Source organism: Arachis ipaensis, chromosome B7, assembly GCF_059453495.1.
Source record: "Arachis ipaensis isolate K30076 ecotype BB chromosome B7, ASM5945349v1, whole genome shotgun sequence".
NCBI classification, from domain to species: Eukaryota; Viridiplantae; Streptophyta; class Magnoliopsida; order Fabales; family Fabaceae; genus Arachis; species Arachis ipaensis.
The window spans coordinates 127015122-127076069 of NC_142442.1; the positions used below are offsets into that span (position 1 = coordinate 127015122).

Consider the following 60948-nt stretch of genomic DNA (forward strand, 5'->3'; position numbering starts at 1 on the left):
GAAATTTGGTGGAAGGCTGGCGCTGAACGCCCAGACCATGCTCAGGACTGGCGTTCAACGCCAGAAACAAAGCAGGACTGGCGTTGAACGCCAGAAATAGGCAAGGATCTGGCGTTGAACGCCCAAAATGGGCAAAATCTGGCGCTGAACGCCCAAAATGGGCACAGTTCTAGCGTTCAGACGCCAGGAACAGACAAGGAGTTGGCATCTAACGTCACTCCAGTTTCTAACTCTGGCACTCTATTGCCAGTGAGGGATCAGACACACATAAATGCTGAAAGCAACCCCTCTAACAAGGCTTCTTCAACCACTTCTGTAGGCAATAAATCTACAGCAACTAAGGTTGAAGAATATAAAGCCAAGATACCTTATCCTCAAAAACTCCGGAAAGAGGAGCAGGATAAGCAATTTGCTCGCTTTGCAGATTATCTCAGGACTCTTGAAATAAAGATTCCATTTGCAAAAGCACTTGAGCAAATACCTTCTTATGCCAAGTTCATGAAAGAGATCTTGAGTCATAAAAAGGATTGGAGAGAAACAGAAAGAGTTCTCCTCACCGAAGAATGCAGTGCAGTCATTCTGAAAAGCTTTCCTGAAAAGCTTAAAGACCCTGGGAGTTTTCTGATACCATGCATATTAGAAGGTCAATGCACCAAGACAGCTTTATGCGATCTTGGGGCAAGCATCAACCTAATACCTGCATCCACTATCAGAAAGCTTGGCTTAACTGAAGAAGTTAAACCAACCCGGATATGTCTCCAACTTGCTGATGGCTCCACTAAATACCCATCAGGCGTGATTGAATATATGATTGTCAGAGTTGGGCCATTCGCCTTTCCCACTGACTTTGTTGTGCTGGAAATGGAGGAGCACAAGAGTGCTACTCTCATTCTAGGAAGACCCTTCCTAGCAACTGGACGATCCCTCATTGACGTCCAACAGGGGTAAATAACCCTGAGAGTCAATGATGATGAGTTTAAGTTGAACGCTGTCAAAGCCATGCAGCATCCTGACACATCAAAAGACTGCATGAAAGTTGATCTTATTGACTCCTTGGTAGAAGAGATCAACATGGCTGAGAGTCTCGAATCGGAGTTGGAAGACATCTTTAAAGATGTTCAGCCTGATTTGGAGGATTCAGAGGACATGAAAGAGCCTCTGAAATTTCTTCTGGAAGAGGAAAAACCTCCTAAACCCGAGCTCAAGCCATTACCACCATCCTTGAAATATGCATTTCTGGGAGAGGGTGACACTTTTCCAGTGATCGTAAGCTCTGCTTTAAATTCACAGGAAGAGGAAGCACTTATTCAAGTGTTAAGGACACATAAGACAGCTCTTGGGTGGTCCATAGGTGACCTTAAGGGCATAAGCCCAGCTAGATGCATGCACAAAATCTTATTGGAGGATAATGCTAAACCAGTGGTTCAACCACAGAGGCGGCTAAATCCAACCATGAAAGAAGTGGTGCAGAAAGAGGTCACCAAACTACTAGAGACTGGGATTATTTATCCTATTTCTGATAGCCCCTGGGTGAGCCCTGTCCAAGTCGTCCCAAAAAAGGGAGGCATGACAGTGATTCATAATGAAAAAAATGAACTGGTTCCTACAAGAACAGTTACAGGGTGGCACATGTGTATTGACTATAGAAGACTCAATACAGCCACCAAAAAGGATCATTTTCCTTTACCATTCATAGACCAGATGCTAGAAAGACTGGCAGGTCATGATTATTACTGCTTTTTGGATGGCTACTCAGGCTATAACCAGATTGCAGTAGATCCTCAGGATCAAGAGAAAACAGCATTCACATGTCCATCTGGAGTGTTTGCTTATAGAAGGATGCCATTTGGTCTGTGTAATGCGCCTGCGACCTTCCAGAGATGCATGCTCTCTATTTTCTCTGATATGGTGGAAAAATTTCTGGAAGTCTTCATGGATGACTTCTCAGTATATGGAGACTCATTCAGCTCTTGTCTTGATCACCTGAAACTTGTTCTGAAGAGATGCCAAGAGACCAACCTAGTTTTAAACTAGGAAAAATGTCACTTCATGGTGACTGAGGGGATTGTTGATGACAAGTCATCTTAGCCTAGTTTCACTAGCCTTTTTCTTATATTTTCATTTGAATTATGCACTTTCTTGAGCCATAAGCAAGCCAATTGGGTAGATTTTCATGCTTCCTTTGATTGAATCAACCATAGATGAATTAATGCAATTTCATGAGGTTTTATGCTATAATTGTCACATATTATGAAAGAATGAATATCTCATTATTTTGAGCATAGCTTTGATGTGTTTGGTTGATTAATGATAGGTGAAGAAAGCTTGGAGAAAGGTTGAAGCAAGAACGAATGGCTAGGAGGAAGAGAGGACAAAAAGTTTGAGCAAAAGTTTGTCTCAAACTTTAGCTCAAACTTTTGGAATAAGTGAAAACGAACCAGGGAGCAAAAAGCTTGACCAAAAGTCTGCCTTAAACTTTTGCGCAAACTTTTGGGCAAAAAGCTTGAGCAAAAGTTTGCCTCAAACTTTTTGGCAAACTTTTGGGAGAAAAGCTTGAGCCAACGTTTGCCTCAAACTTTTTGGCAAACGTTGGCATCACAAATCAACACCCTGGAGAGCAAAAGTTTGCGCCAACGTTTGCCTCAAACTTTTTGGCAAACGTTGGCGCCATGAACAACACACCCTGGAGAGCAAAAGCTTGCGCCAACGTTTGCCTCAAACTTTTTGGCAAACGTTGGCGCCATGAGTGTGCAAGGGGGAGCCAACGTTTGAGCAAACGTTTGACCCCAAACTTTGGCTCAAACGTTGGTGGCAGCAAGGATGGGGTGTCTGATATGAAAAGTTTGAGTAAAAGTTTGCCTCAAACTTTTACTCAAACTTTTACTCAAGCTTTCATGATTCCAAACCCGGTTTACTTCGGTCCTTCTCCAAACTCCAAGAGCAATCAACCAAGGCCTCTATCAACCCAATTCCATCAAGAGCAAAGGCCCAATTGAAGGCTTGAAGACCATTTGAAGAAAGTGTATAAATAGCATAGGATTTAAGTTTTTAGGGAGCTTTCCCTTTTAGTTTTCATAGAGAATTTTCGGAGAGCTTTTGGTATTGGGTGAATTTTAATTTCTAAGTCTCGGGGAAGGAGAATTGAATTCCCTTCCTCTTAGTTTTCTTGCTTTCAATTTAAATTACAATTGTCTTGGATCTTGGGTTGGAGAATTGAAGGAATTCTGTTTCAATCTCATCCTGAGACCTCTTTGTTTTCTTTACTGCACAATTGAATTTAAATTTCTGTTAATTGCTTCTTCATCTACTTTCTCTGCAATTTACATTTCCTTTGCAATTGTTCTTGTTGGATCTAGGAAGGCATTGAGATCTAGACTTGGTTATCTAGTCTCTTGGGTCCTGAGATCTGAATCATCATTTTACATTCTCTGTTTACTACTTTCAAGCTCATTTACATTTCTGTTTCAAGATCCGATTCAATCCAATTCATCTTCCAGTCTTATGTTTGTTGAATTTTACTTTGCCTTGTTTAATTTCTGCAAATCCAATTCCCAATTCCCTTTACAATTCAAGCTATTTACATTTCTTGCACTTTAAGATTCTGCAATTTACATTTCTTGCGTTCTAAGTTTCTGCCATTTAATTTCTTGTTCTTTAAGATTCAGCACTTTAAATTTCAGTTCTCTTTAATTTCATGCAATTTACCCATTCCCTTTACTTTCTATGCAATTTAAATTCTGCAAATCACAAATCTCTCAACCAAATCTTGATTCGCTTGACTAAATCAACCACTAAACTAAAATTGCTCAATCCTTCAATCCCTGTGGGATCGACCTCACTCCCGTGAGTTTTTATTACTTGATGCGACCCGGTGCACTTGCCGGTGAGTTTTGTGTCGGATCGTTTTCCGCACATCAATTGTCCTTGGGCATAAAATCTCTAACAAGGGAATAGAGGTGGATCAAGCAAAAATAGAGGTAATTGAAAAATTACCACCACCTGCCAATGTTAAGGCAATCAGAAGCTTTCTGGGACATGCAGGATTCTATAGAAGGTTTATAAAGGATTTTTTAAAAATCGCAAAATCTCTAAGCAACCTGCTAGCTGCTGACACGCCATTTGTGTTTGACACAGAGTGCCTGCAGGCGTTTGAAACGCTGAAAGCTAAGCTGGTCACAGCACCAGTTATTTCTGCACCAGACTGGACATTACCCTTTGAGTTAATGTGTGATGCCAGTGATCACGCCATTGGTGCAGTAATGGGATAGCGGCATGACAAGCTTCTGCATGTCATTTATTATGCTAGCCGCATTTTAAATGATGCTCAGAAAAATTACACAACCACAGAAAAAGAATTACTTGTAGTGGTTTACGCCATTGACAAGTTCAGATCATACTTAGTAGGATCAAAAGTGATTGTGTATACTGACCATGCTGCTCTTAAATATCTACTCACAAAGCAGGATTCAAAACCCAGGCTCATCAGATGGGTGTTGCTTCTGCAAGAGTTTGATATAGAAATAAGAGATAGAAAAGGGACAGAGAACCAAGTGGCTGATCATCTGTCCCGGATAGAGCCAGTAGAAGGGACGCCCCTCCCCTCTCTTGAGATCTCTGAGACTTTTCCGGATGAGCATTTATTTGCCATTCAGGAAACACCATGATTTGCCGATATTGCAAACTATAAAGCTGCAAGGTTCATACCCAAGGAGTACAACAGGATACAAAAGAAGAAATTAATTACTGATGCAAAGTACTACTTGTGGGATGAACCCTATCTCTTTAAGAGATGTGCAGACGGAATAATCCGTAGGTGTGTGCCTAGAGAAGAAGCACAGAGGATCCTGTGGCATTGCCATAGATCTCAATATGGAGGCCATTTTGGAGGTGAGCGAACAGCCACCAAGGTCCTCCAATGTGGCTTCTATTGGCCCACACTCTATAAAGATTCCCGAGAGTTTGTACGTAACTGTTACAGTTGCCAAAGAGCTGGTAATCTGCCTCATGGTTACGCCATGCCTCAACAAGGAATCTTGGAAATTGAGTTGTTTGACGTATGGGGAATTGACTTCATGGGACCTTTCCCACCATCATACTCAAACACTTATATTCTGGTGGCAGTTGACTATGTATCAAAATGGGTTGAGGCCATTGCCACACCCACCAACGATACTAAAACAGTGCTGAAGTTCCTCCAGAAACATATCTTTAGCAGGTTTGGTGTCCCTAGAGTACTCATCAGTGATGGGGGCACTCACTTCTGCAATAAACAGCTTTACTCCGCCATGGTTCGGTATGGAATTCGCCATAAGGTGGCTACTCCATATCATCCACAAACTAATGGGCAAGCTGAAGTCTTTAACAGAGAATTAAAAAGAATCCTAGAACGGACAGTAAGTACCCGTAGAAAGGATTGGGCACAGAGCTTGGATGATGCTCTGTGGGCTTACAGAATAGCATTCAAGACCCCTATAGGGACCTCTCCATACTAACTTGTGTATGGTAAGACATGTCACCTGCCCGTGGAACTGGAACATAAAGCCTACTGGGCAACCAGATTCCTAAACTTTGATGCCAAGTTAGCAGGAGAAAAAAGATTGCTCGAGTTAAATGAGCTAGAGGAATTCAGATTTACAGCTTTCGAAAATGCCAAGCTTTATAAAGAAAAATAAAAAAAGTGGCATGACAAAAAGCTGTCATCTAGAATCTTTGAACCAGGACAAAAGGTTCTGTTATTCAACTCTAGGCTCAGGCTATTCCCCGGGAAACTGAAATCCCGGTGGAGGGGACCATATGTGATTACAAGTGTATCACCATATGGTTATGTGGAGCTTCAGGATATTGATTCTGATAGGAAGTTCATTGTCAATGGACAGAGAATCAAGCACTATCTTGAAGGCAACGTTGAGCAAGAGTGCTCAAGGCTGAAGCTAGATTAAAAGCTCAGCAAGGTCCAGCTAAAGACAATAAAGAAGCGCTTGCTGGGAGGCAACCCAGCCATGGGGCATCAATCCTCTAAGCATTTTGCCCTATTTTTATTTTTATTTGTTTATATAGAGTTCATTGATAACAAGGTAAAGAATCAATTGCATAAGTTCACAGGGTTACAGAAGGAATCTGCACACAAAACAGAGAAAAAAAGCTCACTGGCAAGAAAACGCCAGTAAGAGCCTATTTTGGGCATTCAGCGCCCAAAAGGGGCAGCCAGTGGGCGCTGAACGCCAGTAAGGATAGCAATCTGGCGTTCAACGCCAGAAAAGGGCAACAACTGGGCGTTGAACGCCCAGGAGAACAGCATTTGGGCGTTGAACGCCCAAAACAGGCAGTGTTTGGGCGTTCAAACGCCAGGATAATAGGGAGGAGGTAAATTCATTTTTTCTTCATATTTTTCATTTTAATTTTGATTTTCATGTTTCAATTCATGATTTTTTTTACATGAACATGTTAAGAACCCTGATTTCTTACAAAAATTCCTAATTTTCAAAAATCCTACTTTAAAAATATCAAATGTATCTTAATCCATAAGCACAAACCCTCTTTTTCAAATTCAATCCAACTCTTTTTCAAAATTTTCAAAACAAATCTATTTTTTTTATCTTTTTCAAATTTCCACATTATCTTTTTCAAAATCTAAATTTATCTTTTTCAAAAAGTTTTCATATCTTTTCAATTTTAAACTATATCCTCTCTTATCATATCTTCTATCTTATCTTTTCCAAATCAATCTTTTTATCATATCTTTTCAAAATTTTCGAACCCACCCCCTCCCTTTATATATGGGTTCGGCCTCCACCCTCCTCCATCAACAATTGCACTAGCTCTCCTTCTATCCCTCTCCTTTCTTTTCTTTTTCTTGAGGACAAGCAAACCTCTAAGTTTGGTGTGTTTATCCGAGATCACTAAGATCATGGCTCCTAAAGGAAAACAACCCACTCCAAGAGGCAAGAAAGAGAGCGTTCCAAAACCACTTTGGAATCAAGGGAAGTTATTATCTAAAGAACATTCAGACCATTATTACAAAATAATGGGTCTGAGATCAGTGATCCCGGAAGTTAGATTCGATCTGAAAGAAGATGAATATCCGGAGATCCAGGAGCAAATTCGAATCAGGAACTGGGAAGTCCTAGCTAATCCTGAAACGAAAGTGGGGAGGAACATGGTCCAGGAGTTCTATGCTAATATGTGGCAAACAGACAAGCAGAAACTATCTGGGACTGCTTTCTATGACTATCGGACCGTGGTCAGAGGAAAGATTGTTCATACCCACCCTAATAGGATCAGGGAGATCTTAAAGCTACCTCAGCTGAAAGATGATCTAGACTCCTTCAACAGGAGAATGATGAGAACAAACAAGGGCCTGAACAAGATTCTAGAGGATATATGTATCCCTGGAGCCAGGTGGACCACCAACACAAAGGGTATCCCAAATCAACTCAAAAGAGAAGATCTCACACCAGTCGCCAGAGGATGGCTGGACTTCATTGGGCATTCTCTGCTGCCCACTAGCAACTGCTCTGAAGTCACTGTTAAAAGAGCAGTGATGATCCATTGCATCATGATGGGAAAAGAAGTGGAAGTTCATCAGCTGATCTCAGCTGAACTCTACAAAATTGCTAATAAAAATTCTAAAGAGGCCAGGTTGGCTTATCCAAGCATGATTTCTCTGCTCTGCAAGGACGCTGGAGTAAGGATGGGAATAACTGAGTATATCTCAGTTGAGAAACCAATCACCAAAGTATCAATGGAAGAACAACAAGCACAGGATGATCCCATCAAGAAGAAAACACAGGAATTTCTCCCAGAAATCCTTCAATCTGAATACTGGGAGTATCTTGAGACGTCTGTTACCAAGATACGGGAAGCTATGGAACAAATAATAAAAGAACAAAAGGAACACAGTCAAATTCTTACCTATATGTTTAAAGAACAAGATGAGCAAGGGCATGACTTAAGGGAATTGAAGCGCCAGAAGTTATCTCTTGAAGGACCAAGCACCCCACAGATCAGAGGAACATCCACTTCCCAGAACAAAGGTTGTTAAATTCCAATTTCTGCTTTAACTCTGTGATAGTATCGTTATAGAAGTTTACCTTAGGAGTCATATAGTAGTAATTAGTATCTATTTTGATTTTATCTCCAATTAAGTTATAATTTATTTTTCTCATCATCAGCAAACATGAATAAAATAGTAGATCTTTTGAATAAGAGGCAATAAAATTTCGAGTTTTTAATAAGGAAAATTCTAATTAGTTACATGTGATGGCAATGCTTTGTGTCTTCTGAATGAATGATTGAACAGTGCATATGTCTTTTGAATTTGATGTTTAAGACTGTTAAATATGTTGGCTCTTGAAAGAATGATGAACATGAGACATGTTATTGATAATCTGAAAAATCATAAAAATGATTCTTGAAGCAAGAAAAAGCAGCAAAGAACAAAGCTTGCAGAAAAAAAAAAAGAGAAAGCAAGCAGAAAGAGCCAATAGCCCTTAAAACCAAAAGGCAAGGGTAATAAAAAGGATCCCAAGGCTTTGAGCATCAGTGGATAGGAGGACCTAAGGGAATAAAATCCTGGCCTAAGCGGCTAAACCAAGCTGTCCCTAACCATGTGCTTGTGGCGTGAAGGTGTCAAGTGAAAACTTGAGACTGAGCGGTTAAAGTCAAGGTCCAAAGAAGAAAGAAGAGTGTGCTTAAGAACTCTGGACACCTCTAATTGGGGACTTTAGCAAAGCTGAGTCATAATCTAAAAGGTTCACCCAATTATGTGTCTGTGGCATTTATGTATCCGGTGGTAATACTGGAAAACAAAGTGCTTAGGGCCACGGCCAAGACTCATGAAATAGCTGTGTTCAAGAATCATCATACTGAAATAGGAGAATCAATAACACTATCTGAATTCTAAGTTCCTATAGATGCCAATCACTCTAAGCTTCAATGGATAAAGTGAGATGCCAAAACTGTTCGGAAGCAAAAAGCTACTAGTCCCGCTCATCTAATTAGAATCTGAGCTTCACTCAAAAACTCCGAGATATTATTACTTCTCAACCTATTAGTCTTCTATTTTATTTGTCTAGTTGCTTGAGGACAAGAAACAGTTTAAGTTTGGTGTTGTGATGAGCAGATATTTTATACGCTTTTTGGGGTTAATTTCATATAGTTTTTAGTATATTCTAGTTAGTTTTTAGTTTATTTTCATTAGTTTTTAGGAAAAATTCATATTTCTGGACTTTACTATGAGTTGTGTGTTTTTCTACAATTTCAGGTATTTTTCTGGCTGAAATTGAGGGAGCTGAGCAAAAATCTGACTCAGGCTGAAAAAGGACTGCTGATGCTGTTGGATTCTGACCTCCCTGCACTCAAAGTGGATTTTCTGGAGCTACAGAACTCGAAATGGTGCGCTTCCAATTGCGTTGGAAAGTATACATCTAGGGATTTCCAGAAATATATAATAGTTCATACTTTGCTCAAGAATAGATGACGTAAACTGGCGTTCAACGCCAGTTCTCTGCCCAATTCTGGCGTCCAACGCCAGAAAAGGGTCCAAAACTGGCGTTGAACGCCCAAAACAGCCTTATGCACGTGAATTGCTTAAGTCTCAGCCCCAGCACACACCAAGTGGGCCCTAGAAGTGGATCTCTGCACCATCCATCATAGTTTACTCATTTTTTGTAAACCTAGGCAACTAGTTTAGTATTTAAACAACTTTTAGAGACTTATTTTGGATCTCATGACATTTTAGATCTGAACTTTGTACCTCTTGACGGCATGAGTCTCTAAACTCCATTGTTGGGGGTGAGGAGCTCTGTTGTGTCTCGATGAATTAATGCAAGTATTTCTGTTTTCTATTCAAACATGCGTGTTCCTCTCTAAGATATCCATTCGCGCCTAACTGTGGAGAAGGTGATGATCAGTGACACTCATCACCTTCCTCAACCCCATGAACGTGTGCCTGACAACCACCTCCGTTCTACATCAGATTGAATGAATGTCTCTTAGATTTCTTAATCGGAATCTTCGTGGTGAAAGCTAGAATGATGGCGGCATTCAAGAGAATCCGGAAAGTCTAAACCTTATCTGTGGTATTCCGAGTAGGATTCAGTGATTGAATGACTGTGACGAGCTTCAAACTCGCGAGTGCTGGGCGTTAGTGACAGACGCAAAAGGAGGGTGAATCCTATTCCAGCATGATCGAGAACCGACAGATGAATAGTCGTGCCGTGACAGAGTGCGTTGACCATTTTCACTGAGAGGAGGGGATGTAGCTGGTGCACGAATTGTGAATCACACTTTTCACAACTCGTACCACTAACCAGCAAGTGCACTGGGTCGTCCAAGTAATACCTTACGTGAGTAAGGGTCGAATCCCACGGAGATTGTTGGTTTGGAGCAATCTATGGTTATCTTGTAAATCTTAGTCAGGAAGTCAATTATGTTTATCAATTGAATTGTGAGTAACCAGTAGAGCATAAATTAAAAGTTACTTGTTGTGCAGTAATGGAGAATATGTTGGAGTTTTGGAGATGCTTTGTCTTCTGAATCCCTGCTTTCCTCTGTCTTCTTGTTCACGCACGCACGTCCCCCTATGGCAAGCTGTGTGTTGGTGGATCACCGTTGTCAATGGCTACCTTCCATCCTTCCAGTGAAAACTACGCTCACGCGCTCTGTCACAGCACGGCTAATCACCGGTTGGTTCTCGATCCGGTTGGAATAGGATTTACTATCCTTTTGCATCTGTCACTAACGCCCAGCCTTCAGGAGTTTGAAGCTCATCACAGTCATTCAATCCTTGAATCCTACTCGGAATACCACAGACAAGGTTTAGACTTTCCGGATTCTCATGAATGCCGCCATCAGTTCTAGCTTATACCACGGAGATTCTGATTAAAGAATCTAAGAGATATTCATTCAATCGGATATAGAACGGAGGTGGTTGTCAGGCACGCGTTCATGGTTTGAGGAAGGTGATGAATGTCACAGATCATCACCTTCATCACAGTTAATCGCGAATGAACATCTTAGATAGAAACAAGCGTGTTTGAATGGAAAACAGGAATACTTGCATTAATTCATCGAGACACAGCAGAGCTCCTCACCCCCAACAATGGGGTTTAGAGACTCATGCCATCAGAGAATACAAAGTTTAGATCTGAAATGTCATGAGATACAAAATAAGTCTCTGAAAGTTGTTTAAATACTAAACCAGTAGCCTAGGGTTACAAAATATGAGTGGACTATGATGGATGATGCAGAGATCCACTTCTGGGGCCCACTTGGTGTGCTGGGGCCCACTTGGTGTGTGCTGGGGCTGAGACTTTAAGCAATTCACGTGCAGAGGCCATTTGTGGAGTTGAACGCCAGTTTTTGTGCCAGTTTGGGCGTTCAACTCCAGTTTTTGATCCTTTTCTGGCGCTGGACGCCAGAATTGGGCAGAGGACTGGCGTTGAACGCCAGTTTACGTCGTCTATCCTTGTGCAAAGTATGGACTATTATATATTTCTGGAAAGCCCTGGATGTCTACTTTCCAATGCAATTGGAATCATGCCATTTTGATTTCTGTAGCTCCAGAAAATCCAATTTGAGTGCAGGGAGGTCAGAATCCAACAGCATTAGCAGTCCTTTTTCAGCCTGAATCAGATTTTTGCTCAGCTCCTTCAATTTCAGCCAGAAAAATACCTGAAATTACAGAAAAACACACAACTCATAGTAAAGTCCAGAAATATGAATTTTTCCTAAAAACTACTGGAAATAAACTAAAAACTAACTAGAACATACTCAAAACTATATGAAATTATCCCCAAAAAGCGTATAAAATATCCGCTCATCACAACACCAAACTTAAACTGTTGCTTGTCCTCAAGCAACTAGACAAATAAAATAGAAGACTAATAGGTTGAGAAGCAATAATATCTCAGAGTTTTTTATTGAAGCTCAGATTCTAATTAGATGAGCGGGACTAGTAGCTTTTTGCTTCTGAACAGTTTTGGCATCTCACTTTATCCATTGAAGCTCAGAGTGATTGGCATCTATAGGAACTCAGAATTCAGATAGTGTTATTGATTCTCTTAGTTCAGTGTGATGATTCTTGAACACAGCTTCTTTATGAGTCTTGGCCGTGGCCCTAAGCACTTTGTTTTCCCGTATTACTACCGGATACATAAATGCCACAGACACATAACTGGGTGAACCTTTTCAGATTGTGACTCAGCTTTGCTAAAGTCCCCAATTAGAGGTGTCCAGAGTTCTTAAGCACACTCTTCTTTTTGCTTTGGACCTTGACTTTAACCGCTCAGTCTCAAGTTTTCACTTGACACCTACACGCCACAAGCACATGGTTAGGGACAGCTTGGTTTAGCCGCTTAGACCAGGATTTCGTCCTTTAGGCCCTCCTATCCACTGATGCTCAAAGCCTTGGGATCCTTTTTAATTGCCCTTGCCTTTTGGTTTTAAGGGTTATTGGCTTTTTCTGCTTGCTTTTGCTTTCTCTTTTTTTTTTTCTGCAAGCTTTGTTCTTTGCTGCTTTTTCTTGCTTCAAGAATCATTTTTATGATTTTTCAGATTATCAATAACATGTCTCATGTTCATTATTCTTTCAAGAGCCAACATATTTAACAGTCTTAAACAACAAATTCAAAAGACATATGCACTGTTCAAGCATTCATTCAGAAGACAGAAAGCATTGCCACCACATTTAACCAATTAGAATTTGTTTTATTTAAACTCGAAATTTTATTGCTTCTTATTCAAAAGATCTACTATTTTATTCATGTTTAATGATGATGAGAAAAATAAACTATAGCTTGATTGGAGATAAAATCAAATAGATACTAATTACTATTATATGACTTCTAAGGTAAACTTTTTATAAGGACACTGTCACAGAGTTAAGGCAGAAATTGGAAATTAACAACCTTTATTCTGGGGGTATGGGAGTTCCTCTGATCCTTGGGAGGCTTGGTATCATAGAAGACTTTTGGCGCTTCAGTTCCCTTAAGTCACGTCCCTGCTCCTCTTGTTCTTTCAGCATATGGGTCAGCATTTGACTGTGTTCCTTCTGTTGTTTTATTATTTGCTCCATAGCTTCCTGTATCTTGGTGACAGACGTCTCAAGATATTCCCAATATTCCGCTTGAGGAATCTCTGGGAGGAATTCCTGTGCTCTCTTCTTGATATGTTCCTCCTGTGCTTGTTGTCTCTCCATTGATGCTTTGGTGATTGACTTTTCAATTAGGATATATTCAGTTATTCCCATCGTGACTCCAGCGTCCTTGCAGAGCAGAGAAATCACGCTTGGATAAGCCAACCTGGCCTCTCCTGAATTTTTGTTAGCAATCTTATAGAGCTCTGTTGAAATCAGCTGATGAACCTCCACTTCCTTTCCCATCATGTTGCAATGAATCATCACTGCTCTTTTAACTGTGACTTCAGAACGGTTGCTGGTGGGCAACAGAGAACGCCCAATGAAGTCCAGCCATCCTCTGGCAACTGGTTTGAGATCCTCCCTCTTGAGTTGATTTGGGACGCCCTTTGTGTTGGTGGTCCACCTGGCTTCAGGGATACAGATGTCCTCTAGAATCTTATCCAGGCCAATGTCTGCTCTCATCATCCTCCTGTTGAAGGAGTCTGGATCATCCTTTAGCTGCGGTAGCTTTAATATCTCTCTGATCTTGTCAGGGGTGGTATGAACAATCTTTCCCCTGACCATGGTCCGAAATTCGTAGCAGGCTGTTCCAGATAGTCTTTGCTTGTCAGTCTGCCACATATTAGCATAGAACTCCTGGACCATGTTCCTTCCTACTTTCGTTTCAGGATTAGCTAGGACTTCCCAGTTCCTGATTCGAATTTGCTCCTGGATCTCCGAATATTCATCTTCTTTCAGATCGAATCTCACTTCCGGGATCACTGATCTCAGACCCATTACTTTAAGATAATGGTCTGAATGTTCTTTAGATAAGAACTTCCCTTGATTCCAAAGTGGTTTTGGAACGCTCTCTTTCTTGCCTCTTGGAGTGGATTGTTTTCCTTTGGGAGCCATGATCTTAGTGATCTCGGATAAACACACCAAACTTATAGGTTTCCTTGTCCTCAAGCAAAAGAAAAGAAAGGAGAGGGATAGAAGGAGATCGAGGTGCACTTGTTGATGGAGGAGGGGGGAGGCCGAACCCAATTTAAAGGGGGTGGGGGGTGGATTTTCGAAAAATTGGAAGAGATAAGATAAAAAGATTGAGTTGAAAAAGATAAGATAGAAGATATAGTTTGATTTTGAAAAGATAGGATAGATTTTTGAAAAAGATAATATGAAGAAGATATTGAAAAGATTTTAGAGTGAAAAAGATAAGATAGAAGATATAGTTAGATTTTGAAAAGATAGGATAGATTTTTGAAAAAGATAAATCTGGGTTTTTGAAAAAGATAATATGAAAAAGATATTGAAAAGATTTTGGGGTGAAAAAGATAGATTTGTTTTTGGAAAAGATTTGAAAAGAGTTGGATTGATTTTGCAAAGAGGGTGTGTGCTTATGAATTAAGATACATTTGATATTTTGAGGGTAGGATTTTTAGAAATCAGGGTTCTTGACATGTTTATGTAAATAAAATCATGTATTGAATCATAAAATTATAAATTAGAATGGAAATACGTGTGGGATTACTGGATTTGGCTCCTCCCTGTCCTCCTAACGTTTGAACGCCCAAACACTGCCTGTTTTGGGCGTTCAGCGCCCAAATGCTGATCTCCTGGGCGTTCAGCGCCCAGTTGCTGCCATTCCTGGCGTTCAGCGCCCAGTGGGTGGCCATTTCTGGCGTTGAACGCCCAAATGCTGCCATTACTGGCGTTTTCTTGCCATTGAGCTCTTTTACTCTGTTTTGTGTGCCGAGGTCTTCTGTAAATGATTATTTACCTTGTTGTCAATGAGCTCTATATAAAAAATAAAATAAAATAAAAAAAAGAAAAATAGGGCAAAATGCTTAGAGGATTAATGCCCCATGGCTGGGTTGCCTCCCAGCAAGCGCTTCTTTATTGTCTTTAGCTGGACCTTGCTGAGCTTTTAATCTAGCTTCAGCCTTGAGCATTCTTGCTCAGTGTTGCCTTCAAGATAATGCTTGATTCTCTGTCCATTGACAATGAACTTCTTATCAGAATCAATATCTTGAAGCTCCACATAACCATATGGTGACACACTTGTAATCACGTATGGTCCCCTCCACCGGGATTTCAGTTTCCCGGGGAATAGCCTGAGTCTAGAGTTAAACAACAGGACCTTTTGTCCTGGTTCAAAGATTCTAGATGACAGCTTTCTGTCATGCCATTTTTTTATTTTTCTTTATAAAGCTTGGCATTTTTGAAAGCTGTGAATCTGAATTCCTCTAGCTCATTTAGCTGGAGCAATCGTTTTTCTCCAGCTAATTTGGCATCAAAGTTTAGGAATCTGGTTGCCCAGTAGTCCTTATGTTCCAGTTCCACGGGCAAGTGGCATGCCTTACCATACACGAGTTGGTATGGAGAGGTCCCTATAGGGGTCTTGAATGCTGTTCTGTAAGCCCACAGAGCATCATCCAAGCTCCTTGCCCAATCCTTTCTACGGGTATTTACTGTCCGTTCCAGGATTCTCTTTAATTCTCTATTAGAGACTTCAGCCTGCCCATTGGTTTGTAGATGATATGGAGTGGCCACCTTGTGGCGAATTCCATACCGAACCATGGCAGAGTAAAGCTGTTTATTACAGAAGTGAGTGCCCCCATCACTGATTAACACTCTAGGGACACCAAACCTGCTAAAGATATGTTTCTGGAGGAACTTCAGCACTGTTTTAGTATCATTGGTGGGTGTGGCAATAGCCTCAACCCATTTTGATACATAGTCAACTGCCACCAGAATATAAGTGTTTGAGTATGATGGTGGGAAAGGTCCCATGAAGTCAATTCCCGATACATCAAACAACTCTATTTCCAAGATTCCTTGTTGAGGCATGGCGTAACCATGAGGCAGATTACCAGCTCTTTGGCAACTGTCACAATTACGTACAAACTCTCGGGAATCTTTATAGAGTGTGGGCCAATAGAAGCCACATTGGAGGACCTTGGTGGCTGTTCGCTCACCTCCAAAATGGCCTCCATATTGAGATCCATGGCAATGCCATAGGATTCTCTGTGCTTCCTCTCTGGGGACACACCTACGGATAATGCCGTCTGCACATCTCTTAAAGAGATAGGGCTCATCCCACAAGTAGTACTTTGCATCAGTAATTAGTTTCTTTTTTTGTATTCTATTGTACTCCTTGGGTATGAACCTTGCAGCTTTATAGTTTGCAATATCGGCAAACCATGGTGCTTCCTGAATGGCAAATAGATGCTCATCAGGGAACGTCTCAGAGATCTCAAGGAAGGGGAGGGACGTCCCTTCCACTGGCTCTATCCGGGACAGATGATCAGCTACTTGGTTCTCTGTCCCTTTTCTGTCTCTTATTTCTATATCAAACTCTTGCAGAAGCAATAGCCATCTGATGAGCCTGGGTTTTGAATCCTGCTTTGTGAGTAGATACTTAAGAACAGCATAGTCAGTATACACAATCACTTTTGATCCTACTAAGTATGATCTGAACTTGTCAATGGCGTAAACCACTGCAAGTAGTTCTTTTTCTGTGGTTGTGTAATTTTTCTGGGCATCATTTAGAACGCGACTGGCATAATAAATGACATGCAAAAGCTTGTCATGCCTCTGTCCCAATACTGCACCAATGGCATGATCACTGGCATCACACATTAACTCAAATGGCAATGTCCAGTCTGGTGCAGAAATGACTGGTGCTGTGACCAGCTTAGCTTTCAGCGTTTCAAACGCCTGCAGGCATGCTGTGTCAAACACAAATGGCGTGTCAGCAGCTAGCAGATTGCTTAGAGGTTTTGCGATTTTTGAAAAATCCTTTATAAACCTCCTATAGAATCCTGCATGCCCCAGAAAGCTTCTGATTGCCTTAACATTGGCAGGTGGTGGTAATTTTTCAATTACCTCTATTTTTGCTTAATCCACCTCTATTCCCTTGTTTGAGATTTTATGCCCAAGAACAATTCCTTCAGTCACCATGAAGTGACACTTTTCCCAGTTTAAAACTAGGTTGGTTTCTTGGCATCTTTTCAGAACAAGTTTCAGGTGATCAAGACAGGAGCTGAATGAGTCTCCATATACTGAGAAGTCATCCATGAAGACTTCCAGAAATTTTTCCATCATATCAGAGAAAATAGAGAGCATGCATCTCTGGAAGGTTGTAGGTGCATTGCATAGCCCAAAGGGCATCCTTCTATAAGCAAACACTCTGGATGGACATGTGAATGCTGTTTTCTCTTGATCCTGGGGATCTACTGCAATCTGGTTATAGCCTGAGTAGCCATCCAAAAAGCAGTAATAATCATGACCTGCTAGTCTCTCTAGCATCTGGTCTATGAATGGTAAAGGAAAATGATCCTTTCTGGTGGCTGTATTGAGCCTTCTGTAGTCAATACACATGCGTCACCCTGTAACTGTTCTTGTAGGAACCAGTTCATTTTTTTCATTATGAATCACTGTCATACCTCCCTTTTTTGGGACGACTTGAACAGGGCTCACCCAGGGGCTATCAGAAATGGGATAAATAATCCCAGCCTCTAGTAATTTGGTGACCTCTTTCTGCACCACTTCCTTCATGGCTGGATTTAGCCGCCTCTGTGGTTGAACCACTGGTTTGGCATTATCCTCCAGTAGGATTTTGTGCATGCATCTAGCTGGGCTTATGCCTTTAAGGTCACCTATGGACCACCCAAGAGCTGTCTTGTGTGTCCTTAGCACTTGAATAAGTGCTTCCTCTTCCTGTGAATTTAAAGCAGAGCTTATGATCACTGGAAAAGTGTCACCTTCTCCTAGAAATGCATATTTCAAGGATGGTGGCAGTGGCTTGAGCTCTGGTTTAGGAGGTTTGTCCTCTTTCAGAAGAAAGTTCAGAGGCTCTTTCATGTCCCCTGAATCCTCCAAATCAGGCTGAACATCTTTAAAGATGTCTTCCAACTCTGATTCGAGACTCTCAGCCATGTTGATCTCTTCTACCAAAGAGTCAATAAGGTCAACTTTCATGCAGTCTGTTGATGTGTCTGGATGCTGCATGGCTTTGACAGCGTTCAACTTGAACTCGTCATCGTTGACTCTCAGGGTTATTTCCCCCTGTTGGACGTCAATGAGGGATCGTCCAGTTGCTAGGAAGGGCCTTCCTAGAATGAGAGTAGCACTCTTGTGCTCCTCCATTTCCAGCACAACAAAGTCAGTGGGAAAGGCGAATGGCCCAACTCTGACAATCATGTCCTCAATCACGCCTGATGGGTATATAGTGGAACCATCAGCAAGTTGGAGACATATCCGGGTTGGTTTAACTTCTTTAGTTAAGCCAAGTTTCCTGATAGTGGATGCAGGTATCAGGTTGATGCTTGCCCCAAGATCGCATAAAGCTGTCTTGGTGCAATCACCTTCCAATATGCATGGTATCAGAAAACTCCTAGGGTCTTTAAGCTTTTCAGGAAAGCTTTTCAGAATGACTGCACTGCATTCTTCAGTGAGGAGAACTCTTTCTGTTTCTCTCCACTCCTTTTTATGACTCAAGATCTCTTTCATGAACTTGGCATAAGAAGGTATTTGCTCAAGTGCCTCTGCAAAAGGAATCTTTATTTCAAGAGTCCTTAGATAATCTGCAAAGCGAGCAAATTGCTTATCCTGCTCCTCTTTTCGGAGTTTTTGAGGATAAGGTATCTTGGCTTTATATTCCTCAACCTTAGTGGTTAAAGAAGCCTTTTTAGAGGGGTTGTTATCAGCACTTGTCTGTGTCTGATCCCTCACTGGCAATTGAGTACCAGAGTCAGAAGCTGGAGTGACGTTAGACGCCAACTCACTGTCTGTTCCTGGCGCCTGAACGCCAGAAATGTGCCCATTTTGGGCGTTCAACGCTGGATTATGCCCCCTTTGGGCGTTCAACGCCAGATTCTTGCCCATTTCTGGCGTTGAACGCCAATCCTGCCTTGTTTTTGGCGCTGAACGCCAGTTTTGGGCATGGTCTGGGCGTTCAGCGCCAGCCTTCCACCCATTTTCTGGCGTTTTAGTGCCAGAATTATTTTTCCCTGGGCTCTTACTGTCCTCAGGTGAATCTTTGGTGGGTCGCTCATTTCTTGAATTTTTGATGCCTTGAGGTGGGGTATTTAATGTTTTCCCACTTCTTAATTGAACTGCTTGGCATTCTTCTGCTATTTGCTTTGATAGCTGCTGCTTTGTTTGCTTAAACTGTTCGTCCATATGCATATTAGCTATCCTTGTCTCCTGTAACCTGTCTTTAAATTCAGCTAGCTGCTTTGTTAGAAAATCTAATTGCTGATTGAATTCAGCAGCTTGTTTTACAGTACTGAATTCAGCAGTTACTGTTTTAACCTCTTCATTCATGGAAGGGTTGCTGCTTAGATACAGATGCTGATTCCTGGCAACTGTATCAATGAGCTCTTGAGCTTCTTCAATTGTCTTTCTCATATGGATAGATCCACCAGCTGAGTAATCTAAAGACATCTGAGCTCCTTCTGCAAGCCCATAGTAGAAGATGTCTAACTGAACCCACTCTGAAAACATTTCAGAGGGGAATTTTCGTAGCATCTCTCTGTATCTCTCCCAGGCATCATAAAGAGATTCATTATCTCCTTGTTTAAAGCCTTGGATGTCCAGCCTTAGCTGTGTCATCCTTTTTGGAGGGAAATATTGATTCAGGAATTTTTTTGTCAGCTGTTTCCATGTTCTTATGCTGGCCTTAGGTTGGTTATTTAACCACCTCTTGGCTTGATCTTTTACAGCAAATGGAAACAGTAATAGTCTGTAGACATCCTGATCTATTTCCTTATCATGTACTGTGTCAGCAATTTGTAAAAATTGTGCCAGAAACTCTGTAGGTTCTTCCTGTGGAAGACCGGAATACTGGCAACTTTGCTGCACCATGATAATGAGCTGAGGATTCAACTCAAAGCTACTAACTCCAATGGAGGGTATGCATATGCTACTCCCATATGAAGCAGTAGAGGGGTTAGAATATGACCCCAAAGTCCTCCTGGACTGTCCATCTCCACTTATGTCCATGATGGATCTATGGATATAACTTGGACTGATTTACCTTTTTATTTATTTTATTTTATAAGAAGTAAATACTTAAATAAAATAAAATAACTAAAAAGAATTTGAATTTTGAAGTTAAAAAAAAAAATTTTTTTCGTTTATAAAAAAAAAGAAATTAATTAGTTAAAAAAAAGAAATTTTTGAAAAAGAGGGAAGATATTTTCGAAAATTAGAGATATGGAGAGTTAGTTAGGTAGTTTTGAAAAAGTTAAGAAACAAACAAAAAGTTAGTTAGTTAGTTGAAACAAATTTTGAAAAGATAAGAAGTTAGGAAGTTAGAAGAGATATTTTGAAAAGATATTTTTTTGAATTTAGTGAGGAGAGAGAAAAACAATAAGATAGTACAAGATTTAAAATTTTTAGATCTAATGCTCCTTGTTTTCGAAAATTTTGGAGGGCAAACACCAAGGAACACCAAACTTAAAAATTTTAAGATCAAGACACAAGGAAACTCAAGAACACTTTGAAGACTCACAAGAACACAAGAACATGAAGAAAGAACACCAAACTTAAAATTTTTAGAAAACCAAACCAAAGTTTTCGAAAACCAAAGGGAAATCAACAAGAAAACACCAAACTTTAAGTTTGGCTCAAAATTTAATAGAGAAAATATTATTTATGAAAAAGAAGGTTTTGAAAAGAGTATAAAAGATTCTAACCCAATTACCAAGAACACAGATTAACGCTTTAGCCAAATGAGTTATGGAACTTTCGAAAATTTTAAGAAAGATTATTTTTGAAAACACCAAACTTAAAGTTTGGCACAGGATTTAATAGAAAAAATTATTTTTGAAAAAGATTTTAAAAAATATGATAGCCAATTACCATGAACATAAACACCACGTTCTAACTAATTGAGCTATAAATTTAAAGTGTTTTAACAAGGGATAAAAAATAAAAGACTCTAAACCAAAAAAAGAAAGATTTTTCCTAATCTAAGCAACAAAATAAACCGTTAGTTGTCCAAACACGAACAATCCCCGGCAACGGCGCCAAAAACTTGGTGCACGAATTGTGAATCACACTTTTCACAACTCGTACCACTAACCAGCAAGTGCACTGGGTCGTCCAAGTAATACCTTACGTGAGTAAGGGTCGAATCCCACGGAGATTGTTGGTTTGGAGCAATCTATGGTTATCTTGTAAATCTTAGTCAGGAAGTCAATTATGTTTATCAATTGAATTGTGAGTAACCAGTAGAGCATAAATTAAAAGTTACTTGTTGTGCAGTAATGGAGAATATGTTGGAGTTTTGGAGATGCTTTGTCTTCTGAATCCCTGCTTCCTCTGTCTTCTTGTTCACGCACGCACGTCTCCTTATGGCAAGCTGTGTGTTGGTGGATCACCGTTGTCAATGGCTACCTTCCATCCTTCCAGTGAAAACTACGCTCACGCGCTCTGTCACAGCACGGCTAATCACCGGTTGGTTCTCGATCCGGTTGGAATAGGATTTACTATCCTTTTGCATCTGTCACTAACGCCCAACCTTCAGGAGTTTGAAGCTCGTCACAGTCATTCAATCCTTGAATCCTACTCGGAATACCACAGACAAGGTTTAGACTTTCCGGATTCTCATGAATGCCGCCATCAGTTCTAGCTTATACCACGGAGATTCTGATTAAAGAATCTAAGAGATACTCATTCAATCAGATATAGAACGGAGGTGGTTGTCAGGCACGCGTTCATGGTTTGAGGAAGGTGATGAATGTCACAGATCATCACCTTCATCACAGTTAATCGCGAATGAACATCTTAGATAGAAACAAGCGTGTTTGAATGGAAAACAGGAATACTTGCATTAATTCATCGAGACACAGCAGAGCTCCTCACCCCCAACAATGGGGTTTAGAGACTCATGCCGTCAGAGAATACAAAGTTTAGATCTGAAATGTCATGAGATACAAAATAAGTCTCTAAAAGTTGTTTAAATACTAAACCAGTAGCCTAGGGTTACAAAATATGAGTGGACTATGATGGATGATGCAGAGATCCACTTCTGGGGCCCACTTGGTGTGCTGGGGCCCACTTGGTGTGTGCTGGGGCTGAGACTTTAAGCAATTCACGTGCAGAGGCCATTTGTGGAGTTGAACGCCAGTTTTTGTGCCAGTTTGGGCGTTCAACTCCAGTTTTTGATCCTTTTCTGGCGCTGGACGCCAGAATTGGGCAGAGGACTGGCGTTGAACGCCAGTTTACGTCGTCTATCCTTGTGCAAAGTATGGACTATTATATATTTCTGGAAAGCCCTGGATGTCTACTTTCCAATGCAATTGGAAGCATGCCATTTCGAGTTCTGTAGCTCCAGAAAATCCAATTTGAGTGTAGGGAGGTCAGAATCCAACAGCATTAGCAGTCCTTTTTCAGCCTGAATCAGATTTTTGCTCAGCTCCTTCAATTTCAGCCAGAAAAATACCTGAAATTACAGAAAAACACACAACTCATAGTAAAGTCCAGAAATATGAATTTTTCCTAAAAACTACTGGAAATAAACTAAAAACTAACTAGAACATACTCAAAACTATATGAAATTATCCCCAAAAAGCGTATAAAATATCCGCTTATCAGTAGCCACTGACAACGGTGATGCCCTTGCATAAAGCCAGCCATAGGAGGACGTGCATGCATGAATCAGAAGACAGAGGAAAGCAGAGATTCAGAACACAAAGCATCTCCAAAACTCCAACATATTCTCCATTACTGCATAACAAGTAACCTTTAATTCATGCTCTCTTGTTTATTCGCAATTCAACTGATAAACATAATTGACTTCCTGACTAAGATTTGCAAGATAACCATAAATTGCTTCAAACCAACAATCTCCGTGGGATTCGACCCTTACTCACGTAAGGTATTACTTGGACGACCCAGTGCACTTGCTGGTTAGTAGTACGCGTTGTGAAAAGTGTGATTCACAATTCGTGCACCAATGCACATCCAAACAATACACACAAATGCAAATGATACATGCTTACCCTATTGGCCATAAACTCACGTCTCAGTTAAGCTACCAGAACGCGACACATCGGTAGCTAAGTTGGATATTGTCTCTCAACACAAAGGTAATCCTCAACCTTCCAATAAAAAAGAGACTGTAATGTAACGATAAAGAATCCTCAACCTAACTCATTCATACCATAGCCAAAAATTGAATCGAAGAGAATCCTCAACCTTCTCCATTCAATTCTCCAAAGTAACAAAAGAGGAAATCCTTAACTCTGTTTGTCCACTGCAACAAGAGAGGGAATCCTCAACCTCAGCTTGTCTATCGCAGCAAGAGAGAGAATCTTCAATCTCAACTTGCCTATTTGTGAGCGAGACAAAGCCACCGTCCTTACCACATCAACCATAATGTCTTTTCAATTATAATCACAACACAGGAGAGGGAATACTTAACCTCAACTTGTCTGTCATAGCAAGAAAGGGAATCCTCAACCTCAACTCGCCTATTGATGCGTGAGCATCTTTTCTCTATTTTCTATTTATTTTAGATATAAATTTATCGAGTTTTAATTTAATTCTATTTTTTTAAACCTCTTTGGATGCTACTTTGAGTTGCTTTAGTGTTTTAAATATTTCAGGTGAAGTTTGGATCGGTTTGGAGAGTTTGTGTGCAAGAAAAGATAAGAGTTTGGAAGCTACCAAGCTAGCGCTAAACATGGACCTGGGCGTTTAGCGCCAGTAACTCAAAAACATGTGGAAGCCCTCTGCCCATTGGGGCCTGGTGTTTATCTCTAGGAAGAAAGAACCAAAGGAGGAGTTTCTGCCTATAAGGGTGCTAAACGCCGAATCTAGCATTTAGCACCAATGGGGCATCTTTTGTTGGATTTAGCTTTTAATTATTGTATTATCTTTTATTTTGGTTATTTTTATTTACAAACAAAATATTTTAGGGTTAAAATTTATTACTTTATTTTAGTTTCAAATCAAATTAGGTTAGATATAAAAGGAAAAATATTTAGCCTTCGGGGAGATATTCTCTCTTACACACTTTCACATTTTCAAAACCCTAGTCTTCTCTCGGAGTCATGAGCCCTAAACCTCCTTAGTTAAGGTTAGGATCTCTATTTATTTCTATGGATTAAGATTATTATTATTCTATTTTAATTAATTTATTGATTCAGTTTTAAGGATTACTTTCTTTCTTCATGTCATGAATCTGGGTATATCAGAAGAACAATCCTCGTTCTATATGAATTTTTGTGATTCTTAGAAAAGTTATCTCACTTGAATATTAGCTTGAAAGTAAATTCCTCCTAAATTGCTAATTACTTGGACTTAATGAGATACGTGACTTATAATCCTCTTATATTTGGGTAATTAGGGTTTTTGTGGCCAATAAACTAGAATTGAACCTAACCCTCCAATCTATATTAAGTGATCAAGGAATTGACAGTTAATTAGGTTGGAGGAGAATAAATCACTAAGGTAGCGTTTGTTTTCGGAGACAGGACACAGAGACATGGACAGTACATGTTTAAAATATGTTTGGAAGCAGAGACATGGACACAGACACATTGTCTCCGAGACAGTTTTTCATATTTTTGTGTCCACTCTTTTACGAAGGACAACGATGGACACGGGAATTGGAAGAGTGGACACGGACCTTTTTATAAATTTTGTTTTCCTTTTTGTCCATAGATATTTTTTATTATTCCACTATTATCCTTTCTTATTTTTCCTATAATTAGTCTTGAAATTTTTGAAAGATAAATATTATTAAAGGTAAAATTATCTTTTAAAATGATAAAAAATAATTTATAAGTTGTAATTGATTTTATATAATTTAAAGAAAAATCAGTTTTTAGATAAAAAAAATTGGTTTTCTAAATAAAAATAGATTTTTATGTGCAAAAACTAATTTTTTTTCATATAAAAACGGATTCTTTTTTAAAACTGATTTTTTATTTAAAATTAATTTGACTTATTAACCTACACAAATTTTTTTATTAATCTTAACTATATGTATTCTTACATATTAATAATAAATTTAAAAATAAAATAAATATATTTATAATTTTTATTTTAATATAAATACTATTATATATTTTTTTATTAAAATTTTTTGTCTCTTCAAACATTTTTTCAAGTTTTATCTGTACTCTTATGTACTCTCACGTACTCTCATTCTCTATTAAATTAGTTTGTACTTGATGTAAAAAATTTGGAATCATATAGTTATTTTAGTCATTTCATATAATATTTTAGTCTTGTCCATGTGTATCCAAACATAATAATGGACATTACATTAGTGTCTTGTACATCGTATCCAAACACAATACACAAACAATAATTTTTAGTGTCTCCGTCTTATTGTCTCTGTCTCAGTGTGATGTTCTGTCCTGTCTCTGAAAACAAACGCAGCCTAAGGAATTAGGGTTTAGATTCACAACTAAAATAGTTGGTAAGAAAACTTAATTCGAAAGAATAAATAACTCCGAAACCTTAACTGCTTTCTCACATATATTTCACACCAATTCCACAGTTGCTTTCTTACTCTCTGAATTTCTGTTTAATGCGAATTACAACTTTCAAAACACCAATTTCTGCTTGCCTGACTAAGTAATTCATCTGACTACTATTGCTCATTCCATCAATCCTCATGGGATCGACCCTCCCTCACCTGAGGTATTACTTGGTACGACCCGGTGCACTTGCCGGTTAGTTTGTGGATTTTAAATTTCGCACCAAGTTTTTGGTGCCGTTTGATGTGTATTTTTGGAAAACAAAAAACGAATTCCAAACACACAAATCTTACCGGCAAGTATACCGGGTCGCATCAAGTAATAAAACTCACGTGAGTGAGGTCGATCCCACAGGGATTGATGGATCAAGCAACTTTAGTGGGTGATTAGTTTAGTCAAGCTAACATTGAAGTGAATTGTGTGAAATTGTAGCCAACAGAAAGTAAATGACAATGAATTTAAAGTTGCAGAATGTAAATTGGCACGTAACTTAAAGAGCAAGAAATGTAAATTGGCAAAATCTTAAATGACAAGAAATATAAATTGCATGAAATGTAAATGGGAGTGGGTGCTGGAAATTAAATAAAGCAATAGATCAAAGCTTAGAACTCTTGCAGAAAGCTTAAATTGCAGGAAAGTAAATTGAGAGCAATGTAAACAGAGAGTAAAAATGCTTGAAAAATCAAAAAAACAGAAAATGACTGATGCTAAATTTCAGCAATTAAAAGGATGTTGAAGATCTCAGGGGTGGAGGAGACTAGAAAACAAATCTAGATCTCAAGTCCTTCCTTGATCCAACAGCAGACAGATTGAAGAAGAAATGAAGATGAAAGCAGTAAGAGAACTTTGATTCAAATTGCAATTCACTTGAAAATTTGCAGAAGAAGAAAACAGAGAGAATTCTCGAGGTGAGATTGAAACAGAATTTCTTCAATTCTCAACCCAAGATTTAAAACAAAATGAAAACTAAGAGAGAGAGCTCTCTAATGCCAATGCCCCCTAGTGGAGCCAACCTCCTTTCTAATCGACTCCCCTCCTAAAATGAAAATGATGCCTTTTTATAGGCTTTTACAAAATGAAAATGAAAATGAAAGTGAAATTAAAGACAAATTACAATTAAATGAAATTTCTATTTTATCTATCTCTTGTGCCTTTGAGTGATGATAATGGGCTTTGCTTGCTTTGGATTTGGGTTGAAGATGGCCTCTGTTGATTGCTCTTGGAGTTGGAGAGAAACCCATTATGAACCGGGCCATGAATCATAAAAGCTTGAGTCAAAGTTTGAGGCAAACTTTGGCTCAAGCTTTTCATATCAGCTAGCCTCTTTTTGTTGTCATCCACGTTTGAGCTAAAGTTTGAGGTCAAACTTTGAGCCAAACGTGGATCCCTCTTGTATGCCTCTTGGGGTGCTACTTTGTCCTCTTGTCAACGTTGCCAATTTCATGCCAACTATAGACTATTATATATGGTTGAAAAGCTCTAAATGTCAGCTTTCTAACCCAATTATAGTCACCTCAATTGGACATCTACAACTCAAGTTATGCTCCTTTGAAGAGGACAAGGTCGCTGGCTTTGGTGTGCAGCGTTTGAGGCGACGTTTGCCTCAAACGTGGTAAAAAACGCTAGATTTTGGAGGCTCAAACACATTGTCCACCCCATACTATTATACATTTTTGGAAAGCCCTGAATATCTACTTTCCAATGCCATTGGAAGCGCATCATTTGGAGTTCTACAGCTCGAGTTATACTCCGTCGAAGGTGCAGCGGTCAGTTGGCCTCACTGCAGGTTGCCACCATGTTCGTTTATGCACATTTCGGGGCAGTTTTCTCCCTCAATTTTAGTGTCCATCATGCAGTGCCATATATGCTTAGAAAGCTCTCGATTCCTACTTTCCATTGCTTTTTGAATCACCTCATTTGGAGATCTGTAGCTCAAGTTATTCTTATTGGAAGTATACCCCTTCAGGCTGTTGTGGCGCCAACGTTTGCCAAAAAGCTTGAGGCAAACGTTGGCGCAAGCTTTTTCTCCCCTGGGTATGTTGGTGTGGCGCCAACGTTTGCCAAAAAGCTTGAGGCAAACGTTGGCGCAAGCTTTTGCTCCATCCAGTGTGTTTTCAACTCTTCCAAAAGTTTGAGCTAAAGTTTGACGCAAACTTTGGCTCAAGCTTTTTGTCCTCTCTTGCTCTTTGCCATTCCTTCTTTCTTCAACCTTCTTTAAAGCTCTTTTCACCTATCATCAATCAATCAAAACATCAAAGCTATGCTCAAAATCATGAGATTGTTTCTCTTTCATAATATACGACAATTATAGCACAAAACCTCATGAAAATGCATTAAATTATCCATGGTTGATCGAATCAAAGGAAACATGAAAATCCACCTGGTACGCGGAATCATGATTACACTTTAATTATGTAAAATTCATTGCTCTTTCTTTCCCTGGAAATGGCGCCAAAAACATGATGCCAAGACCACGGTTCACAACTCCGTGTAACTGACCAGCAAGTGCACTGGGTCGTCCAAGTAATACCTTACGTGAGTAAGGGTCGAATCCCACGGAGATTGTTGGTATGAAGCAAGCTATGGTCACCTTGCAAATCTCAATTAGATAGGGTCAAATGTGATTGGATTAGATAATTAAAAGATAAATAATAAATGATAGAAATACTTATGTAAATCATTGGTGAGAATTTCAGATAAGCGAATAGAGATGCTTTCGTTCCTCTGAACCTCTGCTTTCCTGCTGTCTTCATCCAATCAGTCTTACTCCTTTCCATGGCTGGCTTTATGCAAGGGCATCACCGTTGTCAGTGGCTACATCCCCTCCTCTTAGTGAATAATATGCTAACATGCTCTATCACAGCACGGCTATTCATCTGTCGGTTCTCGATCATGTCGGAATAGAATCCATTGATTCTTTTGCGTCTGTCACTAACGCCCCACAATCGCGAGTTTGAAGCTCGTCACAGTCATTCAATCATTGAATCCTACTTGGAATACCACAGACAAGGTTTAGACTTTCCGGATTCTCTTGAATGCCGCCATCATTCTAGCTTACACCACGAAGATCCTGATTAGGAGATCTAAGAGATACTCATTCAATCTAAGGTAGAACGGAAGTGGTTGTCAGGCATGCGTTCATAAGGAATGATGATGATTGTCACGTTCATCACATTCAGGTTGAAGTACGAATGAATATCTTGGAATCGAAATAAGATGAATTGAATAGAAAACAGTAGTACTTTGCATTAATCTTTGAAGAACAGCAGAGCTCCACACCTTAATCTATGGAGTGTAGAAACTCTACCGTGAAAATACATAAGTGAAGGTCCAGGCATGGCTGAGATGGCCAGCCCTCAAACGTGATCTAAGATAGCATACAACTGATCAAAGATGATCAAAGGATCAAAAGATAATCCAAAGATCCAAAGATGTCTAATACAATAGTGAAAGGTCCTATTTATAATAAACTAGCTACTAGGGTTTACATGAGTAAGTAATTGATGCATAAATTCACTTCCGGGGCCCACTTGGTGTGTGCTTGGGCTGAGCTTTAAGTTTTGCACGTGCAGAGGCCATTTGTGGAGTTGAACGCCAGGTTTTGATCCATTTCTGGCGTTCAACTCTGGTTTTGGATCCTTTTCTGGCGCTGGACGCCAGTTTTGGGCAGAAAGCTGGCGTTGAACGCCAGTTTACGTCATCTATTCTTAGCCAAAGTATAGACTATTATATATTGCTGGAAAGCCCTGGATGTCTACTTTCCAACGAAATTGGAAGCGCGCCATTTTGAGTTCTGTAGCTCCAGAAAATATATTTTGAGTGCAGGGAGGTCAGAATCCAATAGCATCAGCAGTCCTTCTTCAACCTCTGAATCTGATTTCTGCTCAAGTCCCTCAATTTCAGCCAGAAAATACCTGAAATCACAGAAAAACACACAAACTCATAGTAAAGTCCAGAAATGTGAATTTAACATAAAAACTAATGAAAACATCTCTAAAAGTAACTAGATCCTACTAAAAACATACTAAAAACAATGCCAAAAAGCGTATAAATTATCCGCTCATCACAACACCAAACTTAAATTGTTGCTTGTCCCCAAGCAACTAAAAATCAAATAGGATAAAAAGAAGAGAGTATACTATAAATTCCAAACTATCAATGAAACATAGCTCCAATCAAATGAGCGGGACTTATAGCTTTTTGCCTCTTGAATAGTTTTGGCATCTCACTTTATCCATTGAGGTTCAGAATGATTGGCATCTATAGGAACTCAGAGTTCAGATAGTGTTATTGATTCTCCTAGTTCAGTATGATGATTCTTGAACACAGCTTCTTTATGAGTCTTGGCCGTGGCCCTAAGCACTTTGTTTTCTAGTATTACCACCGGATACATAAATGCCACAGACACATAATTGGGTGAACCTTTTCAGATTGTGACTCAGCTTTGCTAAAGTCCCCAATTAGAGGTGTCTCGGGTTCTTAAGCACACTCTTTTTTTGCTTTGGACCTTGACTTTAACCGCTCAGTCTCAAGTTTTCACTTGACACCTACACGCCACAAGCACATGGTTAGAGACAGCTTGGTTTAGCCGCTTAGACTAGGATTTTATTCCTTTAGGTCCTCCTATCCACTAATGCTCAAAGCCTTGGGATCCTTTTTATTTGCCCTTGCCTTTTTGGTTTTAAGGGTTATTGGCTTTTTGCTCTTGCCTCTTGGTTTTAAGAGCTTTTGGCTTTTTCTGCTTGCTTTTTCTTTCTATTTTTTTCGCCTATTTTTTTTTCTGCAAGCTTTGTTCTTTGCTGCTTTTTCTTGCTTCAAGAATCATTTTTATGATTTTTCAGATTATCAAATAACATGTCTCCTAGTCATCATTCTTTCAAGAGCCAACATATTTAACATTCTTAAACAACAACTTCAAAAGACATATGCACTGTTTAAGCATTCATTCATAAAATAAGAAGCATTGTCACCACATCAATATAATTAAGCTAAGTTCAAGGATAAATTCGAAACTCATGTACTTCTTGTTCTTTTGAATTAAAACAGTTTTTATTTTAAGAGAGGTGATGGATTCATAGGACATTCATAACTTTAAGACAAAGTTACTAACTACTAATGATCATGTAAAAAAGACACAAACATAGATAAGCACATAACATATAAAAACGAAAAACAGAAGAAATGAGAACAAGGAATGAATCCACCTTAGTGATGGTGGCGTTTCCTCCTTGAAGAGCCAATGATGTCTTTGAGCTCTTCTATGTCTCTTCCTTGTCTTTGTTGCTCCTCCCTCATTGCTTTTTGATCTTCTCTTATTTCATGAAGCATGATGGAGTGCTCTTGATGTTCCACCCTTAATTGTCCCATGTTGGCACTTAATTCTCCTAAGGAGGTGTTGATTTGCTCCCAATAGTTTTGTGGAGGAAATTGCATTTGAGGCATCTCCGGGATCTCATGGTGGTGAGCTTCCTGCGCCTCTTGAGCTCCATGAATGGGCTCTCTTGCTTGCTCTATCTTTTTCTTAGTGATGGGCTTCTCTTCCTTAATAGGAATGTCTCCTTCTATGAAAGCTCCAGCTGAGTAACATAGATGGCAAATAAGATGAGGAAAAGCTAGCCTTGCCATGGGGGATGACTTTTCGGCTATTTTGTAGAGTTCATTAGAGATGACTTCATGAACTTCTATTTCCTCTCTAATCATGATGCTATGAATCATGATGGCCCGATCCACAGTAACTTCAGATCGGTTGCTAGTGGGGATGATGGAGCATTGGATGAATTCCAACCATCCTCTAGCCACAGGCTTGAGGTCCAATCTTCTTAGTTGAACCGGCTTGCCTTTGGAGTCAATCTTCCATTGAGCTCCTTCCACACATATGTCCATAGGGACTTGGTCCAACCTTTGATTAAAGTTGACCCTTCTAGTGTAGGGGCGTTCATCTCCTTGCATCATAGGCAAGTTAAACGCCAACCTCACATTTTCCGGACTAAAATCCAAGTATTTCCCCCGAACCATTGTAACATAGTTCTTTGGATCCGAGTTCTTACTTTGATCATAGTTCTTGGTTATCCATGCATTAGCATAGAACTCTTGAACCATTAGGATGCCGACTTGTTGGATGGGGTTTGTTAGAACTTCCCAACCTCTTCTTTGAATTTCATGTCGGATCTCCGGATACTCATTTCTTTTGAGTTTGAAAGGGACCTCGGGGATCACCTTCTTCTTGGCCACAACATCATAGAAGTGGTCTTGATGGGCTTTGGAGATAAATCTTTCCATCTCCCATGACTCGGATGTGGAAGTTTTTGTCTTCCCTTTCCCTTTTCTAGAGGATTCTCCGGTCTTAGGTGCCATCAATGGTAATGGAAAAATAAAAAGCTTATGCTTTTACCACACCAAACTTAGAATATTGCTCGTCCTCGAGCAAGAGAAGAAGAATAGAAGAAGAAGAAGAAGAAGAAATGGAGGAGAGGGAGAAGGGGATGTGTTTCGGCCAAGAAGGGTATAGAGGGGTTGTGTTGTGTGAATTTTAAGAAGAATGGAGGGCTTTATATAAGGAGGGGAGGGGGGAAAGGTTTCGGCCAGATGGGTGGGTTTGGGTGGGAAATTGGTTTTGAATTTTGAAGGTAGGTGGGGTTTATGAGGTAGGTTTATGGGGAAGAGTGGATGGATGTGAAGAGGTGATGGGGAAGAGTGTTTATGGGGTTGTGTGAAAGAGAGTGATGAGAAGAAGTGAGTGGAGGTAGGTGGGGATCCTGTGGGGTCCACAGATCCTGAGTGGATCCTGTGGGGTCCACAGATCCTGAGGTGTTCAAGGATTTACATCCCTGCACCCATTAGGCATATAAAAATGCTTTTGCACACAACTCTGGGCGTTCAGCGCCAGGTTGGTGCCTATTTTGGGCGTTCAACGCCCATTTGTTGCCATTTCTAGCGTTGAACGCCAGAACCATGCTTGTTCTGGGCGTTCAGCGCCAGTTCTTGCCCATTTTGGGCGTTCAGCGCCAGAACCATGCTCTGTTCTGGCGTTGAACGCCAGGCAGATGCTTCCTCCAGGGTGTGATTTTTCTTCTGCTGTTTTTGATTCCGTTTTTAATTTTTTTTTGTTTATTTTGTGACTCCACATGATCATTAACCTAAGAAAACATGAAAAACAAAAATAATAGAGTTAGATAAATAAACATTGGGTTGCCTCCCAACAAGCGCTTCTTTAATGTCAATAGCTTGACAGTGGGCTCTCATGGAACCTCACAGATGTGCAGAGCTTTGTTGAAACTCTCCAACACCAAACTTAGAGTTTGGATATGGGAGTTCAACACCAAACTTAGAGTTTGGTTGTGGCCTCCCAACACCAAACTTAGAGTTTGACTGTGGGGGCTCTGGTTGACTCTATTTTGAGAGAAGCTCTTTATGCTTCCTCTCTATGGATGCAGAGAGAGATCCTTGAGTTGTAAACACAAGGTTGTCCTCATTCAATTGAAGGATTAATTCTCCTCTGTCCACATCAATCACAGCTCTTGCTGTGGCTAGGAAAGGTCTTCCTAGGATGATGGATTCATCCTCTTCCTTTCCAGTATCCAGGACTATGAAATCAGTAGGTATGTAAAGGCCCTCAACCTTTACTAATACATCTTCTACTTGTCTATAAGCCTATTTTCTTGAGCTGTCTGCCATCTCTAGTGAGATTTTAGCAGCTTGCACCCCATAGATTCCCAGTTTCTCTATTACAGAGAGGGGCATGAGGTTTATCCCTGAACCAAGGTCACACAGAGCCTTAAAGATCATGGTGCCTATGGTATAAGGTATTATGAACTTTCTAGGATCCTGTCTCTTCTGAGGCAATGTCAGTTGATCCAGATCACTTAGTTCATTGATGAACAAGGGAGGTTCAACTTCCCAAGTATCAATGCCAAATAATTTGGCATTCAGCTTCATGATTGCACCAAGAAACTTGGCAGTTTGCTCTTCAGTGACATCTTCATTCTCTTCAGAAGAGGAATACTCATCAGAGCTCATGAATGGCATAAGGAGGTTCAATGGAATCTCTATGGTCTCTAGATGAGCCTCAGAGTCCTTTGGTTCCTCAGAGGGAAGCTCCTTATTGATCACTGGATGTCCCAGGAGGTCTTCCTCCTTGGGATTCACGTCCTCTCCTTCCCTTATAGGTTCGGCCATGGTGCTTATGTCAATGGCCTTGCACTCTCCTTTTGGATTCTCTTCTGTATTGCTTGGGAGAGTACTAGGAGGGATTTCAGTGATCCTTTTACTCAACTGGCCCACTTGTGCTTCCAAATTTCTAATGGAAGACCTTGTTTCATTCATGAAACTTACAGTGGCCTTGGACAATCAGAGACTAAGTTTGCTAAATTAGAAGTATTTTATTCAGAGTTCTCTGTCTGTTGCTGAGTTGATGATGGAAAAGGCTTGCTATTGCTAAACCTATTTCTTCCACCATTATTAAAGCCTTGTTGAGGCTTTTGATCCTTCCATGAGAAATTTGGATGATTTCTCCATGTTGAGTTATAGGTGTTTCCATAAGGGTCACCTAAGTAATTTACCTCTGCTATTGCAGGGTTCTCAGGATCATAGGCTTCTTCTTCAGAAGATGCCTCTTGAGTACTGTTGGATGCAGCTTGCATTCCATTCAGACTCTGAGAGATCATATTGACTTACTGAGTCAATATTTTGTTCTGAGCCAATATGGCATTCAGAGTATCAATTTCAAGAACTCCCTTCTTTATAGGCGTCCCATTACTCACAGGATTCCTCTCAGAAGTGTACATAAACTGGTTATTAGCAACCATGTCAATGAGTTCTTGAGCTTCTGCAGGCGTTTTCTTTAGGTGTATAGATCCACCTGCAAAAGTATCCAATGACATTTTGGCTAAGTCAGATAGACCATCATAGAAGATATCCAGGATGGTCCATTCTGAAAGCATGTCAGTAGGACACTTTTTGGTCAGTCCTTTGTATCTCTCCCAAGCTTCATAGAGGGATTCACCTTCTTTCTGTCTGAAGGTCTGAACGTCCACTCTAATCTTACTAAGCTTTTGAGGAGGAAAGAACTTGGCTAAGAAAGCCTTGACCAGCTTATCCCATGAGTTCAGGCTATCCTTAGGTTGAGAATCTAACCAGAGTCTAGCTCTGTCTCTTACAGCAAAAGGGAAAAGCATGAGCCTGTAGACTTCAGGATCTACTCCATTAGTTTTTACAGTATCACATATCTGCAAGAATTCAGTTAAGAACTGAAAAGGATCTTCAGATGAAAGTCCATGAAACTTGCAGTTCTGCTGCATCAGAGAAACTAATTGAGGTTTCAGCTCAAAGTTGTTTGCTCCAATGGCAGGAATGGAGATGCTTCTTCCATGTAAATTGGAATTTGGTGCAGTAAAGTCACCAAGCATTCTCCTTGTATTGTTGTTGGGTTCGGCTGCCATCTCCTTTACTTGTTCGAAATTTTCAATCAAGTTGTCTCTGGATTGTTGTAATTTAGCTTCTCTTAATTTCCTCTTCAGAGTCCTTTCAGGTTCTGGATCAGCTTCAACAAGAATTCCTTTTTCTCTGTCCCTGCTCATAAGAAAGAGGAGAGAAAAAGAAAAGAAGAGGAATCCTCTATGTCACAGTAAAGAGGTCCCTTATTGTTAGTATAAGAAAAGAAGAAGAAATTCGAACACAGATAGAAAAGGAGGTTCGAATTTGGTGATGATGTGAGGAAGAGATGTTAGTAGATGGATAAATAAATAGAATAAGATGAGAGAGAAGGAGGGAATTTTTGAAAATTATTTTTGAAAAAGAGTTAGTGATTTTTGAAAATGATTTTTGAAAAATGTTAGTAATTTTCGAAAATTAAAATGAGAATTTAAAATAATTAGTTAATTAAAAAGAAATTTTGAAAAAGGGGGAAGATATTTTCGAAAATTAGAGAGAGAGAGTTAGTTAGGTAGTTTTGAAAAAGATAAGAAGCAAACAAAAAGTTAGTTAGTTAGTTGAAACAAATTTTGAAAATCAATTTTGAAAAAGATAAGATAAGAAGTTAGAGAAGATATTTTGAAATCATATTTTGAAAAAGATAAGATAAGAAGATATTTTTGAAAAGATATGATTGAAATTAGTTTTGAAAAAGATTTGATTTTTAAAATCACAATTAATGACTTGATTCACAAGAAATCACAAGATATGATTCTAGAACTTAAAGTTTGAATCTTTCTTAACAAGTAAGTAACAAACTTAAAATTTTTGAATCAAAAAATTAATTGTTATTGTTATTTTCGAAAATTTGATATAAAAATAAGAAAAAGATTTTTGAAAAATATTTTTGTAATTTTCGAAAATAACTAAGAAATTTGAAAAAGATTTGATTTTTGAAAAAAGATTTTGAAAAAGATAAGATTTTCAAATTGAGAATTTGATTTGACTCATAAGAAACAACTTGATTTTAAAAATTTTTGAAACAGTCAACTCAAATTTTCGAATTTGATGAGAGAAAAAGGGAAAGATATTTTTTTTATTTTTGAAATTTTTATGATGAGAGAGAAAAAACATGAAAATTATGCAATGCATGAAATTTTTAGATCAAAACATGTGATGAATGCAAGAATGCTATGAATGTCAAGATGAACACCAAGAACACTATGAATGTCAAGATGAACATCAAAGACACAATTTTGAAAAATCTTTAATGCAAGGAAAACATGCAAGACACCAAACTTAGAATTCTTTAATGCTTAGACACTAAGAATTCAAGAATGCATATGAAAAACACCAAACAACACAAAACAAAAAATCATCAAGATCAAACAAGAAGACTTACCAAGAACAACTTGAAGATCATGAAGAACACTATGAATGCATGAAATTTTCGAAAAATGCAAGATGCACATGCAATTGACACCAAACTTATAACATGACTCAAGACTCAAACAAGAAACATGAAATATTTTTTATTTTTATGATGTTCTAATTTTTTTTTATTTTTTTTCGAAATTTAATTAGAAAAAAAAATAAGGATTCCAAAATTTTTAATATGAATTCCAGGAATCTTGCATTCTTAGTCTAAAGCTTCAGTCCAGGAATTAGATATGGCTCACTAGCCAACCAAGCTTTCAATGAAAGCTCCAGTCCAAAACACTAGACATGGCCAATGGCCAGCCAAGCTTCAGCATGTAACACCAGAGTATATTGATTTGATAACAAATTGCAAGCCTCAATCCAAATAAATTTAGACATGGCTTTACAGCCAGCCAGGCTTCACATGCTTCATGAAACACTAGAATTCATTCTTTAAAAATTTTGAATAAATTTTTTTTTCTGAAAACATTTTTTTGAAAACAAAACAAAAAGAAAATTACCTAATCTGAGCAACAAGATGAACCATCAGTTGTCCAAACTCGAACAATCCCCGGCAACGGCGCCAAAAACTTGGTACGCGGAATCATGATTACACTTTAATTATGTAAAATTCATTGCTCTTTCTTTCCCTGGAAATGGCGCCAAAAACATGATGCCAAGACCACGGTTCACAACTCCCTGTAACTGACCAGCAAGTGCACTGGGTCGTCCAAGTAATACCTTACGTGAGTAAGGGTCGAATCCCACGGAGATTGTTGGTATGAAGCAAGCTATGGTCACCTTGCAAATCTCAGTCAGATAAGGTCAAATGTGATTGGATTAGATAATTAAAAGATAAATAATAAAGGATAGAAATACTTATGTAAATCATTGGTGAGAATTTCAGATAAGCGAATAGAGATGCTTTCGTTCCTCTGAACCTCTGCTTTCCTGCTGTCTTCATCCAATCAGTCTTACTCCTTTCCATGGCTGGCTTTATGCAAGGGCATCACCGTTGTCAGTGGCTACATCCCCTCCTCTCAGTGAATAATATGCTAGCATGCTCTGTCACAGCACGGCTATTCATCTGTCGGTTCTCGATCATGTCGGAATAGAATCCATTGATTCTTTTGCGTCTGTCACTAACGCCCCACAATCGCAAGTTTGAAGCTCGTCACAGTCATTCAATCATTGAATCCTACTCGGAATACCACAGACAAGGTTTAGACTTTCCGGATTCTCTTGAATGCCGCCATCATTCTAGCTTACACCACGAAGATCCTGATTAGGAGATCTAAGAGATACTCATTCAATCTAAGGTAGAACGGAAGTGGTTGTCAGGCACGCGTTCATAGGGAATGATGATGATTGTCACGTTCATCACATTCAGGTTGAAGTACGAATGAATATCTTGGAATCGAAATAAGATGAATTGAATAGAAAACAGTAGTACTTTGCATTAATCTTTGAAGAACAGCAGAGCTCCACACCTTAATCTATGGAGTGTAGAAACTCTACCGTGAAAATACATAAGTGAAGGTCCAGGCATGGCTGAGATGGCCAGCCCTCAAACGTGATCTAAGATAGCATACAACTGATCAAAGATGATCAAAGGATCAAAAGATAATCCAAAGATCCAAAGATGTCTAATACAATAGTGAAAGGTCCTATTTATAATAAACTAGCTACTAGGGTTTACATGAGTAAGTAATTGATGCATAAATTCACTTCCGGGGCCCACTTGGTGTGTGCTTGGGCTGAGCTTTAAGTGTTGCACGTGCAGAGGCCATTTGTGGAGTTGAACGCCAGGTTTTGATCCATTTCTGGCGTTCAACTCTGGTTTTGGATCCTTTTCTGGCGCTGGACGCCAGTTTTGGGCAGAAAGCTGGTGTTGAACGCCAGTTTACATCATCTATTCTTGGCAAAAGTATGGACTATTATATTTTGCTGGAAAGCCCTGGATGTCTACTTTCCAACGAAATTGGAAGCGCGCCATTTTGAGTTCTGTAGCTCCAGAAAATTCATTTTGAGTGCAGGGAGGTCAGAATCCAACAGCATCAGCAGTCCTTCTTCAACCTCTGAATCTGATTTCTGCTCAAGTCCCTCAATTTCAGCCAGAAAATACCTAAAATCACAGAAAAACACACAAACTCATAGTAAAGTCCAGAAATGTGAATTTAACATAAAAACTAATGAAAACATCCCTAAAAGTAACTAGATCCTACTAAAAACATACTAAAAACAATGCCAAAAAGCGTATAAATTATCCACTCATCACCACCCAAATGGCTTACTTATTGCATAAGAATGCATGAAAACCAAGTAAAAAAACTAGTGAAAAAGCATAGGAAAACATGACATGGTGACATGTCATCACAACACCAAACTTAAACCTTGCTTGTCCTCAAGCAAGAAAAGAATCATGCAATAGAGATTGACAATCCAAGGTAAGAAGAATAGCAACTCAATGTTCATGGTAAGCTAGTTTTCTAAGCATGCTATAATCACAAAAGAAATGTAAATGATTGATGCTTCTATCTAGCTCAATTTATGAAATCTTTTCTTTATATTTCTTCCTTGAAGCAAGCTTTTGATTTTTCTTATTAGCTTCTCCTTATGGGTGCTTTGCCCCATGAGTTGATAACAAAGCTACGACTTCTAAATGCTTTGTTTTCAAGTATTACCACTTGATACATAAGCACCACAAGCATTTGATTAGAGGACTTCATTAAGCTCAGTTTTTCTTTTCTTTACTCTCTAATCATTGGTGCTCAGAGCCTTGAGCTTTGAGGGAGTGCTTTTGCACTTTGAGCCTAACCTTGACTTCTAAGTGTTTTGTTTTCAAGCATTTGGCTTGATACATAAACACCACAAGTACTTAACAAATAAATTGCCATTGGTACTCAAAGCCTTCAGCTTTCTCATTCTTTCCCTTTTTCTTTTCTTGCTTTATTTTGCATTTGCTTCTTCAAGGTTTTCATGATTTTAAAAGATTTCACAAAATGTGCTAGATGAAAACTTCAATTAAATAAAATCCAACGCAATTAAGCAACAATCAAACATACTAGCTTTCCAATACTTTTATGCACATGCTAAATTCTTCTTTAATTCCTTGTTTGTTTATGATCATGATACTTTATTGCTTTTGAATTCACAAAACTCAAGTTGGTAATCATAATGCCACAGCAACATGTTACAAATCAATATTCAAGTTATGCTTTATTCATACACACATGTAAACAGAAAGGATGAAGACAATCATGCAATTTAAGTGCTGGAAATAAATGAGAGGAAAAGGAACTCTACAACCTTGTAGTTCATCTTTCGTCATTGTTGTCCTTTTTTCCTCTATTCTTCCTCTTTCCCTTGCCAACTCAGAATGCTTGCTCATCCTCAAGCAACAATTAGAATAATGGCTATGGGGCTAAGATGGATCATGAGTGTCTCACACAATGAAATGTTAGTAATACATGTGTTTTAAGCAAGCAAAATTAAAGATAATAATCAAGGCACAAAGGACAGAGACATTGTGATTGCATAGATAAGAAGGTGTGCACAATACATTGCATAAAAGATAAATGGCACACCCAACTTAGTGTGACACTTTCACTTGGAATTAATGCAAGTATCCAGTAAGGATTAGAAGCAAATTTTTGTTGCATAGCAACACCAAACTTAGAATGCAACCATATGTCAATTTATTTAAACTAAAACTAAATGAAACTGTTATATGTTAAATACAATCACCAAGTAAAGAATATGTCATGAATAAGGGTCTCTTGGTGATGTATTAACAAACACAGTAAGTAAAAGAAAGCATTTAAAACAAGGGAATGACTAAAAACAAAGAGAAAACTAAAATTGTCTCACTAAAAGAAAGATAACAGTGCAAAGAACATTATGATTATGCAAACAAGTGGTATTACTGAATGATTTGCATAGAAAAATAAGTGGCACACCAAACTTAGAATCTTGGTGTGTCACTTTCATTTTTTTTTTATTTGATGCAATCATCCAAAAAGATTGAAAACAATTTGTTGCAAGGCAACACCAAACTTAGAATGTAACCATATGCCAATTTATTTAAACAAAACAAAGAACGAAAACAAAGCAGAGAAGAGAAATTATACCTACGGTTGACATGTTGTTCACTCTCTTCCTCTTCTTCCAGTTTGTTAAGAGGAATGACTTCAAGAGAGGAGAAGATTCAGCTATTGCCCCCTGTCTTGGTTTCCTCTCAGCAAGCTTTCTTTTGTACATGGCTTGATTGAGCTTGCTTGCTATTGGTACAGGGGTTGGATTGCTTGTGGTTGACCTCCTCTTGAATGTTGTCCTTGGTAGCTTGGTCACAATCCTCTTCTTGGTGCTTTTGTTAATTGCCTTCACTTCCTTGAATCCAAGTCTTGGTGGTTGTGTGATTGTTGGAGTCTTCTTTTCATAAAGAGTCTCTTGTATTGGTGGTTCCATGAGCCCTTCCTTCATGTGATTTTCAGCTTCACTTGAGTGTGAATTCTCTGGAATGACTTCCTCACTTTCATGCTCCTCCACTCCTTTCTTTGCACCCAACATTTGACTTAATAGTTCTTTTATGGAGGAGGTTAGTTATTCTTCCCAAGATTTCTTCATCTCTTCTTCATATTTTTCGATCACAGATTCAGGGGAAGTTTGTGAGGGTTGTGAATGTTCCTTTGTTACCTCAAGTGCAGTTTCATTTTCAACCATCTCATTCTTCATTGGAAGTTCACTTAATACAGTAGCCTCCTTATCTTGCTCTTCCACTTTATCCTTCACATCCATCAATTGGTCTTCATCCTTACTGTTTGATGGTTCTAAGTTTCCCCTTGTTTGTTCTGAGGTCCCATTCATCTTCTTGAAGACGATTTCTTTCCAGGATGGGGATTTTGTGTATCTTTCCACTAGTTTTCTATGTATTTCAATGGCTTGAAGGTAATCCTCATCTGTTGGTTCAAGAGATGAAGGTTGAGAATAATTTTGGTGACATGGATGTATTGTGGTGAAGTTGTGTTGAGGGGTGTGGAATGAGTCGTGTGATTGATGGGATGACTTGTATGGATTTTGGGGGAAACTTTGTGTTGAGGCATAATCAAGTGATGAAGATCTTTCAAATGAGAAACTGGGACGTGAGGGTGGATGCTCTTCCATTCTTTGGTGATGCTTCCATCCACCATGAGGATAATGATATGAATCATTTTGTGGTGGTGGTTGGTATCCCATATGATTTTCTTGTTCATCTTGTGTCTCTGAAGCAAGTCTCCATGAATTGGAGTGCTCAGAATGTGTATTCTCTTGGTGATATTCCCAGCCACCATTAGAGATTGGTGATGGTGGGTAATATCCCATAAAATTTGTTTGATCATAAGATGAGTTGAACACCATTTGAATTTTGTAAAACACAACACCAAATAAAATTGAAATTCATGTTTCAGATGATATTTGCTTAGTGAGGCAAAAACACAAACACCTTGGTTTCAAGAACAAAAACAAAGAAAATGCTTAATCTAGACTTCTCACCCACTTAATCATTGTTGATCTAAATCAATCCCTGGCAACGGCGCGAAAAACTTGATGTGTATTTTTGGAAAACAAAAAACAAATTCCAAACACACAAATCTTACCGGCAAGTATACCGGGTCGCATCAAGTAATAAAACTCACGTGAGTGAGGTCGATCCCACAGGGATTGATGGATCAAGCAACTTTAGTGGGTGATTAGTTTAGTCAAGCTAACATTGAAGTGAATTGTGTGAAATTGTAGCCAACAGAAAGTAAATGACAATGAATTTAAAGTTGCAGAATGTAAATTGGCACGTAACTTAAAGAGCATGAAATGTAAATGGGAGTGGGTGCTGGAAATTAAATAAAGCAATAGATCAAAGCTTAGAACTCTTGCAGAAAGCTTAAATTGCAGGAAAGTAAATTGAGAGCAATGTAAACAGAGAGTAAAAATGCTTGAAAAATAAAAAAAAAAAACAGAAAATGACTGATGCTAAATTTCAGCAATTAAAAGGATATTGAAGATCTCAGGGGTGGAGGAGACTAGAAAACAAATCTAGATCTCAAGTCCTTCCTTGATCCAACAGCAGACAGATTGAAGAAGAAATGAAGATGAAAGCAGTAAGAGAACTTTGATTCAAATTGCAATTCACTTGAAAATTTGCAGAAGAAGAAAATAGAGAGAATTCTCGAGGTGAGATTGAAACAGAATTTCTTCAATTCTCAACCCAAGATTTAAAACAAAATGAAAACTAAGAGAGAGAGCTCTCTAATGCCAATGCCCCCTAGTGGAGCCAACATCCTTTCTAATTGACTCCCCTCCTAAAATGAAAATTATGCCTTTTTATAGGCTTTTACAAAATGAAAATGAAAATGAAAGTGAAATTAAAGACAAATTACAATTAAATGAAATTCCTATTTTATCTATCTCTTGTGCCTTTGAGTGATGATAATGGGCTTTGCTTGCTTTGGATTTGGGTTGAAGATGGCCTCTGTTGATTGCTCTTGGAGTTGGAGAGAAACCCATTATGAACCGGGCCATGAATCATAAAAGCTTGAGTCAAAGTTTGAGGCAAACTTTGGCTCAAGCTTTTTATATCAGCTAGCCTCTTTTTGCTGTCATCCACGTTTGAGCTAAAGTTTGAGGTCAAACTTTGAGCCAAACGTGGATCCCTCTTGTATGCCTCTTGGGGTGCTACTTTGTCCTCTTGTCAACGTTGCCAATTTCATGCCAACTATAGACTATTATATATGGTTAGAAAGCTCTGAATGTCAGCTTTCTAACCCAATTAGAATCACCTCAATATGACATCTACAACTCAAGTTATGCTCCTTTGAAGAGGACAAGGTCGCTGGCTTTGGTGTGCAGCGTTTGAGGCGACGTTTGCCTCAAACGTGGTCGAAAACGCTAGATTTTGGAGGCTCAAACACATTGTCCACCCCCATACTATTATACATTGTTGGAAAGCCCTGAATGTCGACTTTCCAATGCCGTTGGAAGCGCATCATTTGGAGTTCTACAGCTCGAGTTATACTCCGTCGAAAGTGCAGAGGTCAGTTGGCCTCACTGCAGGTTGCCACCATGTTCGTTTATACACATTTCGGGGCAGTTTTCTCCCTCAATTTTAGTGTCCATCATGCAGTTCCATATATGCTTAGAAAGCTCTCGATTCCTACTTTCCATTGCTTTTTGAATCACCTCATTTGGAGCTCTGTAACTCAAGTTATTCTTATTGGAAGTATACCCCTTCAGGCTGTTGTGGCGCCAACGTTTGCCAAAAAGCTTGAGGCAAACGTTGGCACAAGCTTTTTCTCCCCTGGGTATGTTGGTGTGGCGCCAACGTTTGCCAAAAAGCTTGAGGCAAACGTTGGCGCAAGCTTTTGCTCCATCCAGGGTGTTTTCAACTCTTCCAAAAGTTTGAGCTAAAGTTTGAGGCAAACTTTGGCTCAAGCTTTTTGTCCTCTCTTGCTCTTTGCCATTCCTTCTTTCTTCAACCTTCTTCAAAGCTCTTTTCACCTATCATCAATCAATCAAAACATCAAAGCTATGCTCAAAATCATGAGATTGTTTCTCTTTCATAATATACGACAATTATAGCACAAAACCTCATGAAATGCATTAAATTATCCATGGTTGATCGAATCAAAGGAAACATGAAATTCCACCCAAATGGCTTACTTATTGCATAAGAATGCATGAAAACCAAGTAAAAAAACTAGTAAAAAAGCATAGAAAAACATGACATGGTGACATGTCATCACCGTTGCCAGAGATTGACTGTGACTGACAACTAACTAATGTCTGATTGCTTAGATTAGGCGTTCTTAGTTTTTAGTTTTATTTGTTTTTGTTCTTTAAACTTTCAAAAATTTAGTTTTATTTTAGTTGAAAAAATTTTATTAATTATTGAAATTAAGTTTGGTGCCCCCCTTAGTGATCTTATTTTGTTTTTCCTGATTAATTTTCTTTTCATGTATTTTCGAATTTAGTGGCTTATCCTCCTTATTGATTTTCGAAAATTTTTGTGTTATTTGTTTAGTTTATTTTAGTTTATTTCTTTTACATAGGATACCTCACTAGAAATTCTCTGCACTCTGACGTAGATATTTTCACTTTTTCTTTGTTTTCTGTTGTTTATCAGCAGGAATAAAAACAAAGAACCTCTAACTTTTGATCCTGAGATTGAAAGGACCTTGAGGTGGTGTTTGCAACAAGCTAGAGCTTATAAACCGGTGAAAATATCAGGAATAATTTTCAGAAGTAAGTTGAAAAGTCCACTATGGAGCTCAACAATAACAACAATGCAATTAATGCCAATGTTGTTAATCCTCCTCCTATTATGCCTGCACAACCTAGGAGAACACTTGGCTCTTATACTACTCATGGCTCGAATTTATATGGGAATAACATTGTTGTACCCGCTGTTGCTACTAACAACTTTGAGCTGAAGTCTCAGTTGATTTCTTTAGTGCAGCAAAATTGCCAGTTTCACGGACTCCCGCAGGATCGAACTTGTTTATTTCTAATTTCCTACTGATTTGTGACACAATGAAGATTAATGGAGTTCATCCTGATGTCTACAAGATACTTTTCTCCCCATTTGTTGTATGGGACCGAGCTAAAAAGTGGCTTGATACTCAGCCTAAGGAGAGCTTGGACACTTGGGATAAGGTGGTCAACAGGTTTCTGACCAAGTTCTTTCCTCCTCAAAAGCTGATTAAGCTGAGAACGGATATTCAGACTTTCAGGCAGAGAGAAGGTGAGTCTCTCTATGAAGCCTGGGAAAGGTATAAGTTGATACTCAGGAAGTGTCCTCCTGATATGTTCTTAGACTGGATACAGTTGCAGATATTCTATGATGGAGTCTTTAAAACTACTTGGATGTCCTTGGATAATTCTGCAGGAGGGTCACCCCACATGAAAAAGACCTCTGATGAAGCTATGGAGTTGATTGAGATGGTTGCTAACAACCAGTATTTATACTCTTTTGAAAAGACCTCTGTGAAAAAAGGAGTCATGGAGTTGGATACCTTGATGTTATTCTTGCCTAGAATAAGGCTATGTCTCAGCAAATCAATGCTATTACACAATACTTGAGTAGAATGTAAGTTTCAGCTGTCAGTGTTCAAGACACTTCCTATGACATGAGTGACGGCTTCCCTCAAGGTGAGACTTATGACTATGGCCAGTTTACTTCTGAACAGGTTAATTTCATGGGTAATGCCTCTACACCATCCAACAATGATCCTTTTTCTAATACATTTAATCAAGTGTGGAGGAATCATCTTACCTTTGGGTGGAGAGACCAATCTCAGAGGCAACCAAACTTCAACAACTCTCAAGGCGTTTTTAATTAGAATAATTTTAACAACCGTCAGTTTCAAGCTTCTCAGTCACAACAAGCACCCTCTCAGCCTTAGAATACTTCAAACTTGGCTTCTATAGTTGCAGAACTCTCCAAGAACACTCATAGTTTCATGTAGGAGACTGGAGCTTCACTTCAAAACTTGGAGATACAAGTAGGTCAGTTGAGCAAGCAAGTACCTGAGAATCCTCTTAATACTCTTCCTAGTGACACAGTACCTAATTCAAGAGAAGAGTGCAAGGCTATCACATTAGTAAGTGAACCAGTGACAGAGGAGGAAGTACAAGTTGCTAAGGGATCAGAGAAAACAGAAGCTCTAGAAAAGACTGAGGGTACCATAGCAGACGCCCCACCCAAGGCACTTGAGCACAAATCGAAGTTGCCATACCCTCAGAAGCTCTAAAAACAGACCAAGGACAAGCAATTCTCATAGTTCTTGGAAGTTTTTAGAAAGTTGCAAATCAATATTCCTTTTGTTGAGGTTCTGGAGCAAATGCCTCCCTATGTCAAGTTCATGAACTATTGATTTGCAAGGAATGTAGTGCGATAATTCAGAACAAATTGCCAAGGAAGATACCAGATCTAGGGAGCTTTCAGATTCTATCCACTATTGGAAGAATAACCTTTGACAAAGCCCTATGTAATCTTAGGGCAAGTATCAATTTAATGTCATTGTCTGTGATGAAGAAGCTACAAATGCAAGAGGCACAACCAACAAGGATAGCATTACAAATGGCAGACAAATCTCAGAAACATGCACATGGAATAGTGGAGAATGTCTTGGTCAAAGTGGGAAAATTCTTCCTCCTAGCAGACTTCGTAATCCTTGACATGGGAGAGGATGAAAACGACTCTATAATCCTAGGAAGATCATTCCTAGCCACTGGGAGAGCTCTGATCAATGTGGAAAAAGGTGAATTTGTTCTGAGGATGCGTGAGGATTATTTGGTCTTTAGGGTTTTTAGACCCATACATCACTCAGATGAAGGAGGCACTTGTATGAAGAGTGAACTCATTAACCTAAATCTCCAAGGATCCCTGACTGAAGTGAAGCAGAGTTTATAGCTCAAACCTCCTTTAGTGGGAACCAATACAATTCTCTCTGACATCAAACCTAAGTTTGGTGTTGGGTGTGCATCATCCCCCAAGGGAGAAGGTCCCAAGAAGAAAGTGCCCAAGGGATGGAGGAACAAGAAGATCCCCACTGAAGATTTCTCACCAGAAATGAAAGTGGTGTTGACCAAATTTCCAATCTTGCCTCATATAGTGAACAGGATCTTATCTCTTGAGCATATTGAGTTAATCCATCAGAGCATAGGAAAATGATTCACAGTGAGAGTTGAGGAGGCTCTATGATCCACCCTCACCTTAGCAGAGCTAACCGTCAATCTAGTTATGGTAAAAAAGTGCTTATTGGGAGGCAACCCAACCCTGAGTATCCTTTGATTTTGTTTCCAGTTTAATCTATATTTATTTATGACTTTTATTCATAGTTTTCCTTGGTTTTATAACGTTTGTGGTCATGCAAAGTATTTCAAATAGGAACAAAGGAGTCTGGAAAAAGAACAGAACACCTTGGAAAGGATCTCAATTCGGGTGCTCTGGTGTTAAATGCCAGGCTGGGCATTTAGCATTGAGGAGCACGCAAATCCAGGTGGAGTTACGTCGTGTTGGGTGCTAAACACGGACCTTGGCATTTAGCACCAGAATTGGCAGCAAAGGTGCTGGTGTTAAACACCAGGAAGGGTGTTTAACGCCCTGGATGGCACAAATTTCAAAGCTTCCGTGCTTCATAGGGCGCTAAACGCCACATGGGCGTTTAGCACCAGGCCTCGTCCAAAAAAAATTGTAATAGGGTAGTGGCGTTAAACGCTAGGACGGGCGTTTAACGCCCTAATTAACTCAAAGTTTGAAACGATGCAGCGCTAAACACTGATGCTGGCATTTAGCGCCAGCAGCGTGACACTTGCTAGTGAAGAAGGGGTTTTAGATTTTGCAAACGGTAAAACTGTGGCCCCCTGGTGCACGAAACTGGCTCCGCAGAATTCACACAGATAGACCGACAAGTATACCAGTCGTCCAAGTAATACCTCAGGTGAGTGAGAGTCGATCCCACGAAGATTGTTGGTTTAAGCAAGTAGTGGTTACCTTGCAGATCTTAGTTAAGCGATAGAAATTTTAGTTTGTCACGGAAATGCATAAAACAAAATAAATAAATAAAACATTACTAGATAGGTGTGAAATCAATGATGATAGAACGGTTGAGGCTTCGGAGATGCTTTGTCTTTCTGGATTAACTTTTTTTACTGTCTACTTCAATAACTTTCTGATTCCTTCAATGACTACCGTAAGTGATTAACTCATGTCCTCTCATCAAGTTAACTTCTTCCACTGCAGCAATCCACCATGTTGAGATAACTCATGTCCTCTCATCAAGCAACCTCTAGGTTTCTCACTGTAGCAGAAGATGAAGCTCTAAGCAATCCACTCCCCTTCACGATCCTACTCAAGGTGCCACAGACAAGGCAGATCTTTCGGATCAAAAAGTGCTGCTTCTCTGACTCTAGCCTTAACGCCACAGAGACCTCACGCACCCATAGTTAACGGGATTTCATGTCATGTATCCACAGTTACTCAGATGCTCTATTGAAATCCGCAATGCAATTTCTAGCTTTAGCTCAACGCTATCCGGATCAGGACTCACACGAAACCCATGTAGAACAAGGGTGATTGTCACGAGTCACCTCAATTCATGAGATGAAGAACGAGAATGCATAAGAGAATAGAATTAGACATATGGAACTAGAACAATAATATTATTGATCCATGAAACTCAGCAGAGCTCCTAACCTTAACCTTAGGAGGTTAGTGACTCATGATGTTCGAAAATACAATAGAAAACATAAAAGTGGGCAAGAGTCCTTTAACAAGGGTGAACTCTTGTATATATATACTAATCTGCTAACTAAGGATTAAAGAAATAAGATAAACTAGTCTTGTAGTAGGAAAATCCACTTCTAGAGCCCACTTGGTGAGTGTTTGGGCTGAGCTTGAGTGTCTCCCACGAGCTAGTACCCCTTAGGGGCATTGAACGCTGGCTAAGGACTCCCTTTTGGGCGTTGGATGCCAGCTGCTCCCCTGTGGGCGCTGGACACTAGGAATTGGGCTGGTGACTGGCGTTGAATGCCAGTTTTGGGCCTTTGTTTCTAAAGCAAGGTATGAACTATTATATATTTCTGGAAAGCTCTAGATGTTAGCTTTTCATAGCCATTAAGAGTGCGCTAGTTAGACTTCTGTAACTCCAGAAAAGGTCCTTCGAGTGCACGGACGTCAGATCCTGACAGCATCTGCAATGCTTTCTCTGTCTCTGAATCAGACTTCAGCTCAAGCTCCTCAATTTCAACCAGAAAATACCTGAAATCACCATAAAATACACAAACTCAAAGTAGAATCCAAAAGTATGAATTTTGCAGTAAAACCTATGAAAACATAATAAAACTTAAACAAAACATTATAAAAACTATATGAAAATGATGCAAAAAAGCGTATAAAATATCCGCTCATCATCCCCCACACCCTTCCCCTTCTTTTTGACCGTTTTCATACCCAACCACCCCCATTACTCCTTCCTCAATTCCCCATATCCCACCAACCCACCCTCCTCTTCCCTAATCCCATCTCATTAAACCCATAAACCCCTCCTTTCCATTCCCAATCCATCACCATTAATTCCATTCATTTCCTTCCCTTCCCCTTCCATACTCCAACTGTAACTCCCCCCACCTCTATATGTACCCCATTCTTCCATCTTTTTACCACACAACCACTTCCCTCTCCTCTTATTTCTTTCTTAACCGAAGGCCCCCCTCTCTCCTTCCACTAATTTTTTCATTTCATCTTTAACCCGCCCCTGCCCACTTCTCTAATCGAGCCACCCCCTATCTGTGCCATTTTGTTCCCTTCCCCATTCCATAAGCTCCTCCTCTTCGTATATCTCTCTCGTCCCTTCATACATCCACATTATTTCCATTTTTTTTACTTCTTTTTCTCTATTATTTCTATTTCTCTTTGCTCGGGGACAAGCAAAGGCTTTAAGTTTGGTGTTGGGACGCTCCACTTTTCCATTTCCATCATCTTTCACATGGCACCAAAAACCGTAGAATCCTCTTCATGGAAGAGAAAAGAGAAGGTTCCTTCAACTGGTCCATTCGACTTTAGCCGGTTTTCCCCCAAGACCCACGATGATCACTTTAATGAGATTGTGAGCAAAAAGAAGGTCATCCTGGAGGTCTGATTTGATTTACAGCCGGATGAGTACTCAGAGATCCAAGAACAGATTCTGAGGAAAGGTTGTTATGTGCTATGCAACCCTGTGATGGATGTGGGTGTTCTAATGGTCAGGGAGTTCTACTCCAATGCCTGAGTAATGTACAAGCATGTTAAGGGCGTGAACCCCAACCCAAAGAACTGGCGCACTATGGTCTGAGGTAGGATCTTAGAGTTCGATCTAGAGAGGGTGAGGGATATACTTCAGCTGCCACCATCCAAAGATGACCCTCGTTCCTACACTCAGAGGGTCAACACTGATCAGAGACTAGACCAGATTCTCACTGATATATGCCTCTCTAGAGCACAGTGGAGGAGGGATGCTCGAGGTCAGACATACCAGCTGGGAAGGCGCGATTTGAAGCCGATTGCTCGGGGATGGTTGGAGTTCATTCAGCATTCTATCATCCCTATGAGTAACTGGTCTGAGGTTACCATTGACCGAGTTGTGATGATTCATTGCATCATGCTCAGTAATGAGGTGGAGGTGCAGCGTGTGATCCCTCAGGAGTCATATAGCATAGCGGCGAAGGCCTCCACGTCTGCTAGATTGGCCTTTCCTCACCTCATCTTCCACCTGTATAAGGCTGCTCGAGTCCACATTGATGGAGATACCCCTATTAACGTTGACAAACAGATTACAAGGCGGGGTATGAAGTATGCCAAGGAGTTTGGACGAGCACTGCTTCAGGAGCCAGTTCTCCCTCCTCAGTAGGAGCAACCTGAGATGCCTCAGGGATATTATTTCCCTCCTCATGACTATTGGGAGCAGTTAACTACATCTATCGGGCAGTTGACGTCGTCTGTTGATCAACTGAGGATGGAGCATCAGGACCACTCTGCCCTCCTCCATCAGCTAGTGGAGGAACAGCAGAGCCAGAGACAAGAGTTGGAGGAGCTGAGGTGCTGGAGAGGATTTCCGGGAGAGAGCAACCACCAGGATTGAGGTGGTTGAGTTTCATTATCTGTTGTTTTACTTATTTCATGTTTTTCCAGTTATTTTATCTTGCTTTCTATTATATGTTTGAATTCCTTTGCATGATTATTAGTAGTATTTTCTTGTTTCTCTAGCTTACTTGTTTAGTTTGATATTTTATGTTTATTTTGAAAATTGTCTCATGTATTGCATACTGAGTTTGAAAAATCAAAAGAAAAAGAAAAGAAGAAGTAAAATGCATGAGACTTGAGTTATATATTTTGATTTATTTTGGTTATTTTGATGTGGTGGTATTAACTTTGATTCTAAATGTATGCATTAAATAGTGCATAATAGATATTGTTGTCAAGATTGTTGATTCTTGAGGAGTAGAAACTTAGAGAAATATTATGAATTCTCCAAATTGAGTAAGACATTGATCCTTGAAGCAAAACAAACAGAAAAAAAAAACAACAGAAAATAAGAAGCAAGGTCTAAGGCTCTGAATATTAATGGTTAGGAAGGTCAAATATGATTAAAAGCTTAAAGAGTTGTTTCCCTAACAATATATGTTTGTGGTGTGAAAGTGTCAAGTAACCCTTAAGATAGAGCACTAAGAGTCGAGACCAAGTACAATTGCAGAGTATGCCAAAGGCTCTGAGCACTACTGACTGGGAGGAATTAAAAGAAAAGAATTAGATCCCCTCTATTTAATTCCTATTGTAAAGGATGGTCTAATTGGTTGACGTACATGGACATAACGCAATCTTAAAAGGAATGCTACATATGCAAATTTTGAAGGCAACAACTGTGAAAATTAATAAAAAAAAATACCGAAACAAAATAAACCATGTAAATTATTAGTTGATAACGAAGGAGAAATTGTGACCATATAATACGAAAATGTACCATGAAAAATGGGTTGCCTAATAATCGGAAATAGATTTCACAATGGAATGAGATGGTGGCTCAAGAGGAGAAGAGGATGGGGATATTACTTTAATGAAGTGACCGGATAAAACAGGAGTTACAATGTTAATGTTTTCTTTCTCAATTTTACTATTAGTGTACATAAGTTGAGAATAGTCAAATAAAGAGGAAAAAAGGATAATGCATATGATTATTATTTGAAGAATTGTTTAGAGCAGAAGTAAAGTCGGTAAGCAAACAAACTTGTTTGATTGGGTCAGGATTTGATGAATATTGAACAGGGTTGAAACAGAGGTTATTATCCTTAGAACTAGGAATTAATTCAACTGGGTTTGTTGATTGAATTCCATCAATATTCTTGAATACATTCTCTTGAAGTAGAGGCTGAATGATTCAGAAGAATTCTTCAGAACATGATTGGTGAATAACATTGTTTGGAGTTTTAATACATGATTCAGGAGATAGAGAGTTTAATCTTGGTTGAACCAGATGGCTATCATCATTAGCATTAACCTTTTCCATGACAAGAGAAGATTTAATGTCCAGAGGGAGCTTGACTGGGGAAAACATAGATACTTCATCATGTTGTGGTCACTTATTTCGAGTATAAGAAATTTGTCCATTCCAACGTAGCAAACCCTTAACCAACCATCCTCTTTGAGACCATACAACATACAAAAATTATTGTTACCGTTAACAATAATTGCGGCGCGACGAGCCTTCTAAATAAGAACTTCGATTTTATTGCCAACAAAACCATAAAATACTAACTCATTAGTTAAGGACTCCTTAAAGCTCTTAAAAAGATCGAAGGTATTCACCCATGTCTTGAAAGTAATGGTAGAGCTCAATTATTAGTAGATACAAAATAACAAAAATAAAACATAATAACTAAGAAAGTAAATTATGAAAAGGGATAGAAAAAGAATTTAACAACTTACCATGTCCGGGTTGAGTTCTATGAAAAAAATCGACCATATTCCTAAAAATCTGATAAAGACATTAGTACTGGAAGATAAGAAAGATGAAAATGAATTAGAGAAGAAAGGAAGGAGGAAATTTTTGGAATAGGAATGTATATCGTGTATGGTATATATAACATGAAAATACTTATTCAAAGCAAGTAATGACTGTGATTTTGAAAAATATGGATTGTGAGCAGCTTTAAAATGACTTCCGTATTGAGATAAATAATTCAAACAACGTTGTAGTATTGGAAATGAAAATTTTCCAGTTAAAAAAATGTTTGAGTTGCAGGATTCATTAGAAAAATCGTATAGAAGCTAAGGAATTGGCAAATATGAATTTTGCAATAATAACATGCAATGGAAGTGTACACTTGTCAGATTTCTCTTTATAAAGTTAAAAAAATTTAGTTACAAAATAACTATATAAGGACAAAGTTCTGATATGCAAATTATTTCATTAATATAAATATGAAATGTATAGATAGATAACATAATAAATAAAAAATTAAATTTGAACATGTCAACATAGATGGCAATTTCGATATAATGTAGTGAAGGAAACCATGCATGATGAGTGAATGAATGGTGACACTGGTAGATGAATACTGGTGGATGAATACAACTAATGTTAGTTGTGAATAAATCTTGTTGATGACATATAGGAATTTTACCATGGGAATAACCTTTTTTTCAAAGAATGTTATAGGATACTTAGTACAAAAATGCTATGTGCATATCAAAATCAGCCACCAAAATTAGTTACTATATATTTGAATAAAAAATGCATATATAATTTAACTTATTTTTAATGTATATTTTACATTAATAACTAATTTTAGTAGTTAATTTTAGTGTATACCTAATATGATTTTACTTAGTAAAATGTCTATAAATATTTTATAAGGAAAGTATTGAGATGTTTTATTTAAATTAAAAAAAAAAACTAGAAAGTATTTCACAACGAAAAATATGCATAAAGAGATTGAAAAATAACATGCGATCCATATTTGATGCAGCCATTATGAATGAAGCCATGCAAGCTCTGTTGGAAAAAGTTTTTTTAAACAAAAATAGCAACAATCAACCGCTAAAAATAGAAGAAAAGATGACACATGCTAAGGAAAATAATGCAATGGGGTCATTAGTAGTAATATATTGCGCGCAAGTATGTTATAACCAGATACGTTCCATGGTTGTGTTACTCTTCCAAAGATTACATTACGTTAAACGCAAATTTAGGTGAGGAAGCAACTTAATTAAGCTAAAGCGAATCCACGCGGTATAAACTCTAAACCATCCTCTAAAATTAGATACCGCATTAAACAAACACACAAAATTTTGCATAAAAGGTATTTCATGAGTTGAGAAAATCTTGTAGAGCCTCTCTCCTCTATCCACAATCCCTCCTCCTAATGAATTGTTTCTCTATAAGTAACCCTTTAGGGCTTTTCAAGTTGCTATTTTCACCTTGTAATAAAATGCATGTCTTGGGATGCTTCCTCCTATTGCTGTCTCTCTTCATCCTCTCACCTTCTGATGCTTTTTCCAGCGATGAAGCTTCTTTCATTGCACGTCGCCAATTGTTAACCCTTGAGGAGAACGCTGATTTACCCGACGACTGGGTGGATAATTACCAAATTAACCTGACCTTTGATAATCCTAGGCTCAAGAGTGCCTACATTGCCCTTGAAGCATGGAAGCATGCTATCTATTCTGACCCATCAAACTTCACATCTAATTGGGTGGGCCCTAATGTTTGCTCTTACAATGGAGTCTATTGTGCTCCAGCACTTGATGACCCTTCGATTCAAGTTGTGGCTGGCATTGATCTTAACCATGCAGATATTGCAGGCTACATCCCTTCAGAGATTGGGTTGTTAACTGATCTTGCACTTTTGCACATAAACTCTAACAGGTTTTGTGGCATTCTCCCAAAAAGCTTCTCCAAGTTAAAGCTCTTGTATGAGATTGATATCAGCAACAACCGTTTTGTGGGTCCGTTTCCAAACCCTGTTCTCTCCATATCTTCTCTTCATTACCTTGATCTCAGGTTTAATGACTTCGAAGGCGAGGTTCCATCGGAGCTTTTCAACATTACATTAGATGCAATCTTCTTGAACAACAATAGGTTCACATCTGCGATTCCAGAGAGCATTGGAAGCTCTCCGGCCTCTGTGATTGTATTGGCCAACAACCACTTTCAGGGATGCATCCCGACAAGTATTGGTTCGATGGACACTACATTGAATGAGTTTGTTGTGACGAACAATAAGCTTACGGGGTGCTTGCCCCCGGAGATTGGAAAGCTTAGCCACATGGAAGTGTTTGACATTAGTGAGAACAACTTGGTTGGTGTGTTGCCAAGAACGTTGATGGGATTGAAGGAAGTGACGGTGTTGTCGATTGCAAACAACAAGCTTACTGGTTTTGTGCCAAAGAGCATATGTGAGTTGGAGAACTTAAAGAACTTCACGTTCTCGAATAACTACTTCAACGGTGAGGAAGAGGGTTGTAACCCTAAAACAAGAAAGGGGATCAAGTTGGATGATCAAAAGAATTGCATACCAGAAAGGCCAAAACAAAGGGATGGAAGCGCTTGTAATGCTGTCATAAGCAAGCCTGTTGATTGTAGCAAGGCACAGTGTGAGAAACCAATGCCAATAACACCGTCATCAAATACTCCTTCTAAACCTCCAAAGGAGAAACCAACTCCAACGCCCTCCTCACATAATAACAAGAAACCACGGCCTACACCTTCTCCAAATGAAAAGAAAACACCGTCGTCGCCAAAGCCAACTCCTTCTCCAACTAAGAAGCCAACATCAACACCACAGACTCCAACACCATCAAATCCAAAACCACCTAAAGCACCTAAGCATGATGATGATTATGATGATCATTATGAAGAACCTAAAGAACGAAATAGGCCTCCAAAATCTCCACCTCCATCTCCAGCTCCAGTAGTACATTCTCCTCCTCCTCCTCCTCCACCAGTCTACTCTCCACCACCTCCACCAGTCCATTCTCCACCACCACCTCCAGTTCACTCCCCACCACCACCCATCAACTCTCCACCACCACCTATCTACTCTCCTCCTCCACCAGTGCACTTCTCACCACCGCCTATCTACTCTCCTCCACCAGTAGTGCAATCCCCGCCACCACCCGTTTATTCTCCTCCTCCACCGGTTCAGTCCCCACCACCCCCACCACCAATTTACTCTCCTCCACCACCCGTTAACTTTCCTCCTCCACCGGTTTACTCCCCCCCACCGCCAATCTACTCTCCTCCACCACCCGCCTACTCTCCTCCTCCTCCTGTTGTTCATGCACCACCACCCCAAGAAGATAGTATCGTTATTCCACATGACTTTGGTTCTTCTTATGCTTCTCCTCCTCCACCAATCATCTCTGGCTACTAAATGACTGGCACAAGTTACTGCCACTTATGCTACTCTGTGCTTTGAAAATGGTATCTCCATCAAGTTAAACTTACACCATGGCAATATGCTTTTCTTCTTTTACTGCCTGAATGAATGGGTTGAGTGCACTTTAACTGAGAGTAATATGAAGATTGTAGTGATATCAAATGTAACATAGATATTTGTCATTTTATTACTTTTACTTGTGCACCTTCTGTTTAATTTGTTTGACGAGTTCACATGTCGTGATAGGTTATTTTTATTGTATTGCCTTTTTCATTTCTGTTCTTTTAGGTCTTTCAGAGTTATATCATGTAAGACTAATTAATAGGATATATTAGCATAGTTTAATTACAAATTAATTGTTAAATATTGTGTGTTGGATTAAGTTTGTAATGAATATTCATATAAATGTGTTTTACAAAATTAATTTTAACAAAAATTAGATTGCTATTAATTTGATTTGCATTTGGATATTTTTGCTAAATGCAGTTTTAAAAAAATTTAACATAATTTAAATAATATTAGTCAAAATTATGATAGAATACAAAATTACTAAAAATGACATTATTTATATTTATTCTCTTAATATTTATTCATTTTATGACCCAAAGTTAAAGTTATGGTCCAAATAAATTAACCCAATTTCATAAGGGATCTACAAAAATTTAACGAATTTACTCAGATTGTGCCAGTTAGCCATACGATCTACTCGGAGCATAGACTCCATAAACCGTACTCAACTCGACTTACATGGCAAGCAGATCTTGTTATCCACTACTTCAGGTATCATCAACAGTTCAACCACTTTCAACGTAAGATAACTTCTCTAATATTAGAGAAGAAGCTATCTACTATTACTAGTGGAAAAATTTAAGAGTGATGGCTAAGTCATCGTCTCTCTCTATAAATACCACATCAAATATAGATATTTTTGAATTTCAATTTACCCAAAATTATCTAAAATTCTTGCTAAATTAAGTATCGAAATTCTTTATAAATAACTCTTACCATTATTCAGGTGATGATGTTAGTAGGATTCACTCATCAGTGAACAAGTCAAAACCTTTGATTTTAAGTATTAATTCGAAATAATATTATTTTTATATTTTTATAAACTAAATATTATGAAAAAAGTAATATATATATATATATATATATATATATATATATATCAAAATGTAATTACACATGAACCTACATACATAATAAAATAAAAGATTATATAAATATCAATATTTGTAAGTCAAACTATATAAAATAGAAAAATTAAGAAACATAACAGATCAGATACTAATCGAAATAATTATTGATGATTAGCTATTAGATAATTTAAAAAATAGGCTATATACAAGTGATGAAACAAAGAGCACAAGAAAGGTTTTATAAGACTTGACCAGTGGATGATAAAAGATAAATGTCGAAGTAATATCTTTTATATTCTTGCGGAAAGTAAATTAGAAGAAATTGGATGTTGATGATAACAAAATATATTAGATAAATGTCGAAGTAGGGGTGTACGTTTATGGTCGGACGAACTCGAATTTATTTTAATTTAGATTTGATTTAAAATAATAATTAAGTTTATTTTTGAAATTTTTATTCGATCTTAAACTTTTTGAAATCTTATTATTTTTGGGTCACACTAAAATCAGATTTAAACTGATAAAGTCCATATTTTAAAAAATTTTATGTCAAAAAATTATAATGTACTTATTTATAAAAAACAAAAAAATATACTTGTTATCCAGAAGTTAATATCCATATTTAAATTTGAATTTGTCCATAAATTCTAATTTCATGCTTTTTTGATCTATTTTTTAATTTAATAAATATGATTAAAAATAAAATAATAAACTTATAATTAATATAATATTAAAATTAATTTAAAATATATATTTTTTTAATCTCCTTAAAATACATATAGACCGAATAAAATTGAATTCGCCTTTATCTAAATCCAATCCTAAATAATGATCGATTTTTTTTTAAATTCTTATCCAACTTTAAACTCAATAAAATTATACTAAATTAACTTTTAAAATATTTATATATGGATTGAATCTTTAGACTAGATCGAACTATGTACACCTGGCTCTATCACCCAAGCATGTCATCTAAAGGGGGCTAAAAGACTGCAAAGCGAACATCTATAAGTTCATAAAAGAAAATAAATAGTGTCAAATTAAATATTATATATCATAGTAACAGAAATATATATAATAAATTAAATATACAAATATGTAAATAGAAGCTCTGTGTTATTTTAGTAAAATGTATTTAAAATTTAAATTTTTTATTTGTTTGAAAAAAATTAGACATTAAATTTTTTCGATCCACCAACTATATCTAATAATTTTGGTGTACCTTTATTTATTAAAATATATATACAAATTATACGTGTAGATAAGATAATTCACTTTTCTTTATTAAAATATATGTAAGATTATTATAAATTTAAGATTGTAAATATTTTATAAAATATTTTTTTATTGATAAAGATATTTTTGAAAAAAAAGTTATGCTTCAATAATTTTTTTTAATTCTCGTTATAAATAATAAATAAAAAATAATGCAATATACCTAGCCTTTAGACACCAATAAAAAATAGTAAAATATACTTGATCTTTTTTATCAATAAATAAACTAAAAAAAGTTCTTTTGATTAGATATGACAATGAATTTTTATAAGATAGAGATCTCTTTTACATCTCATTCTCATTTAGTAAAATATTTTATGTTTTTGTTTCATTTTTGTTATAGGTCCTGTTAATTTCTCTTCGTGAGAGAGTTGGATATATCTATAGATATTAAATTTTATTTTTTTAAAAAAAATTAATCTAATCATAATAAAATTTAGTATAATTCAACAAAATGTATAAATTCAAATACAATTTAAATATAAATTTAACATAATAATTTACACATAAAATTTTTAACATATAAATTAAAATAAAATAAATTAAAATTACTTATATAATTTATATATATATATTTATATATATAAATATATAAATAAATTCATTTTTATAGAAATTTTGCGAATCTCTAGATAACAGATACTTCAATTTCTAACCTCATTTTTTGCTCATTTTTTGCATACGAAAAAAATTATAGTTTAACGCAATGAAATGGACGTGTGTTAAAAATTTTCGTTGTTATGATATCAGTCCAAATCATAACTTATATTTTACCTTTTCACTTTGTTTTTTATTTTATTTTGTTTATGAAAATAATCAAATGCAGCCTGCGTTTTAATAGTTTTAGATTTTTTTATTTTTTTTGTTTTGCTTTTAGTCCAAACACAGCTTACGTTTATGAAATAGGCAATATTTAACTTTTTTCTTAACTAAAAAACGTAGCTTGCGTTTTAAATTGTCAGAAACTTTTTTTTTTCAAAAGCTTCAAATCGCAGGTTGCGTTTGTATAAAAAAAATATTTTAATCGAGAGTCTTGTCTATAAATACGAAACGCAATTCATCCGAAGTTCCTCACTTCTACTCCTATTCCTCTTTCATGCATATATTTCATAGTTGTAAGTTATTTTTATGGCAATTAGTTGTGTCAAAAAAGTCGGGTTAGGTGAAGTTGACGTTATGAAAAGTATTGCAAATTTGCGAGTATATTATGCCAAACACACACGAAGTAGTGACTTTTGTTTGTGAATGTCTATTTTCATTTGCTATTTCATGCACCATGAGTTTTGTAGAGTTACAAAATGGTCTTTTGATAACATACAAAGTCACATTTCGAAAAGGGTGAGCAACATTTTATACAGGAATCCTGTACAAGTATTTGGTGGACAGATACAGTTTCAAATAATGTCCATCACTGATATGCAGTAGATGTTCTATATTTATCAAAAATTACGATTTCACATGTCGATGATAGAGCTGTACATTGAGTTCGAACAACATACGGGACTGGACGTGGTTGGTGAGGAGGTCAATGTTGATGAGTTCGGGGATATAAATTGGGAAGAAGATAACAATGACAATGAAGAGGAGTTCGAAGCCAACTATGAAGTCGATGACAAAAATGATGCTGGAGACTTGGCAGGCAATTCAACGGTGCAAAATGAAGCAGATGCGATTGTAAGCCAGCACCCCTTTGGTGTTCTGTCTTTTATGCGGACTCTGGATCTCAAAGTCATGCACGCCCTGAAATTTTCTGAGTATACGAATATATATGGGTATGTTATAGTTTTTAATTAAAGTTACCACTACCATTTATTTTATTTGCCTTGTCTGACTAACGGTAGTCCACATGTCGTAGTTGAAGGCAATGTTGCGGTGGAAGATGGTGAGTTTAGTGTCGGAATAGAATTTGGTTCTAGAGAGTCGGTGATATCTGCAATCAAAAGCTACACTATCTCTAGAGGAGTTGATTACACTGTGTGTGTGAGTCTGAGCCGCAGACATTCTATGCAAAATACAAGGGTTATGGTGCAGGGTGCGATTGGCTTATCCGAGCTAGCTTGATTCGAAAGAAAGGTTGTTGGAAGATCAGGAGATACAATGGCAAACACACGTGTACCATGGGGATGATTTTACAAGATTA

The 60948-nt window shown here is 38.2% G+C and overlaps 1 non-coding gene and 1 pseudogene across 1 annotated transcript; both read left to right on the forward strand.

The window, feature by feature from the left end:
* Window positions 1–34554: 34554 nt before the first annotated feature.
* On the forward strand, window positions 34555–34661 carry LOC148554063 (small nucleolar RNA R71). The gene has a single exon (XR_015893154.1). It is a non-coding gene; the product is annotated as a small nucleolar RNA R71 (small nucleolar RNA).
* A 19717-nt stretch (window positions 34662–54378) lies between these two features.
* LOC107607638 (pollen-specific leucine-rich repeat extensin-like protein 4 pseudogene) lies at window positions 54379–56398 on the forward strand (annotated as a pseudogene).
* Window positions 56399–60948: the final 4550 nt, after the last annotated feature.